This window comes from Ostrinia nubilalis, chromosome 3 (genome assembly GCF_963855985.1).
Source record: "Ostrinia nubilalis chromosome 3, ilOstNubi1.1, whole genome shotgun sequence".
NCBI classification, from domain to species: Eukaryota; Metazoa; Arthropoda; class Insecta; order Lepidoptera; family Crambidae; genus Ostrinia; species Ostrinia nubilalis.
Window position 1 is genome coordinate 17,993,716 of NC_087090.1, and position 71,023 is coordinate 18,064,738.

The following is a 71,023-nucleotide window of genomic DNA, read 5'->3' on the forward strand; positions in this document are numbered from 1 at the left end:
ACCCAGGCTGTGAGCCAGGTGAGTGGTCTACACTCCTGCGACCGCCTGCTCTCCTGCGCCGCCGGGCTCGCCGCCGCCGCCGCCGCCTACCGCGCCGCCCACGACCTGGCGCTCGATGGGATCAAGGCGGCGTTGAAGCCGCGTGTTGTGGCGTGGGCGGAGTATATTGCTGACCCAGGGTGTGAGCCAGGTGAGTGGTCTACACTTCTGCGACCGCCTGCTCTCCTGCGCCGCCGGGCTCGCCGCCGCCGCCGCCGCCTACCGCGCTGCTCATGATCTCGCGTTAGACGGCATCAAGGCTGCGCTGAAGCCACGTGTTGTGGCTTGGGCGGAGTATATTGCTGACCCAGGCTGCGAGCCAGGTGAGTGACCTAGTGTTGATAAATGGAGCAGTCCTTCATTCTTGCTGCTGCCTACCGCGCTGCCCACAACCTCGCTCTTGATGGCAACAAGGCGGCGTTAAAGCCGCCTGCACTCCTGCGCCGCCGGGCTCGTCGCTGCCGCCGCCGCCTACCGCGCCGCCCATGACCTGGCGCTTGATGGGATCAAGGCGGCACTCAAGCCACGTGTTGTGGCGTGGGCGGAGTATATTGCTGACCCGGGTTGCGAGCCGGGTAAGTGACCTTGTGTTAACAAGCGAAATAGCCAGCTTGTCACCGCCGACTTGGCGCTCGACGGCATCAAGGCGCGTTGAAACCGCGCTTCGTCGCCTGAGCTGAGTATATTCGTAGCCTGAGACCCAGGCTTGAAGCCAGGTGAGTGACCTCCGTTCCTGCGACCGCCTGCTCTCCTGCGCCGCCGGGCTCGCCGCCGCCGCCGCCGCCTACCGCGCCGCCCACGACCTGGCGTTAGATGGGATCAAGGCGGCGTTGAAGCCACGTGTAGTGGCGTGGGCTGAGTATATTGCTGACCCAGGGTGTGAACCAGGTGAGTGGTCTGCTCTCCTGCGACCGCCTCCACTCCTGCGCCGCCGGGCTCGCGCTTGATGGGATCAAGGCAGCGTTGAAACCGCGCGTTGTTGCTTGGGCTGAGTATATTGCTGACCCAGGCTGTGAGCCAGGTGAGTGGTCTGCTCTCCTGCGCCGCCGGGATCGCCGCCGCCGCCGCCGCCTACCGCGCCGCCCATGATCTCGCGTTAGACGGCATCAAGGCAGCGCTGAAGCCGCGTGTAGTGGCGTGGGCCGAGTATATTGCAGACCCGGGCTGTGAACCAGATATGTGACATTGTTAACAAGCGAAGTATAGCCTTCACTCTTGCGCCGCCGGGCTTGTCACCGCCGACTTGGCGCTCGACGGCATCAAGGCGCGTTGAAACCGCGCTTCGTCGCCTGAGCTGAATATATTCGTAGCCTGAGACCCAGGCTTGAAGCCAGGTGAGTGGTCTCCATTCCTGCGACCGCTTGCACTCCTGCGCCGCCGGGCTCGCCGCCGCCGCCGCCGCCTACCGCGCCGCTCATGACCTGGCGCTCGATGGGATCAAGGCGGCGTTGAAGCCACGCGTGGTCGCTTGGGCCGAGTATATTGCTGACCCAGGCTGTGAGCCAGGTGAGACTGCGACCGACGATCACCAAACGGCTAGAGTACCTACTGTACTCGCCACTCTGCCCGGTGAAGCTGGAAAAGCTCTTCAAGCTACCAGCGCGCGTCGCTTCAAAAAAAAAAAGCCAGGTGAGTGGGCTCGCCACCACCGCCTACCGCGCCGCCCATGACCTGGCGCTCGATGGGATCAAGGCGGCGCTGAAGCCACGTGTGGTAGCTTGGGCAGAGTATATTGCTGACCCGGGCTGTGAGCCAGGTTTGTGACATTGTTAACAAGCGAAGTAGCCTGCACTCTTGCCGCCGCCGCCTACCGCGCCGCCCATGATCTCGCGTTAGACGGCATCAAGGCGGCGTTGAAGCCACGTGTGGTTGCCTGGGCGGAGTATATTGCTGACCCAGGCTGTGAGCCAGGTGAGTGGTCTCCACTCCTGCGACCGCCTGCTCTCCTGCGCCGCCGGGCTCGCCGCCGCCGCCGCCGCCTACCGCGCCGCCCACGATCTTGCGTTAGATGGGATCAAGGCGGCGTTGAAACCCCGTGTGGTGGCTTGGGCTGAGTATATTGCTGACCCAGGGTGTGAGCCAGGTAAGTGATCTCCACTCCTGCGCAGCTACGCCGCCGGGTTCGCCGCCGCCGCCGCCGCCTACCGCGCCGCTCATGATCTCGCGTTAGATGGCATCAAGGCTGCGTTGAAGCCACGCGTGGTCGCTTGGGCAGAGTATATTGCTGACCCAGGCTGTGAGCCAGGTAAGTGACATTGTTAACAAGCGAAGTAGCCTGCACTCCTGCGCCGCCAGGCTTGCTGCCGCCGCCGCCTACCGCGCCGCCCATGATCTCGCGTTAGACGGCATCAAGGCGGCGTTGAAGCCACGCGTGGTGGCTTGGGCAGAGTATATTGCTGACCCAGGGTGTGAGTCAGGTGACTAGTCTCCGCTGGGTTGTTAGTTAGTCAGGCAGCCTGCATCCCTGCACTTTATAGTGCTTGTGGACAGAATTAGCGACAGAGATCTAAGTAAAGCAATCTCCCGTTGCGGTCACTCGTCTCTGTCGCAGCGCACCTTAAAGTGCCTGAGCGCAGACTAGCAAAAGTCTGACTCCCCCTACCCATCCTCCTTCCTGATTCAAAAGCTGCGTATAAGCTCAATGATGATGTGACCGATATATTCCAGACGAGATGGAAGAAGACGCGGACGCGCTGCCCATAGCTCTCGACACCCTGCTGGAAGGAGCACGAGCCGCGCTGTCTCCACGGGCCACCGACGCCGTGCTACTGGCACTGCTGGCCGACCTGGCCGCGCGCGCCGAGGCCCGCCTGCTGCACCACCACTACACCAGGGTGAGTGACGTCACCCCGCCCGCCGCGTGACGTCACGCGCTGCTGGCCGACCTGGCCCGCCTGCTGCACCACCACTACACCAGGGTGAGTGACGTCACCCCGCCCGCCGCGTGACGTCACGCGCTGCTGGCCGACCTGGCCCGCCTGCTGCACCACCACTACACCAGGGTGAGTGACGTCACCCCGCCCGCCGCGTGACGTCACGCGCTGCTGGCCGACCTGGCCCGCCTGCTGCACCACCACTACACGAGAGTAAGAGCGCTTTCACATTTAGGCGGCTTAACAGCACGACAAACGCACTGCCGATAATTTCATACTATACAGTGTGAGTCACGTTAAAGTGTACATATGAAAATAGATAAAACTAGACCTATTTTTATCGACAAAAAGAAGTCAAAAAATTTTTGAGTTTTTTTTTTTTTTAATTTTTTATAGAATTTTTTTTCTTCCAATTACTTATTGTATAGAAAACGTAATAACTTTTAAACTAAGCGGTATATCCTGATAAAATAAAAACAGTAATAATGCTAAATAACAGGTACAGGATACTAAAAAAATACATAAAATACACAAAAAAGGCCAACAAATAATAAAAAATTCAACTATTTGAATAAAATCTGCTTTTAAATTCGTGTTTTTTGGTTATTTGATAAATTTCTCCAAAAAATGCCCCTATAACAGGTGGTTTTTATTACTTTGTATTATTCTCTATCGTATTACCTTCGTAAAACCAAAAATCGCATGTCTCTATCCCTATCACAACGTTTGCAATGATCGTTTGAACTAAGCCTCTCCGGTCGCGCCATTCAACGCTTCGTTAACAACGAAACTGAAAATGGCTCTAGATTTGAAATTTTGATAAAGACAAGTTAGATTTCAAATAAAAACAAAAGATTTCGAAGTAAAATAAGCATTTTAGTAAAAATAAAAATTGTCTCTATCTGTAGCGGAGAATAATGTTGTGGCAGGCCTTTGTTCAAACGATCATAGCAAATGTTGTGATAGGGATAGAGACATGCGATTTTTGGTTTTACAAAGATAATACGATAGAGAATAATACAAAGTAATAAAAACCACATGTTATAGGGGCATTTTTTGGAGAAATTTATCAAATAACCAAAAAAACACGAATTTAAAAGCAGATTTTTTTCAAAAAGTATCATTTTTTATTATTTGTTGGCATTTTTTGTGTATTTTATGTATTTTTTTAGTATCGCATGTTATTTAGCATTATTACTGTTTTTATTTTATCAAGATATACCGCTTAGTTTAAAAGTTATTACGTTTTCTTTACAATAAGTAATTGGAATAAAAAAAAAATCTATAAAAAATTAAAAAAAGATCTCAAAATTTTTTTGACCTCTTTTTTGTCGATAAAAATAGGTCTAATTTCATCTATTTTCATATGTACACTTTAACGTGACTCACACTGTATGACAGCGGATGCCTGCCTTCACATTATAAAAATGCCGCTGCCGCGCTGCTGTCGCGCTTCTTACGCCCTAATGTGAAAGCGGCCTAAGTGACGTCTCACGTTGACCCATCACTACACTTGAGTGAATCAAACGGTTACGATGCTAGAGAGCGCACGCGCACTTATAACACGACATTTGATCTATGGTCGGACGTTCCCGATGTACTCAATATGTATTGAGTACAAATACTCAATCAAATATGTATTGAGTATTTGTACGACTTTGCTAAACCGTGGTCACAAACAGATGTCGGCTTGAAAATCTTTAGCTTCCCTTAAATTGTAACTTATTATATTACAACGTGTATTGCGTACCAATAAATGTCGCACTGAGAGAATTTTACACAAATTTCTTTTTTTTTTAACATTATTAGCAATTTGTATTGCATAAATTACTAATAGTCCCATTAGCCCCTCGTGTTAAGCTAAATAAGCTTGTGTTACCACAATAGTCGAGTAGCGGTGGGATTCGAACCCGCGTTCCTCGGATCTCGAGTGGGCCAGTCCGACATATTCAGCGTTCGGCTATCGTGGCTATGAAAACATTTTGTTAAAATAGGCTAGTTTCCTAAAAAAAAATTTTTAGTCCGTCAATTTTAATATCATAAAATATTGGACACGTATATTTTTAATTGTAAATCAAACAAATAATTACAAAGTTATGGTGCGTTGAAGTTCCGCGCAACGTCACAAAGTGCAGCACTTTTAAGCACTCATTGACGTCACGAGCCTCATTTTAAGAACTTTGGCGCGCTTGATCTCTTTAAATTTTCATTAGATTGAAAAAGTGAAAAATACGTGTCAAATATTTTTTGGTAAGCTAACTGACGGACTAATTAAAACTCTTGCTTTTTTACCCAGGAAACATCCCTATTGTAACTTGTCTCGGCAGGAGGGCGGGCTGGTGGTAGAGCGGCGCGCGCGGCGACTAGCGGCCTGGGCGGGCGGAGCCGCGGCCGGCGCGCGCGAGCGGCTGGCGCGCCTTACCCAGGCCGCGGCGCTGCTAGCATTGGAGAGACTGGCGCACGTGTCTGATGTGGTGGCTCCTGCCACGAGACTGGCACCCAATTTGATACGGGACATCTTGGCACGCAGGTATGGTACATGTCATAAACAATTGTCTTTAGACCTTGTTGCACTTGTTACGACGCGCCTGATGCAGGCCGCGGCTTTGCTAGCGCTGGAAAGACTGGCACGCGTGTCTGATGTGAGTGATGTGGTGGCTCCTGCCACGATACTGGCCCCGAATTTGATCAGAGACATATTAGCACGCAGGTACATATAAACAATTTTGTTGCGACTTTCGACCTTGTTGCACACGGGGTGCGAGCGGCTAGCACGCCTTACCTAGGCCGCGGCACTGTTAGCGCTGGAAAGACTGGCGCACTTGTCTGATGTGGTGGGTCCTGCCACGCGGCTGGCACCCAATTTGATCAGAGACATCTTAGCACGCAGGTACACATCATAAATAAATAATACTTTCAATTCAACCTTATCACACTCGTTACGGGGCGCTGTTACCGCTGGAGCAGTTAGCGCACATCTCGGAAGTCGTGATCCCTAATCTGATACACAACATCCTGGCACGCAGGTACATATAAACAATTTGTTGCGACTTTCGACCTTGTTGCGATAACAGAGCGCAAGCCGCTAGCACGCCTTGCCCAAGCTGCGGCGCTGCTAGCATTGGAGCGGTTGGCGCACGTGTCTGATGTGGTGGCTCCTGCCACGCGGCTGGCACCCAATTTGTTACGGGACATCTTAGCACGCAGGTACACATGACACGTCATAACAATTTTATAGCGACTTCTGACCTTGTTGCACACGGGGTGCGAGCGGCTAGCGCGCCTGACCCAAACTGCCGCGCTGCTAGCATTGGAGCAGTTAGCTCACGTGTCTGATGTGGTGGGTCCTGCCACGAGACTGGCACCTAACCTGATACGGGACAACTTAGCACGCAGGTACGTATTGCGACTTTCGACCTTATTGCGATAACAGAGCGCAAGCCGCTAGCAGGCCGCGGCGCTGCTAGCATTGGAAAGACTGGCGCACGTGTCTGATGTGGTGGGTCCTGCCACGCGGCTGGCACCCAACCTGATACGGGACATCTTAGCACGCAGGTACGTATTGCGACTTTCGACCTTGTTGCGATAACAGAGCGCAAGACGCTAGCACGCCTTACCCAAGCCGCGGCGCTGCTAGCATTGGAGCGGTTGGCGCACGTGTCTGATGTGGTGGCTCCTGCCACGCGGCTGGCACCCAATTTGATCAGAGACATCTTAGCACGCAGGTACACATCATAAATAAATAATACTTTCAATTCAACCTTATCACACTCGTTACGGGGCGCTGTTACCGCTGGAGCAGTTAGCGCACATCTCGGAAGTCGTGATCCCTAATCTGATACACAACATCCTGGCACGCAGGTACATATAAACAATTTGTTGCGATAACAGAGCGCAAGCCGCTAGCACGCCTTGCCCAAGCTGCGGCGCTGCTAGCATTGGAGCGGTTGGCGCACGTGTCTGATGTGGTGGCTCCTGCTACGAGACTGGCACCCAACCTTATCAGAGACATCTTAGCTCGCAGGTACATAATGACACGTCATAACAATTTTATAGCGACTTTTGACCTTGTTGCACACGGGGTGCGAGCGACTAGCACGCCTGACGCAAGCCGCGGCGCTGCTAGCATTGGAGCGGTTGGCTCACGTGTCTGATGTGGTGGGTCCTGCCACGCGGCTGGCACCCAATTTGATCAGAGACATATTAGCACGCAGGCACGTATTGCGACTTTCGACCTTGTTGCACTTGTTACGGGGCGCGAGCGGCTAGCACGCCTTACCCAAGCCGCCGCGCTGCTAGCATTGGAGTGGTTGGCGCACGTGTCTGATGTGGTGGGTCCTGCCACGAGACTGGCTCCCAACTTGATACGAGACATATTAGCACGCAGGTACATAAAAAAATTTTGTTACATTTACTTACGGGGCGCAAACGTCTAGTGCGCCTTACCCAGGCGGCCGCGCTGCTAGCATTGGAGTGGTTGGCGCACGTGTCTGATGTGGTGGGTCCTGCCACGAGACTGGCTCCCAACTTGATACGAGACATATTAGCACGCAGGTACATAAAAAAATTTTGTTACATTTACTTACGGGGCGCAAACGTCTAGTGCGCCTTACCCAGGCGGCCGCGCTGCTAGCATTGGAGTGGTTGGCGCACGTGTCTGATGTGGTGGGTCCTGCCACGAGACTGGCTCCCAACTTGATACGAGACATATTAGCACGCAGGTACATAAAAAAATTTTGTTACACTTACTTACGGGGCGCAAACGTCTAGTGCGCCTTACCCAGGCGGCCGCGCTGCTAGCATTGGAGCGGTTGGTGCACGTGTCTGATGTGGTGGGTCCTGCCACGCGGCTGGCCCTCAATTTGATCAGAGACATATTAGCACGCAGGTACATATGACACGTCATAACAATTTTATAGCGACTTTTGACCTTGTTGCACACGGGGTGCGAGCGGCTGGCACGCCTTACGCAAGCTGCGGCGCTGCTAGCATTGGAGCGGTTGGCGCACGTGTCTGATGTGGTGGCTCCTGCCACGAGACTGGCCCCCAATTTGATCAGAGACATCTTAGCACGCAGGTACATAAAAAAATTTGTTACACTTACTTACTTACGGGGCGCAAACGTCTGGTGCGCCTTACCCAGGCGGCCGCGCTGCTAGCATTGGAGCGGTTGGCTCACGTGTCGCACCCAATTTGATACGGGACATCTTAGCACGCAGGTACATATTATGACACGTCATAACAATTTTATAGCGACTTTTGACCTTGTTACACACGGGGTGCGAGCGGCTAGCACGCCTTACCCAAGCCGCGGCGCTGTTAGCATTGGAGCGGTTGGCTCATGTGTCTGATGTGGTGGCTCCCGTTACGAAACTGGCTCCTAACCTGATTAGAGATATCCTGGCACGCAGGTACATATGACACGTCATAACAATTTTATAGCGACTTTTGACTTTGTTGCACTTGTTACGGGGCGCGAGCGACTAGCACGCCTTACCCAGGCCGCGGCGCTGCTAGCATTGGAGCGGTTGGCTCACGTGTCTGATGTGGTGGGTCCTGCCACGCGACTGGCTCCCAATTTGATCAGAGACATCTTAGCACGCAGGTACGTATTGCGATTTTCGACCTTGTTGCGCTTATAACAAAGCGCGAGCGGCTAACACGCCTCACGTAGTTTGCTGCGCTGTTGGCATTGGAGCAGTTGGCGCACGTGTCTGATGTGGTGGGTCCTACCACGCGGCTGGCCCCCAATTTGATCAGAGACATCTTGGCACGCAGGTATGGTACACGTCATAAACAATCTTATCTGAACATTGAAGCGATTACAAGCGTTTTCAAAGCGGAGCGGCGACGCAGCTGACACGCCGCGTCTCCGCGGCCTCCTACTACACATAAATAATTACTTGACACTTGCACCGGCCAAAGTCACCGACAAACTTGAGCGTCCGTCCGTATAGGCAATCCGGATTATTTGTGAATTAAACCCTAATTTCACTGCTCAATGACAAATCCGCCAGATTGCAATACGTAGACGCGAGGTCCAAATGCTGCATGATTGGTTATTTTTGACATGACATTGACAGATATGTCAAAATCCACCAATCACGCAGCAGTCAGACCCCACATCCACGTCTCGCCATCTAGCGGATCTTTCATTCGCGAAAACCCTCATTATTGTATTAAGTCCTGCTTCTATAATTAATTCTTCTGTTTCAGAACTGACTTCAAGATCGAGGATATAAAACGACTTAAGTTTTAAACACCACAATAATATCTAAAACATTTATATACACTGTATCATAGCCATTATTTATAGATATTAATATATTATTCGTTAAGGTAAAAAAAAAATGATTTTGATTACTCCATTCAAAATAAATTCCTTAAATAGTTTAGTATTTTTTTTCCTTGTAGGTATACTATACGTTTTATTGGGTTTTATATACAGTTCAAGTTTTAATTAAAATTCATTTAACGTTGAAATGAAACTAAAAATCAATTTGCTTAATCAATTTTATTTTTATTAATTTATTACGAATAGTATAGTAGAAACATTGAGATATAACAGTGTAAATACTTCTGGGTGCAAAATCTAGATTATTAAGTTTGTTTTATATTGAATACATAGTGATATTAAAATACTTTCATTTTTAATTCTCAAAATGTAAAATTAACAAGTAAACGTCAAGAAAATATATTAAAAACTGTATGTAATAAATAGTATATTTCTCCTTAAGGCACTCTTACGTGGACTTGTGTGTAAAATTGTTCGTTCGATGTCAGTAATTAACTTATATTTATCTTACTTGAAAATACATTGAAAAGCGTTAAAAGTAAATGCTATAAAGAATAGAACCCGGTTTTGAACAAAAGTGGTCCCGTGTACATATTTTTAGGTGTCACTTGATTTTAAAGATTCCTTTAAATGACATTATATTTATATGAAATCTGACTTTAATAAATATAGCCTCTGTACAGTGACCACTAATATCCATCACACACGACAATATAATACTATGTTTAGTACAATAATCACATAAAACAACACAGTTAAAGTAATTAGCACAGCATCAGAAAACATAACAATCTTATAATGAACACATTAACGTTAAACCAGTAGAATGTCAAGATTTGTATCACTGTTATTGTTGGAATATCAAATATTTAATACGTGGGAATTAATTGAGCACACAAAATAATGAATATAATAAACAATATTTGGGTTATAGTATACAAAGGTACAGTAAAGGTGATTTAAATAGGTATGTACAACATGGTGCAATTCTAAGTATGTAATAATAATTCTCAACATGGGTGGGTAATTAATTCCATACATTTAAGGCACATTTTGCTTCCATTCAACACTACGCGATCCTCATACAATTATTTTGATAACTGATTTTGGAACTTAGTTACGCGATATACAGGGTGTAAAAAAACCTATCACGAAGACTGAAACTACGCCTTCTGTACACCCAACCAAGTAATATTCCAAAATATTATTGGTGGGAAATATTTTTTATTTTTATGATTAAAAAAAATACAATATTCCGCAGCCCGCAATGTACAGCGCGCCACGCAACGCAATGACCGTGCCTATGTGTGTGTGAGTGTATTGGAGCGTACGCGCTTTCCCGCCACTACCTACCGCGACCGCAGAAGTATTTTGTACACAAAATTACCAGATTATTCACTTCCTACATTTAAAAAACACATTCCTTTAGCATTTGTTTAGGTTTAGAACTAAGTACTTACCGACTAATCCCCTTCGACGTCGTCTGGAATCGGCCGCTCCAACCGGACAAGTTGTGGCTCGAACTGACGGCCTTCCACGTGCAAGCAAACGCGTGCCAGGTAAATCGTGTTTTGATGCGCGCTCCAGTATTCCTTCACGTACAGACCGGTATTTAAGTTCCTCAAATCCGACACAATACACGCCTAGACGAGGCGGACGGAGGCACAATCGGCTGATTGTCCAACAGACGTTGTACAGCCAGAACAATAATACGTGCATCAGTACGGTGGTGCGCTGTAGGATGTTCAGCCCGATACCTACAGCCTGCAGGGCTTCAGATGCGTTTCCATGTGCCCTCCCATAACAGTACCTAAACCATGTTTACGTACTCACGAGCACTGTACGTATGGTTAGGCATCTTTCTAACACACATTCACTATTACCACACTCACTATCACACGTTCACACACTAACTATCCGCACGAGAAAACAATCAAAAGTCGCAAGCGCATTCGACGGCCGAAGAAACCGAACTGGCCGTGCGAGGCGCGAGCGGCCCCTCGCAACAAAGGCACTGCCCCGCGCGGCGAGACTGACTGACCAATAACAGTCAAGCAATACGTCTATCGAATGTGTCGTCGTGAATCGGTAGCGCTTTGTTATTACTCTTCATTTTCAACTACAAATTTACGTAATTTTTAACTTAACAAAAATGTAATTTCATCACTTTAGTACAGGCAAGTCTATCAACGAATGAGATTGTAAAAGCGGCGGCAAAAATACTTTGATTAATCTTTGTTAACTAAAGATCCGTCCTAGCATACTTAATAATAATTAATGCTTTAAGCAAGCTTCCAAAATACTCAAATTTGAATGAATTGTAGATGCGCAATCGTTATTAATAAAACAATAAGAATATCAATACATTTTGATAGTTATTCCGTGTAATAAAGTTACGTTCATTTAAAATAATCACGAACAAGACGATGAATCTTTTTATGTTGAAGAATGGAAGTAATTGGTATGAAAGAAGTGCTAAAAGATATGAAATTTTGTTTAGTTTCTAAAATCAATCAAGTTTAAAGATAAAATCTTATCTTTTAATCTCCCATCGAAAGTGAAGGAGCAAGAGTTTGCCAGTGTGTTATTTCTAGGCGTTCAGATTGCAGTAATAAGTAAGATAAGTTTTATTTTATTAATTACTATCGTAAAGACGTAAAATTTATTAAGTTAGAGAGCTAGAAATAATGAACCTGTGTGTAAGAGCATTTGTCATTCGTTTACAGTACTTTTTAATGATACAAGTTTATCACATCTGCTTACTGCCTGTGATTAACGATTAAAATTACGTTTATTTAGAATCGCGTGCATAACCATTATTTATTTCAAGTAAATTATGAAGAAAGGAAGTAATGAGTATGGAAGGAAGACTGAAAAAGAGACCTTTTTATTTAGTTGCTGAAATCAATTAAGTTTAAAGAACACACAATCATCACTCCTATCGAAAGTGAATGCCTTAATCAACGATAGGAGTAACATTGCCAGGTGTTTACTCTAGGCGTTTAGAGCGGTGTGGTGTAAGCAATAATTTGAGTTTTACTTTATGAATTTTATTACTATCGTAAAGACTTGAGTTATTGAAGTAGAGAGTTATTAATGTAAAGAATGACAGGCCTCATTCAAAAGATCATTATTCATCTGTTTACGGTACTTTTTAATGATACCTACTTACGCTTATCACACTTGCGTAGCTAATAAGACCTGCGATACTACATTGTGATAGAATAACGGTTATGCGTAAAAGCACGGTTTAGTTAACAACCTAGGTTCTGTAAGATTATTTAATTTGCGGAAAGAAACAAATTCGTGTAAAGGGTTTTTATTAATTAAAATGTAATTTATTATTTTTTAGAATAAAAACTAAACTGGTAAGGTGATATTAAGGTAACTAATTTAAGTACTCATTTCATTTTTACAAACTAGGTAGATTTGGATTAAGCTCAGTTCAGTTGGTCCAGTCGTAGTCGTTGAACTCACAGTAGAGTTGAATGACTCATGGGCGAGCGCGGGTTGCGGTTCGGGGCGTGGGGGCAGCGCTTGAGCGTGTGTGCGCGCGCTGATGTCCATTTCTTATTGTAAAGACAAAAGCCTTATTGTGACGAAAATACTCAAAATTTTAATAAGGTTTCTTAGAAAAAAAAATTTTAAACAACGAATTGAAATTGATAATGTAAAAATCTTGAAAAAAATATTCTGACTTTGACCTTCAATATCTCCTAAACCACAAGTTTCCCAGGTATGGTCCCAAAGAAAAAAATGATCCCCATGATGTGGAGAATAAGTAGTCTTCGGCTTCGGGATAGGTTTTTTTACACCCGTTATTTTAGAAATATTGCACTGACTTTCCTGTTATGGTTACATATTAATTATCCTTATAGATAAAAGATTTTGAGCTATACATATTTTCATATACATTACAAAATCTGTCGCGATGTGATAAGAAATAGGCGTACCCAATATAATTTAATTCGATGAGCAAACGGCGTAAAACACGCATTTCTTTGGTTTCTCTTCTAAAGAACACATAATCTATAAACAACACACATCAGACAGAACGTCATGGTACGACTGATACCTGCCTATCAGGCATCAAGGCTGAACTTATACATTCCTACACACATAAAAGGACCAATAACACAAAACTAATAATTGCATACAAGAAATTAATTTCAAAATTCGGCCAATACTTTATTTATTTATTACAGACGAATATTTGAAAAATGATTTTACTATTTCTCTCAAACAAATCCCTGACCGTGAAAAGTGACCATGGATTGTGAAAACACGGAACGACTTGCTTTGATCATAATGATTGTCAAATAATTCCTAAAAACATTTCGCGATGATTAATAAAATTATAAGTACAAAATGTTTGCTTAACCTACAAAATTAAAAATCAACAAATAAAACAAAACTAAAATGATTACAATAATTGACTAAAACATACAAATATATAAAAAAAAAATACATAATTAAATCAGACCAACTTTTGTTGAGAATGTGTTGTATAAAAAATAAAAGCTAAGCAGTTGATGCATTGATTAAATCTATTTCTTTTGTAAAAGTAAAAACCATATTAAATAAAAATACCTAGGTGTGTAATAGTACACGACCGCATTTTATCTGCGCTGGTGGTTCCACACGGATACAAGCAACAATTTGTACCATGTGCGATAAGCCGATAACGGCCAAACATATTGACCAAACAGATTTTAGCTTTTAACGAGCGACCACAATAACGTACCTACTATGTAAGATTATAAGGCAATAATGTACATAAATATAAATATGTATATCAAGATATCAACTTATCCGGTGCTCGAGGTTAATATAGTTTTCAATTTGTGCCTTTTACACTGGGGTATCGAATGCCCGGAGTGTTAATTATAACATCGTCATCGACTTATATGTGATTGTCATCTATCTACAAGCTTTGTGTCAGTAGGATAATACTTCGAATGAAAAATTAGTGGAAAGGACAGTAGTAATGTGCTCATCAGTTGGACTCTATACTTATTGACGCCAACTGGTGAGCATAAATACATAAAAACGAAGATAATAACTACAGAACTGAACCTAACATCCAGCTTAGAATAACCCTAATTTGTCCGTCAGTCACGTGACTATGACATTCACTCTACCCTTCATTACTGTCCTTACCACTAAGCCCTGTTCTACCTTCGGTCCCTCATCTAAGATCCAGTGCGCAGAGGGTGACCAGTGCTCTAAGCACGAATGACTCGTAATAGTAATCGTTTTCCTTATAAAACTGTAGCGGCGCTGTTTTGTTTTCATACATGGCGCAGTTATACAATGCGTGAACTTGATCGAACACACGCACGGCGAATTGAACTGAGCCCCGATCACGGTAACTTTTAACGTTTCCAATCCAGACGCGCTTCATCGATTCTGCGATACGATTGGTCAAAACAGCTGACGTACGCTGTTGAACGACCAATCGTATCGCAGAATCGAGAAGCGTGTCTGGATTGGAGACGTTAAAAATTACCGTAATCGGGGCTCTGAACTGCGTGTCTAGACTGATTCGATCAAATTCGCGCATGGTATAATATCGCCAAAATAAAACGATTACCTACCATACCAAGCGACATCGATATTTTTGTTAGTGCATTGTTGATGGTGTACTGGGGTATCTTAGTAGGCCTCCCGTGGCGGCGCTTCGACGGAGGTGGTCTGCTTGGACACGACGCGCGTGCCCTGCGCGAGCCCGCCCGCGCGCGCCGCGCGCCACTTGAGGTACGCGTCCGCAGCGTACGCGAACATCGCCACGAAGCCGAAGAACTGAGGACGATGGCCGAATGTTCAGGAAAGAAGCGTGGCGTTCCGATAATCGTCTAAAGCCTAAGCCTAAAGCCTGGTCCGTGAGCACGTAGAATTTTGTCCAATGACCCCAAGCTACCCATCCTTATCGCTCACGCGTAATTATGTTGCTGTCGCGCTCGCACACTCACTGCGGGCGCCCGTCGAACAGTCGCGACAGCAATATAATTACGCGCGGGCGATAAGGATGGGAGCTTGGCGTCATTGGACAAAATTCTACGTGCTCACGGACCAGGCTTTACTATATAAAAATAAGTCGGGTTTTCCTTCCTGACGCTATAACTCCAGAACGCACGAACCGATTTCCACGGTTTTGCATTCGTTGGAAAGGTCTCGGGCTCCGTGAGGTTTATAGGTTATATAAAAAACCGAGAAATTCCAGGCGGGCGGAAAGCTAGTGTCATATAACACGTGACGCCACATTGACGCTCTGGTACGGACGGGGTAACTCGGGGACAGGTGCGGGTAAGGGGGAGGGAGGGTCGCATTCCAGCGAAGTGCGCAGTTAGTTCGATCGTGTTGTACTCGTATAATATTATTTCACCAGCAGAAAGGCGATATAAAAATTAAGTCATAGATTAAAATTCGATGCCATGGTGTCTACAAGAAATCAGTAAAGTATTTTTAATAACTTGCAAAAATCTAATTGTCTAAGATGGGAATCGGTTTGCCGGGCGACTGCTAGGATCTGAGCTTTTACCTACTTAGAAATTGTGACAACCCATCGTCAAATATAATGCCGCTTTTACACTGTGGGGATAAAAATGAATGATTTTCATCCCCACCCCACTGTTCGGTGTGTGTTCACATTGACTCGACTTGGCTAATTGCCGCGCAGTGTAAAAGCAGCATAAGTAAAAACCCTCGTCCCAATCAATGGTAGCGTAGATAGCTCACCGCGGCCGCAGAGTGCGCGTCGCTGTGCATGGTGACGGCCAGGATGGCGGCCAGCAGGTACAGGAAGGTCCAGACCGCGCAGAAGCCGAGCTCGATCTTCAGCCACGGGATCTTGTAGAACTTCTCCACCATGTGGAACAGATACAGCCCCAGCAGGATGCCCGTGAACCAGAAGGCGATCATGGCCACCCAGCTGAAGTACACGCTCTGGCCCAGGTAGCTCAGCCACGACGCCTGGATGCAGATGAAGCCCACCAGGCTCGACACCTGTGCCATACGCGTAAGTTCAAACAAACGCTTTTATAGTTTTGCTTTCGTTAGCAAACTTAACGCACCGAGACTATAAAAACAGTACGATCATTATTAATTGAAAGTTAAGTTTTAATACCTTCTTTATCGTATACGTGCAGTAGGGTAGGCTAGGACGCGCGCCGCGATTATCTTTTCTTTTATCGCGCTATTTTTTCGATTTAACGCGATAAGCCCAGAGACGTTTGTCGTCAAAAATCATCGATAAGATTTTATCACGGTGCGCATCCTAGCCCGGATGAACGATTTAACTGTAGGTACCATCGACAACAGTGTTAACTATCCATTGCCTGTCATGTCGTCTCGTTCTATCGCAAAGAATCGCCATTTGATGAGAGCGAGAGCAAAAACGGAAATGGATAGTTAACAGTGTGGCCGTGTGTACAGAACTGAACATTATCTGAAGTATAAATAAGTTACAAAAACAACATAAGCCTAGTATGACTGTATGACTAGCTAGAGTATGTAGGTACCTCAGATCATAGAAAGAGAATAGATATGAAGTCGCGCGTAACTACAACGAGAACCAGTGTCCCCACATTTCCCCCACCACAGCTCCCACACACACATTCAACTGTGTAAAAACAAAGCGACTGAGAGTCTACGACAACATGTGCAACCGGCTTAAAAGTGCTGTGATTTGCCAGAAGGCGTGCCTTATGGCCAATCAATGGCCGCGTGACGTGACGCACACTTTGAAAAAAGCAATTAGAGAGAAGAAAGATAAAATCGAGTCGATAAGATATCGATACTTTAAATCCTGGGGGCAAGGCTCGAAATTGGTTTAAAAAATGTTTGTATGAAAACCTTTTTATTATTATACGTTATTATTATGTTCTTTAACGATTTTTGCATAAAGGAGTCAGTTCCATTTTGTATGGACGAAAAACTCAGAATCAATTATTGGGACTAAATGAAGTTACCTTATATTAATTTACCCCAACCAAAGCTCAATGTCGTTATCGATGGAGTATAGAAGTTATAGACTGACAAAGTTTGTATGAAAAGTCATGGGTTAAGTAGGTACTTGCGATTTTTACCAGTATTTACAATATTGGTAATATATTATTATTTACTTTAATAATAATAACAGGATCACTGTAATTATTATTAACTACTAGCTATCGCGCATTAACTTTTTAATTATGGCGAAATTCGTACCGCCTATGTTTATCAAAAATAATGCCTATATTAGGTTTTCAACTAGCTCTTATAGTAATTACATAGTTGACAGTTACTAATCCCTTCTACTATTGTTATTGTTTTTGTAAAAACTTAAAAATCGCAAGCAACTCATGATTTTTTCATTCAAAATTAGAAAATAGAAAATAATAATTTACTTCTATTTATCGATAATAGGAAACCGTATTAGAACACGAGCCCTGCACTATGTTACGACCGGCACATGCGGCCGTACTGTGTATTTTCACGCGTCAGTGGATATCGGAAGAAATAAAATACATTGCGCAGTAGTTACGCATGACATAAAGTGGTTGCTAACTAAATCGTCAATGTACAACGTGTTTGAATTTTTATCACCACTAATTTCGATATCGCAGTAAATGTCACGGCACTGAATTCGTTCGTAAAAATGTTTAGTTTTTTTTATTTATAAGCAAAAAACCAATGGATTTGCAATACTTACATGTGGTAAATGACTTCATTGTTCCTGTAGTTCTTCGTTTCACTTATGTTATTGCACGTTACGACGCATTATCCAACAATATCGGAGAACATTTCCTCAGTACGACTGAATCGCGACTAACCTGGCGTCGCGGGCGATGTTCGTTTCTGGGCATATCGCGGAGACACGCGCCACGCCCCCGTTTCACATCTATTCCCTTCTATGATCTGAGGTAGGTACCTATGTTAAAAATAGTTTACGAAACGTTATGAGGTCGTAAACAAAAAAACGTTATTCATTCGAGGAAGCTTCAGTTAATAGTGAAATGATTGGGCTTTTGATTCGAATCGTAAGCATACCGGCAAGTAATCGATTCGAGAAGCCAAATCCAACAAAAGTTAGTATTGCTAAATGGACGGAACCTGAGGACGGAACGGACCTAACCCATGAAGCTAAAGATAAAAATGGAGGGCAGAGTTGGAACAAAAACTTGAGTCAAATACCTACTTATATCTATCTCGCTCTCTGCGGCCCTACCTCTCTTTTTAGTGTGAACTGTAGTATTGCTATCTTCTGATTTAAATCTCCTTGTAAATTCTTCGAAATAGCCAATTCACTAACCAAATCAGAAGTTAAACAAATAAATAATTAATATTTGAAACTAAGATTACCTAGTTAAATAAAAAATCACAAAATTGTCGGCCATTTGGGCTTAATGTGTTGGCGAATCAGGGAATTACAATCCCAATTCCTGGGTAATCGGTACCATGTGGCAACATCGGCCCAATCCGGCCCATCATGGCGGTTGTTTACTATTTTGTTTATTAAGCAGTTAATTTCGTTTGAGATTGTTTACAGGAAATAATCATTGTTTTATCACAAGAATTGGTGCAAAATTTTGTAGTGCGTGGTTGCGGTAGTACGTGGTGTCCTGGAAGTGACATAAGATTCCACGCGTAAGTGTTTATTTCGTGATTTCCGACATTGGATCATTGTAAACATTTTTCACATTTTTTACAGTAATTTCTTCTTAAAACGTTTTACCAGTAATTACACTTATCATTTTTAATGATACCTATGTCAAGAAATAAAGATTTTACATTGGTTTCATTGAATTTGAGCAATTTTATATTTTTTGTTTATTTAGAAAGAGCGAGTCTGCCCACAGAGAGCGAGATAGTGATACTTAGTTTGTGCTTCAAGTAGGTATTCGGAGTGTGGCCTCCATTTTTATCTGTAGCTTCATGACCTAACCTATCTTAGCTCATTATGATGTGGTTAAAAGGTTCGAATATCGGAATTTTGCTCAGTGAACGCGTGTGTAAAGAAGTACCTACCAAATAAACTTATTGTTTTTTTTTCATTAATATAAAAGCTAAACCGAATTAGTAACAAACAATTATGATGTGTCAATATTAATTAAATACATTATTAAGTAAGTAAAATTTAATTGTTGTAACCATTTTTATAAATTATGTCATTGAAATGCAGAAAAATTAATAACATCTGTTGATTTTTTTTTTATACCCACTGACTTTTAAAATCGAGTAAATAGTCGGTATCGATCACCATCGATTACAAACATCACCATTATGTGCTCTGAGGGCATCACTAGCTGCATTTATAACCGCACAGCATGAGCACAGTTGATTGTCTATGGTAGGGGAATAATTCCTAGAAACCTGAAGGATAGTAATGAATCTTTGTAATATGTGCTTTGTTGAGATTGGGTTTCAATCCTTCGTTAAACGAGCGCTAAATAATCGTCTGCGCACAGAGCACGTAACAATACGTGTGCGTTTATTCTGAAGATATTCGATTTCCCTTCTTGATGGGTGTCTGTGCGGCAATCGCAATGGCGATCGTGCAGGTAGTGGGTGGCGTGGTGTTGTACACTGGCAAGGGGCTGTGGCTGCTGATGGTTCTCGGGTTCCGTGCCACGGGCGTGCTGGCCGGCAGCCTGGCGGCCGGCGCAGGGCTTCTTTGGGAACGTGCAGTCGGGCAGCGTCATCGCGCAATCAATGTCCGCGGCAATGAGGGGCGGTTAGAGGTTAGACGCAGGACTGTTTACTGTGGTTTACGAAAACCCGTCTTTGTACTAGTGACTTAGATTAATAAAACCTAGATAGATAGTCAGTGCACGAAAGGTGAGGCAGTTTTTAGGGAGCCGGCACGGCTTACCCGTAAACGTCACATGAACTGTCAAAGTGAAAAATTGGTAAACACGTCCGACGAATTTTAATTATTAAAACGGTTTATGCTGTGAAAGGGTGTCTAAAATACATCAGAAAAACAAAAGAAAGTGACCAGTGTTACATTTCATAAGTAAGTAGGTACTACGATTCGACGCGTATTTTGCTTGAATTTGGCTTTCAAAAATTAAATACGGGAATGATACCAGTAACAAGAAAATTTATTTCCCAATTGTTCGCCGTACAAATACACTTCCTTTTTTATGAAATCGAGACTTTTAAGTCGATTTATCTTATTGTTATTAGGTAGGTACTTTGAATTCAATAAATAAGTAAGTACATGATGCGTTTTGTTTTTGTTAATTATAAAATTATTAAAAACGTATTAAAAATTTCCCTACTTTCGGGAAAATCGCCTTCACTGTCTACACTCCCCAACAAAATTGACACTAATGACATAAGATTTTTGCCTCACTCTTGACGAAGCGTTTGTATGAAGACTATCCATCTAGGTTTTATTAATCTAAGACTAGTGATGTGGATCTTTTTCTTTGATTGCGAATTAGTTTAGTCTGTTTAAATAACTGTATACAATTTATTAATTGTTTAGTTATTTTAAACAGTTATATTATTGACTACTACCGATTTTTAGATAAGCTAACAAAAATTAATACAAATTTTCTTTTTCAGGTACCTTTTACAGTGAAAATATCATTTTAATGCCTAATGTATTCTGCAAAGTGAATTATTGAATTACAATACAATCACACATAGATTTTTATTTTATTACATTACACTTAGTAGTTAGTTACATTAAAAATACATGTAGTCCTATGCATATGTTACTGTAAAAGCTCGAACTACGGTTAATCTTAAGATTAAAGTGTAAGTCTTAGGATTTACCGACATGAGTTGGTAAATGTAAGTATTTCTGAAAATACGACGATTTTTTCGAGCTTTTACCATTCGAATTCAGTATATGCTAGGTTTTACCTCTGTCAGCTGGTAGATGTTGGTTTTAGGCTTAGATTAATAAAACCTAGATAGATAGTCAGTGCACGAAAGGTGAGGCAGTTTTTAGGGAGCCGGCACGGCTTACCCGTAAACGTCACATGAACTGTCAAAGTGAAAAATTGGTAAACACGTCCGACGAATTTTAATTATTAAAACGGTTTATGCTGTGTAGGGTGTCTAAAATACATCAGAAAAACAAAAGAAAGTGACCAGTGTTACATTTCATAAGTAAGTACTACGATTCGACGCGTATTTTGCTTGAATTTGGCTTTCAAAAATTAAATACGGGAATGATACCAGTAACAAGAAAATTTATTTCCCAATTGTTCGCCGTACAAATACACTTCCTTTTTTATGAAATCGAGACTTTTAAGTCGATTTATCTTATTGTTATTAGGTAGGTACTTTGAATTCAATAAATAAGTAAGTACATGATGCGTTTTGTTTTTGTTAATTATAAAATTATTAAAAACGTATTAAAAATTTCCCTACTTTCGGGAAAATCGCCTTCACTGTCTACACTCCCCAACAAAATTGACACTAATGACATAAGATTTTTGCCTCACTCTTGACGAAGCGTTTGTATGAAGACTATCCATCTAGGTTTTATTAATCTAAGGTTTTAGGAGTAAAACAATGACTAATTCTTTATGGGGAATTATAACACGATCGACTAAAAAATAACTTAGCGACTGATGATGGCATACTTACTGTTTTAATAACTTGAGCGGTATGAATTTGAGTAACCGAAAAATTAACTTAACTAACGACGAATATTGATTAATATAATCAAATGCAGAACGAGCTTACAAAAAGTGGGTTATGTTTAATCCATTTTAGATATTAAAATTCTGTCCGTGCGACTACATTACTAAGTGAGCAACTAGAAATACAAAGAGGGCAACTTCATTATTAAGATAGATTCGATTTTTTCCAATTGAAGTAATTTCTGATGATGATGATGATGATGAGATGCGCTGAGCACGTTATGACATGTTTTGTTTTTCAACATTTACCGTGCCATTAATGTAAATCCTAAGAATTACCAACATAATTAACTTTTTAAAAAAATAAAACCGACTTCAAATGCGTGAACACAAAAAAAAAACTAAAAATTGAAAATATTGCGTATAAAAAAGTTCATCCCCAATTTTCCACCCTTGGGGGTGATATATTTTCTTCAAATTCGCATGAAACCACCCTTTTGATAATACCTATTCAACAAAAAAATAATCGTTCAAATTGATTTATAATCGGCGGAGATATTGCGTATAAAAAAATTCATCCCCAATTTTTCACCCTTGGGGGTTGTTTTTTCTATCATTAAATTTAAATGGGACCACCCCCTTGAGGTATTACCTATACGCAGAAAAAAGATTTGTTCAAATCGGTTCATAATTGGCGGAGTTATCGCGTAACAAACATAGAAAAAAAAAAAAAACATACGGGTCGAATTGAGAACCTCCTCCTTTTTTGAAGTCGGTTGAAAATGGTGGTAAGAGTTCGAATCGCAAACCTTTTGGGACATTTACCATTAGAAATTGGTAGATCTTAGGTTTTACTGGAATATCTTAGGATTTACTGCAATTCGAGCTTTTACAGTAACACATATATGTCACATTTTCCATCAGTTGTTAATTTTTAACTACCGCGCGAGCCATATAAAAAAAAAAATAAAAAAAAAAAAAAAATTTTAACTTAATTAATGTTTAAAAGTACTCACAACTTGTATGAGCTTGAGTATCCCAGGAATAGTTTTCAGGTAGAGAGGGTCGAACCGTAAGTTTGTCTGCACCACTGTATTGGACGTCACCATGGTGGTTGTCGTGTGCTGCCCAGGGAACCCTACTTCTGCCATTGTTGTTTATTCGGCTGAAATAATTAAAAGTTGTAGAGCAAACAGTCACCAAAGTTGTAAATTGATAATTTAGCTCACGAAGATATTTAAATAATCACAGAGTTGATTGAAATGGTCTACACATCTGCTTATTCTCATCTATAAAATAATAAACCAAAATAAATGCTGCCTTTTATTAAACAACGCATTTACACACCTGTTATCTACTCAAATCTATAAAATCAAATCAACATTTTTCAAGTACAACTTGTGAACATTTCTTGATAATGTGTTATCAGTCAATAATTCATGATAATCAAAGGAATCCATTAACAATTTCATCATGAGTCATTTTCACATTTTAAAAAATAATCTAAAATTCCTGAAATGAATACTAAATAAAAAGCAAAGGCTATGATTTGTCCTTTGCCCCAATTAATTTCTGTTCTAAATATCAAAAGGCAAAATGAAAATAGCAAACAAGTTGCTTGGAGGTGTTACTACACCCACCAATATGGTTAAATGATAAAAATGACAGGTGTACTTGCTACAAAATAAATCTTCTTATAACTGTGTTTAAATACTGGTACATACTGTGTTTAAATATAATTTTTCATTATTGCTCTGCTCCTATTGATCGTAGCATGATGTTGTATAGCCTACAGCCTTCCTTGATAAATGGGCTATCTAAGACTGAAATAATTTTACAAATCTGACCAGTAGTTCTGGAGATTAGCGCGTTCAAGTAAACAAACAAACAAACTCTTCAGCTTTATAATATTAGTATAGATAGAATATAAATGGGTGATGAAACAAGTTCCTTAGAAATTTTATATCCACCTGGTTAATGTGTAGATTGGGTAAAAAAAAGTATAGGTACTGAAGAACACACTTTTCTTGTAACTTCCTTCCAACTACTAACAGTTATAAGGACGTGTAATCCTTTAAAATATTTAGCATTTCCTCATTATAATCACTTCATTAATGTCTATGTAATTTTCTTTTAACAAAACTCGATGTAAGTAATATGAACTCTATCCCTGCTGACTGTTTATGAAATCAATCTGTTGGGAAACATGCGGTAACTATTTTAAAGCCCGTCACCACCTAAAATAGCAAATAACCAAAGGCTAACTGAAAATTACCACTTTTAGAACTTTCAAAACACTGTTGCTCCAACATACGAAGACCTTACCTTGGTAATTATTTCAATAATAAACTACACTTGCACTTCAACTTAACACTACATACACGATTTTTTTTTAACTGAATAAACCTAAAATGTAAACAGGTGACAAAAATTACGACACTGTACGACACTACTTTGTATAGGGTAACATCACTTTAAAGATTTTATAAAATTTCATATTAACCACAAAAATAATCTTTGCTTCCTCGAATCGTTAACAACATGCACTGAGTTTTAAATAAAAAATGAATATTCTGAAATAGTGGTAAAATACTTCGCATGAGGGAAGAAAGAACAAGGATTTTTTGAAAATAATTAGAAATAAATTCAAACTATAATTTATTGTCACCCTAAATTTATGTCATTATGACGTGAGCCATGAGTATAGTTCCGCCCACTATTTTATAGTCCGAAATAGGTTTTTAACAATAAAATTTATGAAAATCTACTAAAATATATTTTGTTATATTTTTATAAAATTTTCAATAGCATTATTTGTAAGATTATTTGGCACAAATGCGATTTTTTTGACATGCTCACGTAACGTAACAAACATTGCGTGAAATGGAACCCTTAGATAGGCCACATAGATAGGATGTAGTGATGTATGTAATTTGGCTATCGATATCATCTGCATCAGTAAATGAATTTGACCAATTGGCAATGAGTTGTCTTGAACTTCTCTCTTTACATTTTCTTCGAGGTAAAATTGTATTCAATGGTTTTTCCGTACTAGTGACATTGAACCAAAGTTAAGTATGAACTAAGCTACTGTAAGGTGGAAAAGCGTTCATGTTCAGTTTTGTTATTTTTTTAAAAGTAGGTGTTAAAACTCCGTAAAAAATCCGTTAGTTTATAATAATACAATGCGTAAAATTTTAATGTTGGGTTAGATAAGGTTGTCAGCTAACTTACGTAATACAGTGTGATTCTTGATAAAGTGCACAAATGAAAATAGGTGAAAGTAAACCTATTTTTACCGACGGAAAAAATGACAAAAAAAATATCTGAAAGAAGAATGGTCATCTGTGACTAGAGATGGGTAGTGGGTAAAAACCCATTTCACCCGATTGGGTTAAAACTGGGTGATTTGGGTAAAAACCCGGTTTTTACCCATTATCACCCATTCTGGTGGGTGAAAACAAAAATAGCGTATTTTTTAAAGAGAAGTGGTATTTGTTGCTTAGGGGGCGTTCTAGTGTTACGTAATGCAATCTGGGGGGAGAGGAGGTCTTGAAAAACGTTACAATGCGTTACAGTGGCGGAAGGGCGGTTCGATTTAAAGTGTTTAAGCAGAAGTGCTTTGTAGTTGGTGTTGTTATTTGTAACTTTATACCGTAATGTCATCAAAGAGAGAGTTTGGCATCCCCCCCCCCCCCCTCCATGTCCTTGCCATGATTAGAGATGGGTTTCCACCCGGGTAAAAACCCACATGAGGGTAAAAACCCAATAAAAACCCGTTTCATTCCACCCGTGGGTGTTTACACCGGGTGAAAACAAATAACTTTATAATTATTTCAATTGGTATCTTTTCTTTATTTTTATTGAATTTTTCTCATTTAAGTTTATTGATTAATAAGTAATAAGTCAAATTTAACACTAATATGCATTTATATCGTGGCCAAATCGTAAAATTGATCACGTTATGATGATGTGACCAATTATTTTATAAAATGGTGTTATTTCAAGAATCGTTGAACCGATTTAGAAGAAATTTAGTAGGAACACAATAATTTGTGATCATGGTAAGGACATGGAGGGGGGGGGGGGAATGCCAAAGATGCCAAACTCTCTCTTTGATGACATTACGGTATAAAGTTACAAATAACAACACCAACTACAAAGTACTTCAGCTTAAACACTTGAAATCGAACCGCCCTTCCGCCACTGTAACGCATTGTAACGTTTTTCAAGACCTCCTCTCCCCCCAGATTGCATTACGTAACACTAGAACGCCCCCTTAGCAACAAATACCACTTCTCACTTAAAAAAAACGCTATTTTTGTTTTCACCCACCAGAATGGGTGATAATGGGTAAAAACCGGGTTTTTACCCAAATCACCCAGTTTTAACCCAATCGGGTGAAATGGGTTTTTACCCACTACCCATCTCTAGCCATGATTACAAATTATTGTGTTCTAAATTTCTTCTAAATCGGTTCAACGATTCTTGAAATAATACCATTTTATAAAATAATTGGTCACATCATCATAACGTGATCAATTTTACGATTTGGCCACGATATAAATGCATATTAGTGTTAAATTTGACTTATTACTTATTAAACAATAAACTTAAATGAGAAAAATTCAATAAAAATAAAGAAAAGATACCAATTGAAATAATTATAAAGTTATTTGTTTTCACCCGGTGTAAACACCCACGGGTGGAATGAAACGGGTTTTTATTGGGTTTTTACCCTCATGTGGGTTTTTACCCGGGTGGAAACCCATCTCTATCTGTGACCCAGGCCCGACAGAAACGAGACAAACCTCAGTTTTTTTGTCATGTCTTAATTAGTTAAATTACATATTTTTTATATTCGAAATCTATGTATAACACCAAAATCTTACCCTTTGCAACAAAATTTGAACAAAATTCAGGCGTTATACAAAAACTAATACAAAATGCCTATTTATCACCAAAATTGGTAAATGTATGTACCTAAATGTCTATTACAGCTGCTATGGAATGTATCTAGGTGACCTGGAGATACAGCAGGGTGGAAACGAGAAGTTACAAAATCATACCCAACTTCTGGCCGAGGGAGTCATACCCAGCTTATGACCTGGGGAGAGGAGGGGGGCAGGGGAGTCATTTTCAGCTTCTAGATTAAACAGATTTCCAGGAGGGAGCAGCTGTCCTTTCCTGCAGCAGCTGGCCCGCCGGCAGCGTTCGGATCGGATATAGTGACGTCCTTTTTTAGTAATTTGGCCATAACTTCGTCAATTTTTGTCGTAGAACAAAAATTTTTGGACTGTATATTAAGGATTTCTTAGCCCTATAAATCTGCATTCACAGCTAAAAATCGAAATGATCCTCATTTGAATATTGCAAATGTCGATAAAACTTATTTCTGCACTAACTTGTTGACAGATTTGGCAGATGGGTGGACGGGGATCGGGGCGGGGGGTACTCAATCAAATCAAACGCATTTTTTTTGCTCAAATGACATCTCGGCGTCGAAGCCTACGAACAAACATTATAGTTTATTTTGTATTGTACTTAACTTTTGTATGTAAAAACAGTGGAATTAGATATACTATTTTATTAATTTAATGAAAAAATCACAGATAAAGTTGATGGTTATGCCCAAATGCAATAATTAAACAGCTCAAATTTTATGTAAACAAACCGTATTACTACAAAATACAACTCGTCTTCGTGAAATTGTGACTCATTCACGTAACTTTGGGTATCCGTTAATAATTATGTGTCAAGGAGAATGATGACTCCATCGGTACTTAGCATCCGTACTCAGTTATCTCACTCGACCAGCGTGAGATCGTGAGTTGTGTGGTGTGGTGTGGTGCCTCTAAACTGAGCCGTACATTTTTATCATTTGTATGAATTATGTAAGTAACCATTCTCATTCCGTTGGATAATTTCTTTTTAGTAATAGAATTCTATTTATTGGTATTCTATTTATTCATTACCTTTTTTTTACTGTGTATTAAAATGTACCTAGTTTATTATACAATACATTATTAAATTTTTTCTTTGGCAGATGCATAAACATGACATATCCAAACCAGCCACCGCCACCTCAATTCTTGGGCTCCTCCAACACCGTGTTTATTACGGAAACACGCTTTGATCCATCGTACCTAAAAACACCACCTGGCATCATCAAATCTATTATTATTGTGAGTATTTCAAAATAAGTTTTACTTGTTAAAAAAATCCTAAGGCTGAGTTACACCAACTTACTTTAACCGCAACTATAACAATACTGGTGCTTTTTGTATGGAGTTTGACAGATTTTTGACGTTTGTTAAAGTAAGATGGTGGAACTCAGCTTAAGTTTCAATATTCATTCTATTAATTTTTAGAGATTTCAAGCATGAAATTAAGTTTTTTCAAATCCATAACTTTCATCTATTCATGATTAACACTAAAAATAGTTTAGTTCTACATAATTTAGCATTCTTAATTCAATATTTTATAATAAAAGTTAATCACATAATACATTTTTCCAGCTATTTAACTTGATTGCGTTCATCTGCATCCAAGCATCAGCGTTCTGGTCAAACGGCCGCGGTGTGTTCTTCAACACTGTGGCTGCCGTCGGCTTCATCTTCTCCGGAGCGCTGCTCGCGCTGTATGTGTTCCATGTCGTGGAGAAGTACCACAACCTGAAGTGGCTGAAGATCGAGCTGGTCGGCAATGTGGTGCTGGTCTTCTTGTTCTTGATTGCATCTACGATTGTGGTTGCATTCGGATCGGCGGCTTATTCAGCAGCTGGGGTAAGTTTGTACTTAACATTCTTAATAATAGTAATTTCAAAATGTGAAATATTTGTTTTATCCCTATTGCAGTTTTAATGTTGCTGTTAACAATTATTTAATTAAGATTACTTTCATATCACATTTCTAAATCAAAACACCCTGTATACAAATTGATGGTAACCTAAATTTGCTCAAATCTTGTAGATAGATTGAAGGACTCTACAAGATAAAAATTTAGTATGATAACATCTGTCACTAATAAGATAAAAGGGGTTATAAATGTTTGATGAAAAATATATTTTATATTATGTCTAGTTTAGCTAGAGAATCCATGTCCTATTGACTCGGTGACACACATTGCAATCATTGTCGGCAGTCATACGTGCGCTGTTTACGAATCACATGGAAATGAGTATTGGTTTATACCTGCCTTAGTACCTAGGACTAACATTGTATTATAAAATATTATACATATCTAGACTTTGTTTACACAAATAAAACATTGCCATATTTATATATAGCTGTGCCCGCGACTTCGTACGCGTAAAAATAGTTTGAATAATTTCCCGTTTTTGCAACATTTTTCTTTCCTGATCCGCCTCTATTGGCTGCAGGGTGATGTAAAGTCTTCCTCAATAAATGGGTTCCAACACAATAACATTGATGCAACTCAATGCAGAAATTATGGCATATAATGTAATGAGATCATTTTATTTATAACTAGCTTTCCGCCCGCGGCTTCGTCCTCGTGTAAAAAGGGCCGTTTTTAGGGTTTTCCCGGATATTATTCGAATTTTTCTCGCCGTAAAAACCGTCCTTGGACTTTTTAACGAACATTTGAAAAAAAAAAAGAATTGGTAAAATTAGTCCAGGCGTCGTTGCATTGTTGAGTTATGCGCTTACCAACATATTTTGCGAGTCATTTTTATATTATAGAAGGTGAAGCACGACGCTTTGTTAATTAAATGCCATACAAAGGTGTACCTGCATTATAAATGTTTATTAAGTATTATATTTAGCCGATGACTACATAAAGATGTCGGCACTAGTAATCTTATGTGAGTAAGTAGTTTACAGAGGTGACTCAAATAATACGAGGGCTAAATTGGTTAATGATTCAAGGGACCTTGGCCTTATGAGGTCTTCCGAGTAGTTATCTAGGGTCAATTTGCTATGCAATTGACGGATTTTGATTGCTGACGAATGCGTCTGTCTGTGAGCAGGTATAATTTGCGGGGACCACTTCGACACTTTGTTATTATTAATAACAAAATTTTTTTTTTCTCTACTACGAGTATAATCTTAATAATTAACTTTTAAAAAAAATAAAACCGACTTCAAATGCGTGAACAAAAAAGAAACTAAAAATTAAAAATATTGCATATAAAAAAGTTCATCCCCAATTTTCCACCCTTGGGGGTGAAATATTTTCTTCAAATTCGCATGAAACCATCCTTTTGATAATACCTATTCAACAAAAAAATAATCGTTCAAATTGATTTATAATCGGCGGAGATATTGCGTATAAAAAAGTTCATCCCCAATTTTCCACCCTTGGGGGTTGTTTTTTCTATTATTAAATTTAAATGGGACCACCCTTGAGGTATTACCTATACGCCAAAAAAAGATTTGTTCAAATCGGTTCATAATTGGCGGAGTTATCGCGTAACAAACATAGAAAAAAAAAAAAAACATACGGGTCGAATTGAGAACCTTCTCCTTTTTTGAAGTCGGTTGAAAACTGTTTACCACACAACCTCGTGCTTATCATATGACCCTAATACCAGCTATGTACTATTTAACTACAAAATGGTCTACACTATAATCCGGGCCCTTTCAAGGCGAGAGTGAATAGACATAGGGCAGATAATTATGTACCATCCTAGACTGCATCTCACTTAACACCAGGTGCGATTGCGGTAAAATACCTGCCTTGTCTTGCATTAAAAAAAAAACTACTGCTAATTTTCAACCGACTTCAAAAAAAGGAGGAGGTTCTCAATTCGACCCGTATGTTTTTTTTTTTCTATGTTTGTTACGCGATAACTCCGCCAATTATGAACCGATTTGAACAAATCTTTTTTCGGCGTATAGGTAATACCTCAAGGGTGGTCCCATTTAAATTTAATAATAAAAAAACAACCCCCAAGGGTGGAAAATTGGAGATGAACTTTTTTATACGCAATATCTCCGCCGATTATAAACCAATTTGAACGATTATTTTTTTGTTGAATAGGTATTATCAAAAGGCTGGTTTCATGCGAATTTGAAGAAAATATTTCACCCCCAAGGGTGGAAAATTGGGGATGAACCTTTTTATACGCAATATCTCCGCCGATTATGAACCAATTTGAACGATTATTTTTTTGTTGAATAGGTAGGTATTATTTGTGTTCACGCATTTGAAGTCGGTTTTATTTTTTTTAAAAAGTTATGTTAATAGCGATGATATCAAATTGGACACCTATACGGCCAATGTCGTATGCCCAACTTTTAGTTTAAAAAGATACGTTTTAAGTGTGATTTGTTTCATGTTTGGCAGTTCTTCGGCTACCTAAGCATGGTGCTGTACGGGCTGGAGGCCTTCCTGAAGGTGCGCGCGCTGCAGGCTGGTGACCTGGCGCAGGGCAGCCGCGTGGGCGCCGCCGCGCCACACGTGTTAACGCCGCCCGCGCTGCCCTAGGCCTCCAGCTAAGTCCGTCAACAATTTCATCGATTAAAATAAAGAAACCTACCTTGTTCTGCATAAAAAAATCGACCTAACCTCGGCAAACTGCCTCGGTCAGAGTTGCTCACCACTCACGCGTCTAGTGTCAAAATTTTACTATATGGTGGTGTGCACCGCGCTTTTCCGTGGCGATGTAGGTATACTTGTGCTCGAAGAGGATCAATCCCTGTGTATAAGTAACTAAGGCTCAATTTATAGCAATATGTATATCCCGTAGGGATATTCCGTTGACGAACTTCATTCACTTCAGGTTTACTGCAACATCTGAACATTATTTGAAATCCAACGGGTCTTAGATTGCTGGTATGGTCACATTTAACTAATTTCGCTCTAAGACGATTTCGTTTTTAAACGGTTTTATTTAGCTTCTTTCAAGTCAGCATTAAAATGTAGACAAAAAAGTAAATTCTGTGGAATTAAAAGGGAGATTGCAAAACAAAGCTGTGCAGCATGTGCCAGAAGTTTTGGAAAGGTTCAGAGGCTATAATCAAGTGGTGCTCAATCTGTAGAGTGGCTTCAAACGTACGTGTTCGACTGAATAATGTAGTTAGGTGAGGCAGAGTTTTTCGAAGTATTTTATTGTAAAGGACCTTTATTAAAGGTCTAACAAGCGATTATAGACCGAATTGAATATCAAACAAAATAGTAATTTCTGACAAAACTATGCTGAAAAATCGACGCAGCATAAATAATGCATTTGTTGTTTAATAATGTATATGTTCAGTTAGAAAGGCACCCAAATCGTATTTTGCTAAAACATTGATTTTCATAATTAATCAACTTACACCTATCAATTGTTTTAGAAATCGACTTGATATTACATATTTTATTACAATTTTATATACATACCTACTAACGACCACGTTTATTCAAAGACTAGTTATAAGGATTTATTTATTAATTTTCCTGTTTTGTTTAAGTGATATTTAAGTATTTTGAATTAATCAAAGTTTTATGTAATAAGGAAAATTTTAATAAATAATGTTTACTCACAGTGTATTCACTGATATTACCTTGCTTGGGCAAGGTATTGATCAAGAGTTTCAAAAGTCCTTCAATAAGAAACTAGCAAAATATTATTTTCACTGTTTTGAATTTAGTTCCGAAAAAATCCGTTGCCCGTAAATTCTCATGGCGCTGCATGATATTAAATGGGTATCTTTATTTTGTTTTTCAATATTTATCATGCGACCCACCTGTTTTGTGCTCACGCATGTGTAATTATGTTTGTATGTTCTAAGCGCTTCTATTACTGTACCTCAGTTTGTACTTATACTACATAATGTAAGTCTTAAATGTTTGTGATATAAGTTAAGGTCATTTTGAATAATATTGGTTCGAAATGGAATTAATATTATACTTGCGCGATTAGTTACGTGTGGAGAGCCTCCTCCACCTCCCAATGACGTATTGCTCTCGCTGATTATTTAACCGACTTCAAAAAAAGGAGGACGTTCGATTTATAGTCAGTGACGTCACTGTCCTAGTCTCAACGCGTTACTTTTGAAGAATCCATCACACCTCTAATAATGTTCTTTGCTGTAACTTCGTCCCTTGTGAAATATGCAACAATTGCTCATAATTCGTGTCAAACGTAGACAACGTAGTGTCGCAACATTAAAATTGAACAATGGGACTTGACGAAACACAGTTGAAAATATAATTTTAGGAATTTAGTACCTATTCCATTTTGGTTCCATTTTATTTTTTCGTAAAAATACTTACATCATGTACCTAGACCTAATCAGAACTATTTTTGTAACAATAAACTTGTAATTAATTAACAGCCCGTTCAACCATTACTTCTCGGTCTAATTGAGCGATGTCAAACGTGTAATAAGTGTGCACGATAATACACTCTCTGACAAAGGGACCTTATTAGTTGTTACAAATCCATACAATATGACCTACAATAGGAAAATCCCCCTGCCCGAACCGAAAGAGGGTGATCCTGATGGTCAATACAACTTTTTGTATGAACCCAACCTAACCAAAATGGAATATGATAGTTGTAAAAATGTACATGTTGTATGACATCACACATGAGACTGAACATTTTTTTGTTAAAAATGGCGCCTATTAACAGGTAGGCATACATTTTTTTTTGCAAAATTACCCCTATTAAAAGTAGGCTTACAAGTTTGAACGTTTAGTTTCGAAGTGATGTCATTTGTATTGTAACTAACTTCTAGGAAAAACTGATCTCGTATTCTTTATATCTAATAGTTTATATGTATTTTACTAGATAATTGTTATCTTTTTTGTGGTATATAACTATCAGTGTCAAAATAATACTTAGCTGTATTTTAAATCACAATAATTAAGCACTCGAATTTAAGATTCTATGTTTACAATATTTTATTCGAAGTTACACTTCTTGACCAATTTTAAATACCATTTCGCACTGTGTTAATTAATTCTGTTCAATATTTGTAATTGTTATTCTTAATTATAATATTTACATAAAATACTTTTACATTTGTATATTACTATCCTAAACCAATTTGGATTTATATTGGCATCTTTATATGTACTTGGGTAAAAATCCTAAAATCGTTATAGGTAATTATTACTTAATTGTTATTATAATTAAATACGCTTTAAATGTGTTCATACTGTTTTATTCATAACTAAAATACAAGTGGCTACTGACTCTAGAGAAAATAATGTGTTTTCGAATATTTAGCAGGCGCGGGAGACTGCGACACACATACACTCAAAAAATAAACAGTTAAGGGAGCAGCCCCACTTCCAAAATGCGGTATTCACCAATATTACTATTACACTAATAGTTACTGGGATATTCTCGATGTTACATATTTGAATTAACCATGGTAACAAAAATTATTAAGCTTATCAAATATAACAATTACCAAAATATTAAAACTTATGAATGTTAAAAGCTTCAAAAATCTATTTACAATAACATGAAAGTCTATAAAAACGTTAAGGTGTAAAAGTATCTTCCTTCCTTTAATAAATACACGCTAACAAAATAAATGTTACCTTGTGAGGCAGAGGCATATACATATTTAAATTCTTAACATGATTAACATTAAATGTTCTAGAATATAATACTTTAATAAGTTGATTTCTTAATATTCAGAAATTGAAAAAAAAACCCCTAATTTGATCCTTAATTGAACAAAATAGAAAGTTTATTATTATTATAGGTTCATCTAATAACCCGTTCTTATTACAGACCATTTGTTTATAGCCTGTAAATTTTTGTTTAATCACCAAAATCATGTAGGTAGTGGTCTAGAATATTTTCGAAAACCTATTCGATCAGAAAAACAGACGACAGGTGTGAACAGTACATTAAGAAGGTATCAACGGATAAAAGAGATTCTTGTATTTCCTGAATAAATCTGCGCCATAGCTGCATCATATTATCAAAAATTATGTAAAAAGTAACCATAATACAAAAAAAAAAAATGTACATTGTGCATTGTTAGTGATTAAAGTGCATTTCATATTATGTGTATAAGTGCATCTAAAAATATAAATGCATCATTAGTGGACCCAATAGAATATAGTAAATAACAGTAATAATGATTGACAGACAATGATCTTATATACTCTCAAAAACACTAAGTAACTCTGGTTTTAAACCATTTTATAACTCTGAAAAACATAATGAATTGTCTTAATTGTGAAAAGTTATTTTTAAGGCACTTGGTATGTCAGGCACGTTAAAATACTTATAACTAATATGAAGTAGTACTCTGTACATACTTGAGATTCCTTTCATAGTTTCCTTTCAGATTTTGAAAACAGATATTATTATAATGATGAATTTGCTATTATAAGTAATAGGTTACATCAAAGTATCCAAGTGTAAAAAAATTAAGTAGTAACTTAAAAAAACTTATAATGTATTATAACTACACTTAACATACAACCAACATCTTATGATCGGTGAGGTAAAACAAAATATTAACCTAAATAATAACAGTAAATGGCCATAAATACATTTCAATCTACAAAAGATCAGTCATCATTAGTTCGTTACTATTTACCAATGACAAAAAAAAATGAACCATCCTTCATCATTGAATTCCTTTGGATGCTTGTCATAGGTGCTCAAGACTTACTGAGGAGGCAGGCCTCTCTTCCACCCTCTGTACTTCAAGTAGCCATCAAAAGTATATGAGACGATAGCACAAAAACCAAAGAACTGTAAAGAAAAATCATTCCATTATACATAATAATCTACTTGTGATTTGTTTATTTGAAATAATGCACGACAAAACAATAAATTGATTCAACTTGGAATTAAGAAATGTATGATAAATATCTCCAAGTCCAAATGCAATCGAACAAGAAGCTATACAGGGTGTTAGGTAAATGGGTATATGAGCCGACACTAGCCCATGTTAACATGGGCATGTTTAATTTTCATACAAAATAAATTTTATAAAATCCAATTTGTATGAAAATTAAAATAATTAAAATGAAGATATAAATTTTCTGACTTTACCATACCATTTATATGCCCAATCTGCCCATGTTAACATGGGCTAGTGTCGGCTCATATACCCATTTACCTAACACCCTGTATACATAAATGGAAACAAGAAATTAGTAAGCATTTTAAGTAATAAAATTGATATTTACCCCAACAGCATATCCAGTGCTTTCTGCTAGAGTGGCTGCAAATATTGACGTTCCAATGTATGTCAAGACCACAATACCGCAGTAGAAAAACTCATACTTGTGCCACGGCAGGTGATCATACTTCTCCACGAAATGGAAAAGATACATGAGGAACAAGAATAATGTAATCATGTTTGCCACCCAGTATAATATGTTATAAAATATAGGTGAAATGAATGCTGTAGACACCTTTATCAATATAAATCCAAGAGTGTTGCATATCTGAAAGCAGAGCATACAAAATATTTTCATTATCTTTTTCGTGGCTGCCTTTGATTCAAACTAAGCAATTTATAATAATAAGTATTTTACAAAAGTACATACCACTTGAATTATTTTAAGTATCCCAGGCAAAGATTTGAGGTAGCTTCTGTCAAACCTCAGTACTTTTTGATTTGCTGTGTTCCCAGTCTCTACATTTGTTTGGTGGTTTGGATAGTTATCAAACATTGTGGTGGATCTGAAAATGCATGAAGGTTTTGTGTATAATTGTTATTAAATTAAGAGTAGTGTACACTAGAAATAATCAATTCTTTTAACTATCATGTCACCTATGAAAGCAAATGCGGTATGTATGGTATATTGTACGGTATTTGAAAGTTATGATGTCATCCCAGTTGTAATGGCAATTAAATTGTGACTTAATGTTCATTATGATGTATTATACATGTACATGTGTGTATATGAGAGCAAAGAATGTTGAACATGCTCTGAAGCATACTAACACAGAAACAAACCATGTAGGTATGCTTTTTGTTTAAATTAAGGGAAATAATAAATTTCTTCCAACCTTAAAATCGTCCTAGGAGCTCAGGTATTAAATTGACAGAGATCAGATAAACGAAGATATAATATCCGTACCGCGCGGGAATAACTTGACATCTCGACCTGCACTTTTTTTTTTTATTAGCTTAAACGTTTCCTCTACCTTATACCCTTCTGGTATAAAAAACTCAACTCGAAATACCTAAAAATACTTGAAATACAGCTCTTGTTCATAAGTAAATATCTCTAATTTAGGCAATAAATATTTGACATAACGATATATCAAATTAATATTATTCGTACAAACATTTATATTTCGATTTATCAATGTATGTCAGAACATGTATTTGTTAATATCTCGACTTATACATTTATGGATTTACGTTTTTAATTTGACAAAAACAGTTATCAAGTTATGATCCCCTCTGAGTACTAAACATATCCATGATATGTGCAGTTGTCTAGTTATGCACACTGTCAAGAGTTTGGATATTTGGAGTTATCCAGCTATTACATTCGTATAATCATATTTTTATATGTGTCATTAGCAGTTTTTAAAATATAACATTGTCAGGATTTCGAGTGTCTTTAAATATTTTTTACTTAGCAACCCCTGAAAATATATTTTTAATATATTTAAGCGTTAATTATTACTTTTATTACTATTTTCAATAGTTTAAAACTAAATTAACGTTTAAATAGCAAGTTGAAAGTAGAAGGATAAGTTTAGTCAATAAGTAGGTACTATCTACTAATGTTTTTTCATAACAGACTAAGATTTCGTTTGACAACCGAATACGAGTATAAGTAAAAAATCTAATAATAAACTTTTAGGTCAACTTTAAGTTCCGGATATTTTTATAGTCTATTGACATCAATGACATTAATTAGGAATAATGATGAGGTAAGTAGGGTCGATACGCCAGATCTCGTCCATTTAGTGAGTTGGTAGATTTGAGGAATAAAAATAATATACAATTTTTCGTAATCATTTTGAACGAAAAATTGTTGTCATTATGCTCCCTTTAGTCTTTATAAGTATAGTATTAAACTTGCTCTAAACCATTAGAAGTTTTAATATCTTTGTAATATTAATATAATATAGAAAAAATGCATTCAAAATCACTAATAATTTATAACAGCATGGAAATAAAAAAATATAGATAAAATCTTACTAATTGGTATTCAAAATATTTAGGTATCACACTTAATAATTATAAACATACATTTATATTTTAGTTTATTTCATTTTTTAAATTTCAATAGTATGGCTCAATTTGCAATATGGTCTCCTCTCTAGGCACAGTTTGCTTTTTAATATTATTTACAATGTCTGAATTTAAAAAATTGTCGTGATAATGTGGACGCAAATTGGCTATCACAAAGGGTAAGCTACATTTGGAGCGTGTATTAGCGTCCAGGAAAAGGCCTAAGTACTGAAAAAAATCTTTGTGTTCGATAAGTCATGTAAATAACGACTTAAATAATATACAACATGCATTGTTTTGTATATTTTAATATCTTAGACCCAGTTAGACCAGACCGCGATCACTTCTGACGCAAAGTGGAAATTTCACTGTAGTAAATTCGCATCCACCTTATTTTAAGTGTCATTTAATAAAGTACAATCACCGATATCATTATCCGTATTGTATGGTTCATGGTTAAGGCTTAGAGACTGCGGTAAATCCCAAACTAGACCTAAATATATTAAAAACTTACCTTGAAACGCGCACCTGCTCACGTGGGATTTATTTTTGGCAAAAACGGTAGCATGCTATAAGATTTTTTTAATGTGGGTTTACCTGTCATACATTCAGGGAATCATAGCAATAGCTTACGTTCTAGAGTGATCCATCATTTGGACGTGAACTGGACGGTGGACGCGAAAGGGCGTGTCGACCTTACGCAAAAATATATCCAGTTAATTTTAATTATTTTAAGCTTAATGGTAAGCCTAAAATAATTAAAATTAATTGTGCTTGTTATGAAGCATGGTTTTTGTTCTTTTATTTGTCTTTTTTTTAATTTTAAGTAAACGTACAATTATCTCATCAAAAGCAATCACAATCTGCGATTATATTTGATTTTTCTAATAAATTTGTTACTATTTCATTGCAAAAGTGATAAAAATATGTTCTATTTTTATGTTTTGTTTTTTTTACTTAAACTTCATTCAAAATAATTAACTTAAATCCAATTTTTACACCTTAAATGTTTGTTTTTCTTTGGTGAATAACTTGACAAGTCGTCGGTACACAACTTGACAAGTCTTTTTTTAAATAGATTAAGAAGATAATTTAATCAAATTCTTACGCCAATCGAAAGATACGCATCAAATTAGCTTATTTCAATCATAAAAATATCAATTATCATTAATTCCGATTTACCAGAGAACTCTAAACTTTAAAATCGCTCCCCTGAAAAGTACGCAAAAATGACATGTCAAGTTATTCCCGCGCGGTACGGATATATTACAATATTCGCAGTACAAGGAAAACCATCGCTAATAATTACCATGCTCAATAGTTTTTTTAATGTTTGGCTAAGCTGTTTGGTAACAATCTGGTGAACTAAACCAACTTGAATTAATGTGAATTGCGCTTACTTTCAGTTATTCCTAATGGTGACGTAAAAACGATTGTTTTAGGGGATAAATGCTAATGGTATTTTTAGCACTTTTACTTTCTGCTTGTTGGAAAATCCAATAAAATTCCAATTCCAAGTCACACAAACACTCCCGTTGCCTACGCGCAAGTTTTGACTTTTGTCAATTTGTTGACATTAGTTTGACTTTGACGTTCTAGTACTCGTTCAGAAACAACAAAAAAGTAAAATATTGCATGGGCAGAATGAAAAATATTCCTTTGCTTTATTCTTCTTGTCTCCATCAACAAGACAGTCAAATTGGCGCTAGTGTTCATCACACTGGATGGCGGCGCGGTGTTTAAAATGTCCATTAATGTTATTAATTTCAAAATATCTATGTAGGAAGCGGTGCCGTTGTGTTGGGAACATATTTTTTCTTTTTGAAAAGCTTTGAATATTAAATAAGTAATCCTTTAAGGCACGGGACAAAATCATGATTTTGAAAAGCTTAGCTAGCGACATCTGCACATCATCATCTTTCATTCAATATAAAATTATTAATCTGTGTTTTAAAAAAATATCAATGTCAAGTCAATCCTCTAATCCATATCTGTGGTTTTTGTATGGAGTTTTGACAGATTCGATTTTCGATTCGATCAAAAAGTGCGTTTTGTCTAGGGGGGCTGTGCTCTAATCCATATCTGTGAGTCAATCAGTCTATGGTGGTGGATAGTGGCGGTCGGGCTAAAGTTATTGAAAATTCATATAAATCATAATTAATTTGTGACAAAAGTATTTTGTGTGGTGACCCTGGATGTGTTGAATGTTTCTAGTCCTAATCGCTAATTTTTACAAACGAAATACCTTGCTAGTCCGTCTGAATCTCGGCCGGCTGCGCTAGGATATTTTCCTGAATTTTTTGGTCTTCGAAGCCTCTGTTCATATGTAATGGGCGAAAGTGACTGGAGACCGTTCATATACGGCGGTCTGGCGTCGATCGTCGCGGAATTTGGTAAGCCTGAGAAAAATATAATACTTTTTTTCTGTACTACAACAATACATAACCTCAATTTTCTAACTGGACTTCACTGAGATTTTTCGGTTCAGTCGAGTCAGGTCTTGCTAATAATCATTGTTCAACTTACCTATTCAGTTCTTAAAGCTGAACATAAACCACTGAAAATTCGTGATTTATCAAATCTTAGCCTGTAAAATATATTAGAATGTATTTTACAGGTACATTCCCAATAGACACGACTAAGACTCGCCTTCAGATCCAGGGCCAGAAGATAGACCCGCGTCATGTGGAGCTACGGTACACCGGCATGGTCGACTGCTTCGTGAAGACCTCGCAGCAGGAAGGGGTTAAGGCTTTGTACTGCGGGTAAGTTGTACATCATTACTCAAATTCAAATATTTTATTAAATCAGAGGTGGAATTGTGTAAAGCAATCGTCAAAAGCTTTGTTTAACTGACTTTATCGTACGTTATGAACTGTCAAATGATTACGATTGCTTTACACAATTCCACCTCAGACTAAAATTGGTCTTATTGATATGTAGATATATCCTAGTTACAGTGATTAAAAATTATGTCTTATAATGAATATGGTCCTAAAATTAGTTTTAAATAATTTTGTTGGAATCTATTTTTGAATGGATTTGTTTTGGTCCATGCCAATATTCTTTGTAGATCTTAAATTTGTTTTGAGTCTCAATATCATTATTTCTTCATTCATGAACTTAGTTGACCATGGACATGCATAATTGTATTTTCAATACAAATTCATGCCTCATTCTCCTCTTAAGTTGTAAGTAACTGTTTTTCTTTTGTTATAATAACCATTGAATATTTCCTATAATAAGGAAATTGCTAACAATGAAAAGAGAAAACGAAGTAGGTAAATTTTTTTGCATGTACATGTACAATAACTACTCGGATATTTCGACAAGTCATGATACGAAGTCTATAAGTTAGCACTGATATTTGCCTCAAAATACAACTATACATATTAGCCCATTTGTATGTATGTATTCTGATGTAAAAGTTTGGGTATATTACAGTAATAATAGGATCCAATCAACAGTCATATTATCTTTATAGTTTTTTTTAAATATAATATAAGTATGTATAGACTCTCTTTTAAGAAGATAGCTAACGGTGAGGAGGTGAAACGAAGATAATTTTCCTTTGCAATTTTACATCCAGCACATTTCTTTTCTGGTACTTACTTACATGGTATTCAGTATTACCCATAGTATGGAAACTTATTCATCATCAACGAACAAACAATAGAATAATAACATCATTTCATATTATTGTTGATAAAGTACCCATTGAGAGTTCAAATGTTTGTAATAATATGATGCAAAAACATGAACTTGTTATTAGAAAGATGTAACAAAGACATAACAAGTTGTTGTGCATTGATTTTACATCTCATTTGAGCCCACATGCAGAGAGAGACGAAATACAGTGATGAAGATATAGGTCAGGAGGCGATTGTCGTTTAACAGAGATAATTTTCAAAAAACAGAAATATTGCATATTTTTACATTTCGGGTGACACTCGACACATTGCAGCCGATCTTACGAAACAAATCTTATTATTACGTGCTCTGTCTTATATCGACAGAATAGATCAAAATACGAAGTTAACGAGTTTTGTATATTTCGAGATGATCTCTAGTGCACTGAAATCGCCCCCAGTACACGTCGATTGCGATAAAGAAGCTTTTTCTGTTATCTAGCCATAGATAAGTGAACCTTGAACTGGCAAGGATACTTCTAAAAATAAAAACATGTTCGTAACGCAAAATATAGGAAGTTGTTCCTGCCCGTGGCTTTCGGTCGCCTACCAAAAGCGTAAAACAAATTTTCAAACCACTAATATGAGAAAATTTTTCCTTATGATCTTTTTCGGCAGTATACCTAGCAGCCTACGTGATCCTAGGTCCTATCTCTCTTTAGTAAACAATTATAATCGGTTTAGGCGCGAACACGTAACATACAGATTACAGACAGAGTTCTTGTCGCATTTATAATAGCTACTTTCAAATTCGCAATGGTTGGAAGACTTCGAACGTAGGTGCCTCCTACGTTATCGATTTTGCGTCGTATTATCAGTGCCATAGTGTATCAGGCACAACAAATTGCCGCCTAATCATAAAGACCGTTCAGTCTCGTTCAGGCTATTTTAAGAGGCCTAAAAAATTCAGATAATACACCAAAGATACATGCTCTAATCCATATCTGTGGATACATGCATACAGGTACACAGAAGAAACGATTACGAAAATTAACGAATATGCCGCGGCGAGAGACAATTTTTCAAGGAAAAATCTATAAGCATTTAAAACCGAATTACCTCTTTAAACACTTCGCCAAACGATTGACGCCATAAAGATACATTTAATTACGAATCCAAATTGATTATTTGCATCACATCTGCTGAATGTTGTTGTTACTGAAAGATATTCACAGTAAATTGAAGTTAAAATGAATAATCTTATCGGTAAACGTAGTTTAATGCCCTCGGCGATTATTGCCCATCCTTTGTGAGAATAAAGAAAACCAACTTTATGTTATTTCGAGGTGGTGCGTGACTCACAAACTGTGCTGTAGATAAACACACATATTTTTATTAGAATAAATTATATTGATAGGACTGTCACACTGCCAAATACACAGTAGATTTTAATTTCTTGTTTATCTGCATTTAAGCAACTCGTTTAAATTTGACAAGCCAACCAGGCACTCAGGCAAACATTATTTTGGAATTACAGATGTAAATTAAGCTATACCTACCAATAAGTTAAAAATTATTAAAATGCCTGTAGTACTGTTGCTTTATTTGCCTGATCTCATGAGATGCATGTTTCTGGGGACTATAACTCCGTTGAGGCACAAAATCTATTTTGTGGCTGAGGGGAAACTATGAAGGTTGTTCTAAATTAATTAAGTTTAGTAGATTGCTCTCAAATCTTGTTGAAAAACTATTTGTCTTATCTCACTAGGCGATTCAGCCAGCTTTAGATTAGAACTACACATGTAATTCTGTTTACACGAGTGGTCCGTTATCGTCGCAATCTCGCCGCGTGCGAATCACGCTACGTTGTCTTGATTTTTTGGCAAACACACAAACAAATTGGCGTTGGAATCCAGTCAAATTTTCAATGGCTTTTGTGAAATTACTCTAATATTTACACTATAATTACTGGCATGAATCAGTGAAGAGAAAATAGAATAAACACTGCGTCCCCAAGAAGAGTGGGTGGTGAACACTCGTGCATCCATCAGCAAGATTCCTGCATTCTCTTATTTATTTGTATCTTCGCACTGAATCTATAATTAGCTTCGTTTCGCAAATATTTATGTTTTTGTTATTGCTATTCTAATGTTTTATTTTAGTCGAAAAGTTGTTATTATTAGTCCGTAATCGTTTTCCCCGGAATATTCTATTTGATTAGGAAGCTGGATACAGGTTTACCAATTATAATTCTGATGAGCAGTTAGTAGTTCGTGTGCTACATTGACCCTGGACAGTAAGGCAGTGGCAAAACATGACATTGTAATTTCGAAATCATTCATGGAGCGAAGTAACTATAGTATACAACTTGCCACTTGTCTAGAGGCTGGAGCTGTCCAAGGAAGACCGACGACATCATAAAGGTACCAGGAAGGCGCTGGACGCAGGCCGTTACCAATCGATCAACATGGAAATCAATGGGGGAGGCCTATGTTCAGCAGTGACGTCCTATGGCTGAAATAATAATGATGATGATAAATGAGCAGCTGGAGCTGTTGAAAAGATTCGCCACTGTAGAATAGGTTTTGTCTCGCTGTTGGCGCCAAATCATCATCATCAACATTTCAGCCACAGGACGTACACTGCTGAACATAGGTCTCCCACAATGACTTACACATCGCACGGTTGGTAGCGGCCTGCATCCAGCGCCTTCCTGCTACCTTTATCAGGTCGTCGGTCCACTTTGTGAGTGGACGTCCCACGCTGCGTTTTCCGGTACGCGGCCTCCATTCCAGAACCTTGCTGCCCCATCGGCCGTCAGTTCTGCGTGCTATGTGGCCTGCCCACTGCCACTTCAGCTTGTTAATGGCGCCAAATGATAAACGCAAATACGATACCCCATTGCTTACTGTCCTTCCAGCATCTGGCCAGCGGTGCTGCGGCAGGCCACGTACGGCACGATCAAGTTCGGCACGTACTACTCGCTGAAGCAGTGGATCGCGGTGCGGCGCGCGGACGGCGGATCCGTGGAGCACCTGCCCACCAACACCTTCTGCGCCGCCTTCGCCGGAGGATTCTCCAGCGCCGTCGCCAACCCCACAGATGTGCTCAAAGTGCGGATGCAGGTGAGGTGACATTCATAGGTTGAAGTACCGTCAGCCGCCTGACGTACCTACTTGTTTAGTACTTAGCTCATGAGCAGCTCGAGGTAAGCCTATATTATACTTTCTCTCCAGCGCCGTCGCCACCACCCCACCGATGTGCTCACCGATTTTTACGATAAGTAACTTGATTGATTTTACTTGATATAAATAGGTACCTACTGCATACATCGAACAAAATATAGGTAGGTACCACATATAGGTACATTTTTACCTCTCCTCGACAGTGATGGAGCATTACCTTACCACTCATAATGTTCTGTGAGAATATTCTTATTTAACAAATTAATTGACTATACCGCTGGTTATTATTCCTCTATAACATCGATTTAATCGGAAAGTTTGCTTTAAGAGATAACTCGAGTCCCGACGTCATTCGCGCTGCAGTCACACCTCTTTCACATTTCGTCATACAGATATTTATGAACAACAATGATGAATGTATCTTTATCATTATGACATATTAAATGAATTTATTTTATAGCTGCCAGCTATCTTTATGAGAGATGAAATTATATTAGTTACTTACATTAAACGTGTCTACTCTTTCCTGGAATATGGCCTTGAGAATATTGCTCGTTCTGTGTAGGTGGGCGACGAAAAGCGAGGCTTGGTCCGATGCTTCGCTGTTATCTATGGCCGCCTCGAAGGTAGGCGTGATCTATGGCGTGGGCATAGGCCCTGTTGATTCAAATGGCTAATCTTGTTTTTGCGTATTCCTGTTTAAACCTGCTCCTGCTTCAGGTGGGCGACGCGAAGCGCGGCCTGGTACGATGATTCGCGGACATCTACCGCCTCGAAGACACGCGTGGTCTATGGCGCGGGCATAGGGCCCTACTGTTTCAAATAGCCAATCTTGTCGCTAGCCTTAAGATTTTTGTACCCTAAGTTAAGAATCCATGTTTATGTAGCTTGCTCATGCTTTAGGTGGGCGACGAGAAGCGCGGCCTCGTCCGATGTTTCGCCGACATCTACCGCCTCGAAGGGACCCGCGGGCTGTGGCGCGGCGTGGGCCTTGTTGTTCTTAGTTTTAAATGGCTTATTTTGTCATATACCCTTTAAGATCAGGGTTTGCGTACCTTTTTTTTAAGAACCCTGCTCGTGCTTCAGGTGGGCGACGAGAAGCGCGGCCTCGTCCGATGTTTCGCCGACATCTACCGCCTCGAAGGGACCCTCGCGGTCTATGGCGTGGGCAAAGGCCCACAAGATTTTTGTATCCTAAGTTAAGAATCCCTGTTTATGTAGCTTGCTCATGCTTTAGGTGGGCGACGAGAAGGGAGGCCTCGTATGGTGTTTCGCCGACATCTACCGCCTCGAGGGAACCCGCGGGCTGTGGCGCGGCGTGGGCCTTGTTGTTCTTAGTTTTAAATGGCTTATCTTGTCATATACCCTTTAAGGTCAGGGTTTGCGTACCTTTTTTTTTAAGAACCCTGCTCGTTCTTCAGGTGGGCGACGAGAAGCGCGGCCTCGTCCGATGTTTCGCCGACATCTACCGCCTCGAAGGAACACACGTGGTCTATAGCGCGTGCATAGGCCCTGTTGATTCAAATGCCTAATCTTGTCATAAACCCTTTAAGATCAGGGTTTGCGTACCTTTTTTTTTTAAGAACCCTGCTCGTTCTTCAGGTGGGCGACGAGAAGCGCGGCCTCGTCCGATGTTTCGCCGACATCTACCGCCTCGAAGGAACACACGTGGTCTATAGCGCGTGCATAGGCCCTGTTGATTCAAATGCCTAATCTTGTCATAAACCCTTTAAGATCAGGGTTTGTGTACCTTTTTTTAAGAACCCTGCTCGTGCTTCAGGTGGGCGACGAGAAGCGCGGCCTGGTTCGATGTTTCGCCGACATCTACCGCCTCGAAGGGACTCGTGGTTTATGGCGCGTGCAAAGGCCCTGTTGTTTCAAATAGCCATTCTTGTCGCTAGCCTCAAGATTTTTGTACCCTAAGTTAAGAATCTTGCTCATGCTTCAGGTAGGCGACGAGAAGCGTGGCCTGGTGCGGTGTTTTGCCGACATCTACCGCCTCGAAGGCACGCGCAATCTGTGTCTGTCTAAGTTAAGAATCCCTGTTATTTATGTAGCTTGCTCCTGCTTCAGGTGGGCGACGAGAAGCGCGGCCTCGTCCGATGTTTCGCCGACATCTACCGCCTCGAAGGGACCCGCGGATTATGGCGCGGCGTGGGCCCGACGTCGCAGCGCGCGGCGGTGATCGCGGCGGTGGAGTTGCCGGCGTACGACGCGTGCAAGCGGCGCCTGCTGCCGGCGCTGGGCGACTCGCCCGCCAACCACTTCGCGTCAAGCTTGCTGGCCAGCCTCGGGAGCGCCGTGGCCAGCACGCCGCTCGATGTCATACGGGTAAGTTTATATCTCGGGACTGGACTCGACCTCTTTCCTTTTATACAGGGTGATTTTTGTATCAGTATCCAAATTTTCAGGATCGACTCAGAATCAGTAACTTAATTGATTTACGTAAAGAAAACAAAACTTTTTTCTCCATATTTAATTATTTTCATCCGCTGCGCGCGGTTTCTAAATTGACTCACGTGGAAAATTTGCTTCGTTCATGGATAAAAATGTACACACAGTTAACTGCAAAGCTTAATAGACATAACGGTGAGCGAAAATAAGCAATAACCTTTAAAACTTAAGATATGGTCACCCGCGAATTAGACTTTCAATATTTTTTTTTTTTGCGAAAAATACCACTATTAAAAATAATTACGATAAAGTTGTATTGTCAAATTGTTCTAACGAGCTTATTAAAAAAATTTGGATACTGATAACAAAGTCACCCTGTATAAATCGTTGCATCCACGAAGATGCGCCCCACCATTCATCCGCTAATGTTTGAATGTTATTGGTACACGCTAAATTATCCATGAGTGCACTGCGTGTGATCAACGTCTACAATAATGACGCTCGGATTGCTCGGATCAAACTCCCCGCACCCCGCGCTTCCCTCGACCAAAAATTGGTGGGGCGCGTCTTCGTGGATGAAACGATTTGAAGAATAAGAGCGGAGCATAACTTGCTAAATGTCTTTAGGTGCTGGATAGACGAGGCCCGAAAAGCAATTCTTTTCTTTCAAATTTAAGTTTTCAATAGGATGCGATGATAAAAACAGCGCTTTAAATTATGATATATTTTTATTTTCAGACAAGACTAATGAACCAAAGAAAAGTGAAGGATCACATAGCGAAACCAAATGAAAGGATATACAGAGGGACCATAGACTGCTTCTTACAGGTAATATCAAATTTTCTATAGTTAACAACCACGTTGAGTCTGATACTTGAAGTCTGATACTTGAAGTCTTGAGTCAAACGTCCTGACCCTATCGCTGGACCGTACGAATGTGAGAGTACATCAAACATCAAGTGCGTTAAAAAACTAAAATCTGAAGATTTTAATTCTTGAAAGTATCTGCTAGGGGCGCTGTACAATCCGTCATACATTTAATGTCATTTTTTTACGCAATCGATATCGAATACGTTTGATGTAAACCCACTAAGTCCCTATGATGATGATGGACTGTAGACTAGACGTTTCTAGAGCGCAAAAATAATCACAAGTAGTAATTTTCTCGTCACTGACTAAGACCCTGTTTCCACCAAGGCGGGGGCGGAGCGGAGAAGTATTTTGAATAATCAGATTTCCTGGTTTTCTGAATCATCAAATCTGATAGGTTATTCAAAACGCTTATCCGCTCCGCCTTGATGGAAACCGGGCCTAAGTCGATAAATTCGTTCGTTTCAGCGTCGTGACGTCCACTGCTGGACAAAGGCCTCCCCCAAGGTTTTCCACAATGAACGGTCCTGCGCTGCCCGCATCCAGGCTCTTCCCGCGACCTTTACCAGATCGTCGGTCCACCTAGTTTGAAGCCTGCCCACGCTACGTCTTCCAGCCCGTGGTCGCCACTCGAAAACTTTTCTGCCCCAACGGCCATCGTCTCTACGAGCTATGTGCCCCGCCCAGTCGATAAATTGTTTTACAGTAATTTAGGCTAATAGGTTAGTTTCGTAAAAAATTTTTTTTAGTCCGTAATGTTTAATATAAAAAAATATTGGACACATATTTTTATTTGTCAATATAACAAATAATTACATAGTTATGGTGCGTTGAAGTTCCGCACGACGTCACAACGTGCGGCACTTTTATGCACGCATTGACGTCACGGGCCTCTTCTTATGAACTTTGGCGCGCTTTATCTCTTTAAATTTTCATTAGTTTGAAAAAGTGAAAAATACGTGTAGAGTATTTTTTGATAAGTTAACTGACGGACTAATTAAAACTTGCTTTTTGACCCAGGAAACATCCCTATTGTACGTAACGTGTTTCAGACGGTGCGCAGCGAGGGCGGGCGCGCGCTGTACAAGGGCTTCGTGCCGACGTGGCTGCGCATGGGCCCCTGGAACATCATCTTCTTCCTCAGCTACGAGCAGCTCAAGCAGTTCTACTGAACCACCGCCGCCGGCCACAGCCGCCTGCAAGGTAACCTTCCATGCCTCTACATCATTGGTTCCCAAAAGGGAGGCGCTAAGACCTTTAAAGGGGGGCGCGGGCCATCTGTGTACTTAAGTACAAAAAACCTGCGACCGCTGAGAGAATGCATTCCAGACTGCTCGACGACCAATAAATAATCTGGACTGGAGGAGGGAGGGTGCGGAATGTTTTGTATGGTCGAAAGGGGGCCCGTCTCAAATAAGTTTGGGAACCAATTCTCTACATAATCTTCAAGATATCTACAGAGGTATTTAGCCCATGTAATGCCTGTGTGCAATCATCGACCTAGCGCCCTCTAGTAATACTAAGGCCTTGTTCAGATGCGCGGTAACAGTGTGGTTTGTGGGTGGTTCTCATTGGCGAGGTACTGAGGCGGTAACTATGGATGCAAACTTGCCGAGAACTGCCAGCAACCGCGGACCGGATTCCGCCGTATCTGAACTAGGCCTTAATAGCGGCGCCCCCTAGGACCGTGCGCACTATAGGTAGCCGCCCCTGGATATCTACTATGTTCGTGACTCTCAAGCTACTTCATAACCCACGCTCCTTCAGGGCTACTCCGAAATACTATTTACGGAGTTTTGGGTATATCTGCCACCGTCGTCACGTTCGCATCTCGCTTCGCGTGAATGGGATAGCAGCATTCGAAACTTCAGATAATGTTTTTCGGAGAAAGCCCCTTGTATCATCGCACACAAAAGCAAACACAAACCACCGTTATAGCGTCTCCTTTGGAGCAGTTGTAAGCATTGAGAAAAAGAGGCTTGCATCCACGAGCACCATCTTTAAATGGTATTTCTTTATTTTTGCTTATTATTTAATGTACATTTAATTGTTTCAGATTCCAAAGGATACTTACTCCGCGGGATGCGATCCACGCAGGGAGTAAAGCTTGTATGTAGTAGCAACCGAACCGATTCGATGCCGACGCGGTACCGTTTAAAACTAACAACACTATGCACAAACTTGCTTTAAAATCTGTAGTTTCTTAACACAAGAAACTTACACCCATTTTGGCTCTCCTGTTATCTAATCGATCATCACCAGAGGAATCCTGGATAAATTAACGCAATAACTATGAACTACTCCATCATTTTGTATTCTTAAACGACACCGAAAGATTTTGGCATCATCCTCGGTTATGAGTGAATAACTGGAGTATATGGGTGAGTACTAGAAAATTATTGTTTCTTCCCAAGACTTCAAAAACTTGCCAATTTTTGGTATGATCTTGCATTTTTTTAAAGTTAAACTTTTAGAACCTGCATTATTAATGTAAAAAGTAAGTTAAAATTGTAGAATTTGATTCCACTGTACTGGGTTGAAGGAGCTTATGTTACGTAGTACCCAGTAGTTCCTTCTCGTTACCTAGTAGTGAGCGTAGTGTAGTTGTTAGCTGGATTGTGCTTGGTAGTAGTAATAAATGCGCTTCAAATCTATGATTAGTAAATGTGCTGCCTTCGACGAAAAAAAGAAAAAAGGATTCCTTTTTATTCCTCCTTATTCTGACTGCTAAATAAGTGTCATCTTTGTAATGTTCAATGATTTGTTCTTTTGCTATTTTCAGGTATTGTAAGCATTTTCCCAATAAATTAATTACTTTTTCCTCACCACTATATGCTATAATGTCTTCATATTAACAAACTTGAGCAGAAATAACGTGTTCTTAGTTCTTAAGCACTCTAGAAACTTTGACATATCATCTCAATAAGTTTAGGTAGCATATTTACTAATCAGATATCTGAATTGAATGATCAAAGAGTGAGAGAGATGTAGCCGTCTAATGAATTAGTCTTTTTTTTTATGTGATAGGAGGCAAACGAGCAATGAATTAGTCGTTTCAAAACGCTTAATTGTAGGGTGTTTTAGAGGAAATATTTATTTAATTATAGATCATACTTATCCATAGACAACCAACCTTTTCGTGTCTATAGTAAGACAATCCAAATATTTTCCATCTTATATCCTGCCTTTTGTACTACCATATCTACTCAAATATTTAATTAACTGTCTGAGTTACATTCAGTTCTGTTAACTTTATAGCATTTATTTGTTTGTTGACTGAAAAACTTTTTTTACAAGTAAACGAAATGAATTATTTTAAATTGCCAAATGAATAGTCAAGAAATGCAAGTATTTTCGCTAGTTGTATTGCTATCATCACAGTCAGTTTGTGTAAAGATATCAAGTGATTTGTTCATTATAATGTGGTTAATAATGTTCTATTGTAGGGAACATGTAAAAATTGTGATTCTTTATTAAAAAGAACTATTCGAAATAGTTCTGTAATAGTGACTAAAGTAACTAGAAAAGATCTTTTTTTCATATTGTATGTATGTAAATAACTGTACCCAGGGCATTGATCTCATAGCAAGAGCATGTATTAAATATGTTTTTATTTAGTAGTTCTTTTGTGTATTAACATTTTAATGGTATTTTTGTATGAGATCAATGAGCATAATCTTATGGTCTATTTTTCATATTTGTATTGATTGTGAAATTGATTATAAGATATAAATTGTAAGATTACGTGGGTTTGTATGTATACTCGTAGCGTAAGGTTAGGTAGAATAAGTAGACAATTTATTTCTAAAAAGGTCATGTTCTGTAATGGCAGTTGCTTTGCCGATGTCTTCTTATCTGATGGAGCTGTATTTTTGCCACTTGCCACCGTGTTTTGAATGGGGAAATCATCGGAATAACTCAATAAACAGCGGACTATAATGTCGCAAACGTACGCCTGTTAGAACATGTCCCGAAGTTGCTTTCCTATTTATACATACTGTTGTGTGATTCGTTGTTGATTAGTATTTTGTAAACACTATTTGCTATACGAGCGTATATCTTCACTGTTTCGACAGTTTTTCCTAAAACGTGTGAGAATATTTTGATATTTTTTAACATACACTTGTTAGGCGATTTTTGTGTAAAATTTAAAATGCTTTATTTAGGTGTAGCTCAAATGTAACCACCGATGGTTTCTGAGGGATAAAATATTCTATTTAATAAATATTATTTACCTATGGACAAAAACTATTTATTTTAAAGTTATCTTGACATGTTTTGAAATTATGTAAGAAAGAAAAATGTTATATCTAGGATATTTGGCTGACAATTTTCATGAATTTCTTATAAATTCAGCAATAAATTTCGTTGGCTAAAGTCACAAATTGAACATTAATTTTAAGGTGAAAGATAGTTATCATTGAATGGTGATCTTTTTCGTATAATTTTGTACTGTACTTAGGCCCTCTTTTTGTTACTGGTGAACGTGTTGTGTAGGTACAAAGAATTAGCCAAAATATTAATCGAATAAATCTTATACAAAGTATAATGCCTTTGTTTTATTTATAAGTTAACTTCTATTTTTTAAGCGGCACTTAACCATTTATATTTACACTTTGTTATGATTTCATAGACAAGTCCATTAAATTTTTATCTAGGGGCGATGTGGACGCTGCGCATGCTTAACGCTGCGTTGTTCAGAAAGTCAATGTGCATTTTGCAGTTTCACAACCTTTTTTGTTGATGACCAAAACTTCTTAATTTTGACAGAATAAACTGTATGACACTGACAGAAGCAGACAGAAGACAAAATCTCGTCGGAAAAGTCGACAGCCAAACTCATCTCTAATTTTATCGAAATGCAATAGATATCTTACCCATAAGTTTAAATCTTCAAATATGGATTCCAACGTGGTGGAAAGCGAGCTGGCGGAGCGGGAGCGGGACGTTTGCGTTTGTGGTGGAGGGCCCACCCTCGCCATCCTCAAGGACGTGCAGAGGGGCTACGAGGAGAGGATGGCACTTATTGAGAGGATCGGGGGCGCTAAGAAATTACAGGTATGTGGTACTAAACTCCGATCTCCGAGCAAATAGAATTTCGTCCAACGAAATGACCCCAAGCTACCCATCCTTATCGCTCGCGCGTTATTATATTGCTGTCGTGCTCCACTCACTGCGGCCGCCCGTCACACAGTCGCGACAGCAATAATACATAATCACGCGCGAGCGATAAGGATGGGTAGCTTGGGGTCATTGGATAAAATTCTATCTGCTCGCGGCGACCGGACTTTAGTAGTATGTAACACAATGTAGATGCTTGAAGTAAATAGTAGTAGATCATGTAGGTAGTTTCAAAACTTAAATATGGAATCCAATGTGGTGGAAAGCGAGCTGGCGAAGCGGGAGTTACAGGAATGTATGTAGAATTTAGAAGGTTGGGGTGAAGTTAATAGAAGTAGACAAATGTAAACAGACGATGGAAGTACCTGGATGTGGGTAGCGCAGGACCGTCCGTTATGGAAATCCTTGGGGGAGGCCTTTGTGCAGCAGTGGATGCTATTTAAACGAACGAACGAACGGTGTAATGTAGTTACGATATTGCGGGCAGAAACAATGATGGGATGAGGATGAGAAATGAAGTGCGGCAGTTTTTCTATCATAAGCCTCCCGATTAGTCCCACAAACTTCTACTTCCCACACACTTATTTGTTACATAACCCTCATGCGCATTTTTATCTGTCTTGAGAAGCTTAATCATTTTCATTCCATTTTCTCTTCCATCTTCTTTCTGGCTGCAGTCTCTTGACAAGTGTTTGATTGTAGATGCAAGTGGAAGTGCTAAGGGCGTGGGTGAGCGACCTGGTGGGACAGAACACGCTGCTCGCGCGAGCCGTGGAGGAGCTGGAGACGGAGGCCACCACCAGACTGCTGATGGAGCGGCGGCGGCATTCAGAGGTGAGTTAGCTTATAGATGCTGCTGGGACAAGGAAGGTTTAGGTAGGGTTTGTATGAATTGGTGAAACAGAACAAGTTGCTAGCACCCTTTGCTCATGAAGCCAATTTTTGCAATAGGTACTTTCTGTAGTTTTTGCTAGACCGGCCTATTCTTTCATAAACTCTTGCATGTTTGTCGACTACGCTTATGTCTATGTAATGTCTATTATCTGAAACGTTTTACTGAACAAACCTTTTAAACTCACTTTTTAGCCGCCGCTGTCTCCCCGCCTTGTTATTGTGTACCTATTTATGGATAGTCCTCAGATAGGACCGATAGAATTTTTGAGCGACAGCTACTATTTGGCTCGAAATCATGACATCCATGTGTCGGCAAATACACCACCTCGCCAACAGCCTAGCTTATGTTACAACAAACTGAACTACCGAGATCATTATGGTGGATTAATGATCTCCTTCACGTCATCATGAATTCTACTCAAATGATTTTACTCCGTGACATCCCGGTGATGATCATGGTCATGGTTAAACGGTTCAAGTATACAGGTCTCTGTAGGGCTGTAGAGCTCATGAACTATACAGAGTTCATCATGGTGGATAAACGATCGCCGTCACGTCATCTTGAACTCGGCTCAAATGATTTCACTCCATGGCTTCCCGGTGATAGTCATGGTCAAACGGCCCAAGTGTAGTGATTGACGTTTCGGTGACGGTGGTGCATGATCAAACAGCCCAAGAGATCTTGGTATGGACGTAGCCCCACGCCAGTGTGACGATGGTTTATGGTGCCAGATCAAGGGATCTTGGTAGGGCTGTAGTCCCACGCCAGTGTGACGATGGTTTATGGTGCCAGATCAAGGGATCTTGGTAGGGCTGTAGTCCCACGCCAGTGTGACGATGGTTTATGGTGCCAGATCAAGGGATCTTGGTAGGGCTGTAGTCCCACGCCAGTGTGACGATGGTTTATGGTGCCAGATCAAGGGATCTTGGTAGGGCTGTAGTCCCACGCCAGTGTGACGATGGTTTATGGTGCCAGATCAAGGGATCTTGGTAGGGCTGTAGTCCCACGCCAGTGTGACGATGGTTTATGGTGCCAGATCAAGGGATCTTGGTATGGCTGTAGTCCCACGCCAGTGTGACGATGGTTTATGGTGCCAGATCAAGAGATCTTGGTAGGGCTGTAGTCCCACGCCAATGTGACGATGGTTGGTGGTGCCAAATCAAGGGATCTTGGTAGGGCTGTAGTCCCACGCCAGTGTGACGATGGTTTATGGTGCCAGATCAAGGGATCTTGGTAGGGCTGTAGTCCCACGCCAGTGTGACGATGGTTGGTGCTTGGTGGTGCCAGATGGCTGCGGAGCTTCGCGCAGAGGCGGCGGCGTTGCGTCGGCGTGCGGCGCGTAAAGACTCTGATCTGCGCGGGCTGGTGGAGGTGCTGCGGCGCCTGCGCGAGTTCGACTACTGCACGCTCGACGGGATACACTTCTTCGAGGTCACCGAGTCCGACATATTCGGCACGGTCGAGTGGTGAGTAGCGGAGGGCTGCTTCATTTCATTATATCGTTTAGGTAAGGCCCGGTTCCTACTACGTAGCTACGCCGGACCGGCCCGGACGCCGGGCAAAGTGTTCACATTACACCGCATCCCGCAAGAAAATAGAACAGTCTACTTTTATCAAAAAATGCGAGCTGAATGACGCGGGGAGCACGAGCGGGGGACCGATACCGGACAAACTCGTTCACACTGCTCCGGCCCGGTAGTTCTGCCGAAACTTCGCAGTGACAAAACGCTCGCTAAAAATGCCGGGCCCATCAAAAATGCCGATCCGGGATAAGTGAATAGCTTCATATAAATTGTACAGCCACTAGCCCTTCCGGGAGTTTTACCGGTCCGGCAGATTTGCTGGTCCGGCGTAGTGGGAACCGGGCCTCACATTTGTGACAGATAGGTACAATTTGGTATTCTATACTTACTAAATATACCACGAATGTTATTTTGTCTAGGGGGCTAGGCACATCTACAGTAGGTAGGTAAAACATGGCTGTTAGGTTCATAGAGTTGTCTAAGATGAAGCGCTTTATATGCAAGCGCATGTTTAGTGCATTGGAGGATACTTATTTCCAGGGTTGGACTGAGGTAGGCTGTCAGATGATCACGAGCAAATCATACTACTTACTATTTACTATGTATTTTCTCTTACCAGGCGACAACAGAAGCTGGAAGACGGAGACGGCAAGCGCAAGCTGAGACACGACCTGAGCAGGCTGGAGGGCTACCGGCACTTCAAAGATTTGTAGATCTTTTGCGGTTTTTTAATACATTTACATTGTTTTCTATTACGGTATTTCATTTAAACCCCATAGATAAAGGTAGGAGTAGAAATGATAGGATATCGAACATTTAAATTTATTTGCAAATTGAGTTTCTGAAAGAATATTGCCGGATTTAGCATCTAGGAATACGGCAGTCGAAATCGACATACTAGGTTACACACTAGATATTTTTTTCAAATGTCCAAGTTGTAAAATACGGTCATCTTCTTAGCTCTGCATTTTGCAGCGCGACAAAAAGAAAAAGATCTGCGGCAATGTGACCGAGCTGAAGATACTGAACGATACGCTGCAGAAGGAAAACATCGCTAAAGACAGGTAAGTAATAAATCATTTCGCGTTAGTAGAATGCTGAGGTCCTGTGTTCGAATCCCGAGAAGTATTCTTGGAATTCGAAGACCTTGGCGTCATAAAAAGAATCTGATATTTTCCTTCTTTTTTTAATTTTTAGGGAAATCCGAAGGCTAAACAAAGATGCGCAGCAGTACGAGCAAACAATAATAAATCTTAGAAACGAAATGTCGGCCAGCAAACATTATAATCCGTACGTATTTTATACGTTGAAACTTTATTTGAAATTGAAAAAAATAGAGACTAAAAAAATAACTGGCTGTATGCCGTACATGCCTTTGCCTTTTCTTGCAAACCTACCTACCCACTAATTTTCTAACATACGAACACGAACGGTTTATTTAAAAGTGCATTCTATTGACGGCTCCATAGCTAAGTGGCTGCCGTTAGAAAAGTGTGTGTGACCTATTTTAGGCCGTCTCCTATACAGTTCGAAAATATTCCAGAGGCGTCCCGAAAAAAGACGCGGAAGTCATGGCCGGCATGTGTTGCACCGGAAACGAGGTACCGCGACATTTTGAAATCCGACTCACTAAAAGAATCTTTGTATCCAATCAGATTGTGTAGCGTTAGCTTCCCTTTGATCTCTAGTAAAAGTAGCAGGACTTAAATTTCTAATTCGTGTCAGCAAATTGCCTTTTTGATTATGCTTCGCGTTGTCCATGTTCGAAATGTTTGTGTGTGAAATTAATTGACGAATTTCCTGTCCCGAATGAAAATTAAGTTGAAGTTGGTCCAAACATATTTTATTTTTCAATATAGATTGTTAATTATGGAGATTATGGCAAAACCCTTCACTATAGTGGAGGAGGCTCATAGTCCAGCAGTGGACTGTAAAGGGCTGTTGATGATGATAGATTGTTAAACTACCGTACCGTTATTGTATTAATCCATCCATACATATTGTGTCCCTACCTTTATACCAGACGAAAAAAACACAAGGGTAGAGCGATAACAGTCATGTTTTTCACCTACCTGCATTAAAATGTATATCTATCCTATTGAAGGTTCATGTAAAAACAAAATTGTGTAGGTAGTTAGATTTGCGATTTTGCTTTTTAGTTCATCAATTGAAACTTAGAACCTCGCCTTGTGTTCAAAGTCTGAAAGTAAAGTGATACTTGCTGCACCATAAAAAAAATGTTGTGGCCCCCCCACCTTTATATCAGACGAGAAAAAAGCAAGGGTAGAGAGATATAACGAAATGTTTTTTCTACCCGCGTTATTATTTTTTAATCATCTAATTGGAAGTTCATTTGTGAATGTGTAGGTCTTAGCTAGATTTGTTCACGTTTTAGTTCATAAATTAAAACGTAGAGAATCGTATCTTTTTTGTGAAAAACAGTATAAAGTGTCGTGTAGTGAACCCCACGGATGCGTAGGTATTTACTTATCTTCTTTGTGTTGAAACACTGAAAGTACAGTGCTAGGTGTGGTAGTATGACTGGGCTCGCTTGCAGTGCGGCGACTGGGAGCCGGTGCGCGAGACCAGCCTGGCGCTGCGCGAGGAGTCTGTCAAGTGCCAGGAGCGCATGCAGAAGATGGAGTGCAGCCTGAAGGTAGGAAGATATTCATATTTATTCTTAGGTAGTACATTAATTATAAAGCCCTGTAGTAACTGAACAATTTTTTTGGCCACTACCTTATTTTTTTGGTTCGTTGAATTTGTGTGCTACCTGCTCATGTGTTTTATTGCATCTACTGTCAAGTGTTGCATATTGCACCTCGCGGGACAGCAGCGTCAAGAAGCTTTCTGTTAAATTGCTGCCATTTACTTACCAAACTTCAGTGGTCGGTATGATCGGCGCAGAAGGGTAGCGTGGCAGTGCGTTCATTGCGCAATCGCAGCGTGGGGGCCTACGCCCATGATTGTCCGGCTTTTAGGGCAAAATGTCTGGCCAAATGAAGAACAGAGTTTAGCTTTTGCGTTTTTTGACCTGGTAACCCTAATCGTGTGACATATCCTCGCGTGTTCTGGAGCAGGAGAGCAGCGCAGCCGTGCGGTCGCTCCGCAAGAGCAACGCGGCGCTGGGCGCGGAGCAGTCAACAATGTGCTGAATGTTGTATCATGCGATTATTGAAACCCTTGCATGACGTAGGTACCCTCGGTATGTCCTGCCCGGGTAGGAGAGCAGCGCGGCGGTGCGCTAAGGGTGAGGCCCCATTGATCCGTTGCGCTGCGTCGCGTGAGTCGCGTCATAAAAAATACATGGAAAACGTCGCCAACGTCGCAACGTTTTAATGGGGCCACACCCTAACTGTAGGCGCGCCCGCTGCCTGTAGCGTGACATATCCTCTCGTGTCTCTGGCTGGACAGGAGAGGAGCTGCGCATGAGCAACGCGGCGCTGGGCGCGGAGCATCTGCCTTGTGCTGAATGCTATATCATGGAATCTTTGAAACGCTGTTCCGTCTGTTGTCCTTCTGGCCGGGCAGGAGAGATTGAAACGCTGCTTCATCTCTTTCATTACGTATCCTTGCGTCTCCTTTCGTATCATTGCCCGGGCAGGAGAGCAGCGCGGCCGTCCGCTCGCTGCGCAAGAGCATCGCGTTGCGTAGTTCGAGGAGCTGTCAACTTTTATATACGATTATTGAAACGCTGCTTCGTCTCTTGCATGACGTATCCTCTCGTGTCTCTGGCCGGGCAGGAGAGCAGCGCGGCGGTGCGCTAAGGATGATGCCCCATTGGTCCGTTGCGCTGCGTCGCGTGAGTCGCGACATAAAAAATACATGGAAAACGTCGCCAACGTCACAACGTTTAATGGGGCCACACCCTAACTGTAGGAGCAGGCGCGCCCGCTGCCTGTAGCGTGACATATCCTCGCGTCTCTGGCCGGGCAGGAGAGCAACGCGGCGGTGCGGTCGCTCCGCAAGAGCAACGCGGCGCTGGGCGCGGAGCATCTGCCCTGTGCTGAATGCTATATCATGCGATCTTTGAAACGCTGTTCCGTCTGTTGTCCTTCTGGCCGGGCAGGAGAGATTGAAACGCTGCTTCATTTCTTGCAATACGTATCCTTGCGTCTCCTTTCGTATCATTGCCCGGGCAGGAGAGCAGCGCGGCGGTCCGCTCGCTGCGCAAGAGCATCGCGTTGCGTAGTTCGAGGAGTTGTCAACTTTTATATACGATTATTGAAACACTGCTTCGTCTCTTGCATGAAGTACCCTCGTATGTCCTGCCCGGGCAGGAGAGCAGCGCGGCGGTGCGCTAAGGGTGAGGCCCCATTGGCTGCGTCGCGTCATAAAAAATATATGGAAAACGTCGCTCGCAGCGTCGACGCTGTGACGTTTTAATGCATGGGACCTCACCCTAACTGTAGCAGCAGGCGTGCCCGCTGTCTGTAGCGTGACATATCCTCGCGTGTTCTGGCATGGGGCCACACCCTAACTGTAGGCGCGCCCGCTGCCTGTAGCGTGACATATCCTCGCGTGTTCTGGGCGGGCAGGAGAGCAGCGCAGCCGTGCGGTCGCTCCGCAAGAGCAACGCGGCGCTGGGCGCGGAGCTGGCGGGCGTGCGCCGCGTGTGCGCCGCGCTGCACGAGCAGGCGCGCGCGGCGGCGCTGCGCACGCAGTTCAAGGAGGACATCATTAGAGAGATGCGCCGCCAGCTCAACCAGGCCAAGACTAAGGTACTTTTTTTGCTTTGTTACCCCATAGGGTCAGACCTGGCGAGGCACGGTGTGGTTCTGGTCGCAAAGTTTGAGATTCCAAGCGTTGCTAAGAGCAGCCGTGAGCCTCAGTGAAGAGCGGCGTCCGGCAGGCACATGTCATGTCGTCGAGCTGCTGTCAAGCGCCACGCGGCGCCGCCAGTAGTCGGGTGTTGGCTTTCGTGCAGCGTGACGGCACTGACGGCGCTGGCAAGCTGTTTGTAAATTTTCATCTTTGGCAAGCTATTCCCAACCGTTCTCTTCATCTTGGTCTCTTCGCCGCGCGCCTCGCCAGGTCTTGGCTGGCCCTTCGCCTTTTATTAGTATTTCATGCGTAGAGATCTTTAAACATTATGCTTCTCTCAGTTTTTTGTTTTCATCAGCTTTTTTCCCATCATCATTATCTCATCCATATGTAAAGGTTGTTACCAACATTGTTTTTTTTGCATTCGTTCGTTCGTTCGTTTCAGCCAAATGACGTCCACTGCTGCCATATACTCACGTCCGAAATACCGCAGTGTCTCAAGTCGAAAGTATTTGACCAATGCGTGTTGCCAGTGATGGTATACGGATCCGAGACGTGGTCGCTTACTATGGGCCTCATAAGAAGGCTCAAGGTCACCCAAAGGGCGATGGAGCGGGCTATGCTCGGAGTTTCCCTGCGTGATCGAATCCGAAATGAGGAGATCCGCAGGAGAACCAAAGTAACCGACATAGCTCGCAGAATTGCTAAAATCAGTGGGCGGGGCACATAGCTCGTAGAGACGATGGCCGTTGGGGCAGGAAAGTTCTCGAGTGGCGACCACGGGCTGGAAGACGTAGCGTGGGCAGGCCTCCTACTAGGTGGACCGACGATCTGGTAAAGGTCGCGGGAAGAGCCTGGATGCGGGCAGCGCAGGACCGTTCATTGTGGAAAACCTTGGGGGAGGCCTTTGTCCAGCAGTGGACGTCATTTCTTGCATTATTTAGATACTATCGCATATTTCTCCAGCTAAAAGAGTACTCCGAGGCGAATACCTTCAAGAAGGATTATCAGGAAGAGTTTCCGCGCGCATCCATATCGTCATACGACTCCGTGACCATCGCGTGCGTGAGGCAACAGCCGCGGCGGCGGGGAGCCCTGCGGCACCACTCGGACCACGGGAGCCCGCGGCTCGGCTCCGGGGACGACGCGTCTGTGGGACACGACGAATGAACGTTGCGAGCAAGGTTTTGATATTATATTCTCTTTAGCTGGCATATTTTCTTTTATGGAAGAGTTCCCGCGCGCATCCATATCGTCATACGATTCCGTGACGATCGCGTGCGTGAGACAACAGCCGCGGCTCCGGGGACGACGCGTCTGTGGGACACGACGATTGAACGTTGCAAGTACGGTTTTGATATTATCTTTAGATAGAACATTTCCTTTTACCCACAAGAAGAAGTTGGAAGAGTTCTCGCGCATCCATATCGTCATACGATTCCGTGACGATCGCGTGCGTGAGACAACAGCCGCGGCGGCCCCGCCCTGCGGCACCACTCGGACCACGGGAGCCCGCGGCTCGGCTCCGGGGACGACGCGTCTGTGGGACGCGACGATTGAACGTTGCGAGTAAGGTTTCGATATTCTCTTTAGATAGCACATTTTCTTGTGGGGAAGAGTTCTCGTGCGCGTCCATATCGTTATACGACTCGGTGACGATCGCGTGCGTGAGACAACAGCCGCGGCTCCGGGGACGACGCGTCTGTGGGATGCGGCGATTGAACGTTGCGATTAAGGTATTGATGTTCTCTTTAGATAGAACATTTTCTTGTACGGAAGACTTCTCGCGCGCGTCCATATCGTCATACGACTCGGTGACGATCGCGTGCGTGAGACAACAGCCGCGGCTCCGGGGACGACGATTGAACGTTGCAAGTAAGGTATTAATATTCTCTTTAGCTAGCATATTTTCTTTTATGGAAGAGTTTCCGCGCGCATCCATATCGTCATACGACTCCGTGACGATCGCGTGCGTGAGGCAACAGCCGCGGCGGCAGGGAGCCCTGCGGCACCACTCGGACCACGGGAGCCCGCGGCTCGGCTCCGGGGACGACGCGTCTGTGGGACACGACGAATGAACGTTGCGAGTAAGGTTTTGATATTCTCTTTAGAAGAATATTTCCTTTTACCCACAAGAAGGAGTTGGAAGAGTTCTCGCGCGTCTTTGTCGTCATACGACTCCGTGACGATCGCGTGTGAGACAGCAGCCGCGGCGGCGGGGAACCCTGCGGCACCACTCGGACCGCGGCTCGGCTCCGGGGACGACGCGTCTGTGGGGCACGACGAGTGAACGTTGCGAGTAAGGTATTGATGTTCTCTTCAGATAAAGCCTGGTCCGTGAGCACGTAGAATCCCGTCCAATGACCCCAAGCTACCCATCCCTATCGCTCGCGCGTAATTATATTGCTGTCGCGCTCGCACACTCACTGCGGGCGCCCGTCGCACAGTCGCGACAGCGATAGGGATAGGTAGCTTGGGATCATTGGACGGGATTCTACGTGCTCACGGACCAGGCTTTAGAACATTTTCGTTCACCTACAAGGAGTATCCCCATGGGCGTACCGAGGTGTTTCTTTTTTATTATAACTTGCGTGAGTTTATTAAAATTGAGTAGCTATTAAAATGTGGAACTGTAAAAAAAAGCAAACTTATCTTTAGGGCTATGTTTCACCGGGACACCATGGCGGCGCAACCAGTCGCCGGCTACCAACAAAATGTATGCAGCTCTATAGAGAGTTACTCACCTGGTGTCCGTTTGGTTGCGCAAAGCTGCATACATTTTGTTGGTAGCCGGCGACTGGTTGCGCCGCCATGGTGTCCCGGTGAAATATAGCCCTTACTCTTGCTACAGCATAATGTAAAATAAGTAATCCCTCTTATTTTATCATTGGGCAGGTAAACTCCTCACAAATGCAGTGCAGCAGCTGTGTCATCATGGCATATTGAGGTGAAGGTTACGTAGTTGAATATTATATTTTAGGAATGATTATGTAATTTAGAAGCTACCTAGGAGATTTTTTACGTTCGTATATTATATTGTTATAATTTATTTAATAATAAATATTGTCAATTTATTATTATTTATAGGCATTTTTTGTTATTTGCGTAAATCAAGATGGTCGTGAAAATGTCATTTTTCTGAATTTTAAATTAATATTTCTGTTATTACTAAATTAATCGTTATTGGATGTTCCGAAAGGTGTTCAACCAGAAAAAAAGCCGAAGAAAACATGTACCGTATGATGTAAAATTATCTCACACATTTACTATTTTTATGTGACAGATTTAAAGCCTCTTATGACCTTTATTTTGTAAGAAGTCGTGTGTTATCAAAACCTACTTCTGCAGAAGATAAGTATTTGTATTTTTTTCTGTTTTTCAATAAAATGTGTTTGGACCAATGCAAAATATGAAATGTAAGTTGTGTATTTTTGTTATTTCATGTGTTTTGTTCTCACTGTAGAGTTTCGAGTCATGTTTGTGCGAGGAGGGCGGCTCTCCTCGGGTCAGCCCTCGCGTGGACAATCAAGAAACGTCAGGAGTATGCATTATAGAAAATGTGAGTGCATAATTAAAAACACTTTTATTTATTTTTGTTTTTGTAATGTAGCTTTTGTAGGCTTGCTCTTGATAACAAATTTCATAAATAATATAAATAAAAAAAATTACAAACGGTCCCGTTAACCGTTCGTACTAAGTTAGATATGATTGTGTTGGCTCACCACAATAGTTGAAAGGCTGCGGGGAAGTCGAGCCGACCAGTCCGACCTCTTCACAGTTCGGTTGTCGTGGCTGAATTAAAAGGTTTTTCTTTCTAATTAAGTCTTTTCAGTGAGTTACATTGATCGATCTGCTTACAGCTAATTATCACTCAACTAAAGCCCGGTCTGCGAGCACGTAGAATTTTGTCCAATGACCCCAAGCTACCCATCCTTATCACTCGCGTGTAATTATATTGCTGTCGCGACAGTGCGACGGGCGCCCGCAGTGAGTGTGTGAGCGCGACAGCAACATAATTACGCGCGAGCGATAAGGATGGGTAGCTTGGGGTCATTGGACAAAATTATACGTGCTCGCATATCAGACTATAATCTCTTCTTTCACAGCCGCCTCAAGACCCGATCTTGGTCTCCGACGCGTCAATCGAGGACCTGTCTCTCTCAGGCCCCACCCGCAGTCCCCGCAGTCCCCGTAGTCCCCGCCGCGTGTGCGTGCGAGCCCCCGAGGACATCGAAAGGGGGGAGGACAGCAGGGGGGTGGAGGAGCTGTTCTTCAATAAGGGTGCAGGGAGCAATACTTCGGAAGTTGGGTTCGTGTTTGAAAACCTCTTGTTTAGTAGATTGAGTTTCTTGCGCTGCTTCTTCTCAGCACTGGCCCATTTATTGTTCTGAAGCAGTGGTAGGGTTAATACTGGGACGTGTAAAAGTGCTTTTTAAAGCCTATTTACTGAATATTATTTACTATTTATAAATGAGTTTTATGAGTTTTTTTATAAGTAAAGGTAGCCCAAAAATACAGCTATATTTTTCTTACTTACGATTACTTTATTCCTTCAGAAAAGTATAATTAAGTTCTTGTAACTTATCGATTCCATTATTTTCAGAAAATCATATGCTACAGATGAATGTGAGCCGACTTTAGAGGTGAGATACCTGAACACATTTTAAATTAATATACTTACCAGAGGATTGAATAATCCTAATTTTTTTAACTCTGTTTCAGGTAAAGAAAACATGCTCATGCTTGTTACCAAAGTGAGTGTATTTTATCTTAAGAACTTTATTAACTATACAAGTTGTGTAAATCTGTCGGTAATTACATAGTATTTTTTGCCTTTGCAGGGAACCAAAACAAGCTGCGAGAAGTTTGCCCCTATGCAAAATTATTCAAGTAAGTTTGATATCACTTAGCTATTGTCTTGCTTCTTCTCTTTATAGGTTCGGCCAAACCAACGCGTACAGCCGGCGTACACGATGGCGATGGCAATGGCGATCAGACTTAAACGTATTGATCGCCATCGCGCACGCAGGCTGATCGCGTTGGCTTGGTGGTCGACCCTTAAGGAAGTAGGTATGACCCTATACATAGGTAGCAGGAAAGCGCTGGATGCAGGCCGCTACCAACCGGGCGATGTGGAAATCATTCGAGGAGGCCTATGTTTAGCAGTCAACATCATGTGGCTGAAATGATAATGACCCTATACATTTCGGGGCTAATTCAGTAGTTATTTGCTTCCTTTCGCTGTAAAGTTGCCATAAAATTAGTGCTTTGTTCCCCTTTCGGTCTAAATCCAGTTTATTATCCTTCTGTACTTTACGATGTTGTTTGCAGGTGTTTATTCCAGCAGTTCTGTTTAAGTCAATATAACGAATACTTTCAGGTCAAATGAACTTTATTTAGGTGTACGTTTTGTAAAAAGTTTAAGGCTTGGTATTTCTGCTAAAGTAGGTATTTCGCGCTGTCAAAATCTGCGCGCGCAATACTTCGCCGAAGACAGCGCGCCAAAGAGCTCTCGCGGCTACACAGTATAGAAATACGCAGTTTAGAAATACGCAGTTGGTTAGGTTAGGTTGACATCCTTCCGTTCAAGCGTCACACTCACAGCAGTTTCTAATACAAATCATATCCAAGTGATACAAATTAAAACAACTTTCAAAATTTGAAAATTATAAATAACTTGAAAAAATCGAACTGCCTAAGGCGGGAATTGAACTTTTTCAAGTTATTTATAATTTTCAAATTAGTTTGAGATGCGACTCTTAACGCTAAAAAAATTTAATAACTTTCAAAATTTTTGGGAATATATTTTAGAATCGAATAAATATAGAATATAACTGCCAAAGTAAACACGGTTCAAAGAGGCGTGGCGTCACCCGACCTTCCGGAAGTTCCGCGCCGGCTAAAAGAATTTCAAGATTACGTCACCCGACCTATCGGTAGATCCTCGGGAGCTTGAGCGATTGGAAAAACATTTCATGATCGTTACTCGTAGTAGCGATTATTTAGAGCTTGGATAATAAATTATAGTTGTTGCAATTCACAAAGCTTTGCATGTAGTTAATTACATTAATCAGTACACGCATCAATTTTGTTCAGTCTTTTTGTTTATTAATAAATAAAAATATCATACTAAAATTGCATACATATTTGTTTGTATTGGTCTGGGTGTTTTCTTTCCATAATTTATGTATAACGTATGTACGGGGCTCTGTATCGAAAATCACTATGAGCAATGAGCATCACACACTGTTACCTGGAGTGCATTACCGCAGCAAAATTTTTATAAATGTTGTGCTTTAGAGAGTCGAGAGTATAGCAGATAATTAGTCCATCGTGAGCAGAAATTTGTCCACTAATAGCAAAATTCGTTCAAATTATAGTTTTAATTTACATGTGGACTTATTTTATAGCTGTAACAACTGTATACCATGTGTTATGCAAATAAACAATTATTCTATTCTATTCTATTCTAAAGTTATTGGCTAGAAGATTATTTTATCTTGCAGCTTAGACCTTTAGCTACAGACCTTAGACAGTATTTTTGAAACATTCTTACGCATGGTGGAGGAAGGGACGCTCTAGATCAGTGGTTCTTAACCGGTGGTCCGCGGACCACTGGTGGTCCCTGGAGGCATTCCAAGTGGTCCACGATGTGCACTTGCACACCTTGGTCAAAACCACTTTTAACTGATTTTTGCAGTCAAACTGGTTTTGACCGATTATGAGGTGGTCCCTGACAAGACAAATTTTGTAAAATGGTCCCTCATGACTTAAAGGTTAAGAACCACTGCTCTAGAGACTCAAAACTACAAGGATACACATGAACTCCAGTTTTAAATCCGTTGATATCTGCTGCATCTGCCATGTTTTTGGCTATAAGATTCTTCTATCTTACGGCTTAGACCTTTAGCTACAGACCTTAGACAGTATTTTTGTGAAAATTCTTACGCATGGTGGAGGAAGGGACGCTCTAGACACTCAAGTCTACAAGGAGTCACATCAACTCCAGTTTTAAATCCGTTGACATCTGCTGCATCTGCCATCTTTTTGGGTAGAAGATTCTTCCATCTTGCAGCGTAGACCTTTAGCTACAGACCTTAGACAGTATTTTTTTGAAAATTCTTACGCATGGTGGAGGAAGGGACGCTCTAGACACTCAAGTCTACAAGGAGTCATATGAACTCCAGTTTTAAATCCGTTAACATCTGCTGCATCTGCCATCTTTTTGGCTAGAAGATTCTTCTGTCTTACAGCTTAGACCTTTAGCTACAGACCTTAGACAGTATTTTTTATTATTTATTTGTGTCAGTGTGCTCTTCTAAAGAGTGTAAGACGATTGTATGTAGGTACTATTAAAATGTAATTTTAACTCATTGGTTTTGTCTCATATTTGAGGAATGTACTATGTATCATGAGTAGAGTCTTCGTTTAAAAGGATGCGAACGATTTAAATTTCAATAGGTAGACAAAATTGATAATAATAATTCTTAATTATCAAAAATTTAAGCTTTCTCCAGTAACACTGATATTATTATACTGTGACTCATCAAAGTCATCATTGTCAAAAATATTGACAAATCGCGAACTGTCACGGCCATAAAACTGACACGCGTCCGTCCTCCGTAAGCGCCACCGCGCGACTGATTGAGATTGTCCAAGCCGTCATGGACGATTTTTTCCACATTTTTTAACATAGTAACTAAATAAGACGCAATATAAAAATTTCATCCGTTAAAAGCCCTCAAGTTATTTCTGAACTTTAGTTTAGTAAAAGATTTAGAATCTCAAATCGCTTATTTTAAAAATAAAACCATAAATAGAAAACGAATAGAGGTAACTTTGGGAATTTATTCTATCGAGTCAACTTCATCAAATCGTGTTTCCATCCGTTAATAGCCCTAGAAAATATCCTCGACTATGCCCAATAAAAATCTTAGCCTTTAATTTTACTGTTTAGTACCTCAAAAATGAAAAATGAAAACCTCATTTTCGCCATTTTCTCTGCTACCCGGCCTTAATGTATTTCTGACAGTGTTCTAAACTCTGATTTTTAATTCGACGGAATTTTGACATTTCAGAAGTGTTGTCAACATTGAAACATTCCCACTAAGAATGGAGAGCATTTTCATAAATTAAAAAATAATCCCTTCTTGAATTTAAGGTTTCACTTGAAAAACTAAGGCTTAAAAATGTACCGATTATTTCAAAATGGTTATTTGAATTTTTATTATCATACTTTTGAAGTTACAAAAAAAATTGGGAAATTATTTTTCTATTACTGGACTCCCTGGCCAATAATCCATGGGTTACAAACCTTTTTTATGAAAATCCTTTTGTTAATAAAATCTTAGCTTCATAAAATAATCAATTTAACAAGATGCTAATTTTATAATCCAAGTTGATTTTGATGACGATAATGATGATTGATGATCAATACATATTTCCGTTTATCATAATATGTTGTTTTACTGTGTTAAAAACACGTTTTTTTCTATTTAATCTTTAAAATGTACATAATAATTAGTGTACATTAAATTCACAAAACAAACAATACTTAGTTCATTCTTGTAAGTTGTAGTTGATGAAATTTCATTTCATATTATTTATTAATAATTCAAAGCAAAAAAGGCTTATTACATCTGAATTGTCAAAAAATGACAGCTGTCAGAATTCCGTCGAATTAAAAATCGGACTATAGATCCGTTACCTTCTTATTTCATTGACTAAAAGAAGATAAACCGGCTTCCTACGGGCTATTAGGATTGTCGATATCTCGTTGAACGTTAGATCGTGGGTTCAACTTCCTTGTCTGAACCAGTAAAATTTTTCAGCTGAAAAATATTTGCTTGACCGATCATAATCTTTCGTATACGTCGGGCGACGTCCTCTTCGCTATGTTGCAACAGTCAGCTATGTGGCGAGAATTTTTGGCAACTCAACGTGTTTTGTACGTTTCCAATCTTCAGGTCTGTCGTAAAGTTGCATTGCATCCGTTTTGTTAATGGGCGTGACGAAATATATCTTGCGTATTTTGTCATTGATGAGTAGACACCTAAGTCTCTGACACATAGCCGACAAGACTCCTCACCAGACTGCTAACTGCAATATGTACTGAGCTTTAGTTTGATAGGGACGTTTTGAGGGATTTATTTCTGAGCTGTGCAAGAAGGGCTTGAGTCACACTAGTTTCTTAGAATATCAGTACTTTGACTCTTTCAACTTTTCTCGAAACAAAGATAAAGATTGCTGTAGTGAAACGACAAAAAGGGAACCAGGTAACCCCTTATTTCCACCCTTTGTATTCTTTAATGTGCTGTTTGTGTACTTTATCTTTCGGTCCGTAAATTAATGGAATATGGATATTTTCTAAAGTATCGGTCTAAAGATAGTTCCCGTGAGCGATCATCAACGCGTCGTCGCGGAGAGGCAGGTGTGACGAAACGCACCGACTCATCCTGCAACATTGTCACTAATGAAGGGCTCTACAGGATGTGTTTATTTTTGAATTCAGTAACTATTTCATATTAACTCCTAGATTTAGATATCTAAAACGCTTTTCGTTTTGTTTTTTTTTACGTAACGACCTGCTGAACCTTAATTGCATTTTTATATCACCCACCGGTTTCTCAAAAATATTTTTTATGCTGAACAATACTGGTAAGGTACTTTACAAACCGCCTCAGTGTTATTAACCCTTTAAATGGATGTTACAATGGGCATTTTATAAAGTCTTGCATGCACTTGTAGTTTCACTTAAGCATTTCCGAATAATCCATTTAAGCCGTAGCCGCGTTTGATCTCGTTGCACTACTCCTGAAAGAATTAAGCATTACTAATAACTGGGCCGGGCTACTTTGTATCCCTTTGAAACCCTTGTCTCAAGCTCACTCATGCGCCACTGATCAGGTAGGTTCAGTAGCCCCGCTCTACAAAAAGTCTAGCTTCACAGCAGAACAGTTTTAACTCATTTATGGGTGTTATTTGTACAATTGTATTGATATTTTCAGCTCTATTTGCCCCCTTCTCACAAAAATCTGAGCAATGGTTCAGGAGATTTCGTTGTCCTGGTCAGTGGTGGTCCCCCTCTTTGTTTAATTAAGGTTGGCAGTTTTGAACTACGTTTTCACGATTTTTACTTGCAAAATCTGCAGGTATTAGAGTGAGGGCACTTTGGTATCTTGTGGTCCTACTGAATACCCCTACACCTGGCATATGAGTGTGTCCGCAAGTGGGGCAGTCGTCTTCCGCCGATATTAATAGCGCCGCAGTGAATGCACGCGTGCGCGTACGCACCGCACGCATGCGTAGTAAATAAACGGTGTTTACACTCGTGTTTATTGTGATAATTTTGATAGCAGTGTTGATATCATGATGATAAGAAATGTTTGTGATTTACAACCCTTATTATTCGGACAAATAAACTCTATGTGATTGGATTTTGTGTTAATTTTTGCGTAAATAAAGTTTGTTACAATGATGTTTAACGGATTGTTGATGTGCGGTGATTCGGATACCAGCGATTTTACCAAAGTAAGTGGAGTTTGTTGTTCTGTACGTATCTTTGTAGAGTCAAATATTTTCAGTATTGAATATTTTATGATACCGGTCTCTTTTTCGCAAAAACCTTGGAATGCTACTACTTTATGCGATCGATATACACTCAACATCAAATAAACCGCACCTTCCGCGACGCGAACTTTAAAGATTTTCTTCTGACACAATTA

The 71,023-nt window shown here is 40.4% G+C and overlaps 4 protein-coding genes and 5 long non-coding RNA genes across 12 annotated transcripts; 7 read left to right on the forward strand and 2 right to left on the reverse strand.

The window, feature by feature from the left end:
• Positions 1 to 13,031: 13,031 nt before the first annotated feature.
• LOC135088108 (CKLF-like MARVEL transmembrane domain-containing protein 4) lies at positions 13,032 to 24,376 on the reverse strand. Of its 3 annotated transcripts, none has more exons than XM_063982996.1 (4): positions 24,117 to 24,376; positions 22,808 to 22,956; positions 15,946 to 16,212; positions 13,032 to 15,009 (listed from the first exon to the last, which is right to left on the reverse strand). In XM_063982996.1, the coding sequence occupies exons 2-4, from the start codon at positions 22,940 to 22,942 to the stop codon at positions 14,863 to 14,865; spliced, it is 549 nt and encodes a 182-aa protein (XP_063839066.1). In that variant the 5' UTR covers positions 22,943 to 22,956; positions 24,117 to 24,376; the 3' UTR covers positions 13,032 to 14,862. The 3 variants fall into 3 exon arrangements, with proteins under 3 accessions (XP_063839066.1, XP_063839067.1, XP_063839068.1); XM_063982997.1 differs by lacking the exon at positions 24,117 to 24,376 and adding an exon at positions 23,139 to 23,221; XM_063982998.1 differs by lacking the exon at positions 24,117 to 24,376 and adding an exon at positions 23,041 to 23,065.
• LOC135088109 (uncharacterized) lies at positions 16,244 to 20,843 on the forward strand. The gene is made up of 3 exons (XR_010260957.1): positions 16,244 to 16,719; positions 18,111 to 19,928; positions 20,761 to 20,843. It is a non-coding gene; the product is annotated as an uncharacterized LOC135088109 (long non-coding RNA).
• A 2,902-nt stretch (positions 24,377 to 27,278) lies between the features above and the next one.
• On the forward strand, positions 27,279 to 33,821 carry LOC135088098 (CKLF-like MARVEL transmembrane domain-containing protein 4). Its single transcript, XM_063982985.1, has 4 exons — positions 27,279 to 27,685; positions 27,838 to 27,976; positions 28,310 to 28,576; positions 31,101 to 33,821. The coding sequence occupies exons 2-4, from the start codon at positions 27,848 to 27,850 to the stop codon at positions 31,239 to 31,241; spliced, it is 537 nt and encodes a 178-aa protein (XP_063839055.1). The 5' UTR covers positions 27,279 to 27,685; positions 27,838 to 27,847; the 3' UTR covers positions 31,242 to 33,821.
• Positions 33,822 to 33,891: 70 nt separating this feature from the next.
• LOC135088099 (uncharacterized) lies at positions 33,892 to 39,482 on the reverse strand. The gene is made up of 4 exons (XR_010260956.1): positions 39,319 to 39,482; positions 36,270 to 36,405; positions 35,907 to 36,167; positions 33,892 to 35,466 (listed from the first exon to the last, which is right to left on the reverse strand). It is a non-coding gene; the product is annotated as an uncharacterized LOC135088099 (long non-coding RNA).
• A 451-nt stretch (positions 39,483 to 39,933) lies between these two features.
• LOC135088390 (mitochondrial uncoupling protein Bmcp) lies at positions 39,934 to 51,003 on the forward strand. Of its 2 annotated transcripts, XM_063983240.1 has the most exons (8): positions 39,934 to 40,311; positions 40,536 to 40,683; positions 44,468 to 44,677; positions 45,651 to 45,666; positions 46,821 to 47,063; positions 47,865 to 47,954; positions 49,049 to 49,199; positions 50,053 to 51,003. In XM_063983240.1, the coding sequence occupies exons 1-7, from the start codon at positions 40,248 to 40,250 to the stop codon at positions 49,166 to 49,168; spliced, it is 891 nt and encodes a 296-aa protein (XP_063839310.1). In that variant the 5' UTR covers positions 39,934 to 40,247; the 3' UTR covers positions 49,169 to 49,199; positions 50,053 to 51,003. The 2 variants fall into 2 exon arrangements, with proteins under 2 accessions (XP_063839310.1, XP_063839309.1); XM_063983239.1 differs by lacking the exons at positions 45,651 to 45,666; positions 50,053 to 51,003 and having other exon boundaries at positions 44,468 to 44,672; positions 46,790 to 47,063; positions 49,049 to 49,136.
• Positions 51,004 to 52,813: 1,810 nt separating this feature from the next.
• Positions 52,814 to 54,883, forward strand: LOC135087772 (uncharacterized). The gene is made up of 3 exons (XM_063982560.1): positions 52,814 to 53,054; positions 53,820 to 53,951; positions 54,866 to 54,883. Exons 1-3 carry the CDS (start codon positions 52,896 to 52,898, stop codon positions 54,881 to 54,883), a joined length of 309 nt encoding a protein of 102 aa, XP_063838630.1. The 5' UTR covers positions 52,814 to 52,895.
• Positions 54,884 to 55,364: 481 nt separating this feature from the next.
• LOC135088391 (uncharacterized) lies at positions 55,365 to 56,287 on the forward strand. Its single transcript, XR_010261034.1, has 2 exons — positions 55,365 to 55,478; positions 56,155 to 56,287. It is a non-coding gene; the product is annotated as an uncharacterized LOC135088391 (long non-coding RNA).
• A 227-nt stretch (positions 56,288 to 56,514) lies between these two features.
• LOC135088392 (uncharacterized) lies at positions 56,515 to 58,185 on the forward strand. Its single transcript, XR_010261035.1, has 4 exons — positions 56,515 to 56,599; positions 56,733 to 56,825; positions 57,079 to 57,136; positions 58,093 to 58,185. It is a non-coding gene; the product is annotated as an uncharacterized LOC135088392 (long non-coding RNA).
• Positions 58,186 to 63,420: 5,235 nt separating this feature from the next.
• Positions 63,421 to 64,515, forward strand: LOC135088393 (uncharacterized). Its single transcript, XR_010261036.1, has 3 exons — positions 63,421 to 63,543; positions 63,763 to 63,858; positions 64,406 to 64,515. It is a non-coding gene; the product is annotated as an uncharacterized LOC135088393 (long non-coding RNA).
• The last annotated feature ends 6,508 nt before the right edge of the window (positions 64,516 to 71,023 follow it).

Bases quoted from the DNA above. Each gene is read 5' to 3' on its own strand.
- LOC135087772 (XM_063982560.1), top strand. From the start codon at position 52,896: ATGGATTCCAACGTGGTGGAAAGCGAGCTGGCGGAGCGGGAGCGGGAC. The intron at 53,055-53,819 runs GTATGTGGTACT...GTTTGATTGTAG, and splicing joins GGGGCGCTAAGAAATTACAG to ATGCAAGTGGAAGTGCTAAG.
- LOC135088390 (XM_063983240.1), top strand. From the start codon at position 40,248: ATGGGCGAAAGTGACTGGAGACCGTTCATATACGGCGGTCTGGCGTCG. The intron at 40,684-44,467 runs GTAAGTTGTACA...CTGTCCTTCCAG, and splicing joins GTTAAGGCTTTGTACTGCGG to CATCTGGCCAGCGGTGCTGC. The intron at 47,955-49,048 runs GTAATATCAAAT...AACGTGTTTCAG, and splicing joins CCATAGACTGCTTCTTACAG to ACGGTGCGCAGCGAGGGCGG.
- LOC135088108 (XM_063982996.1), bottom strand. From the start codon at position 22,942: ATGGCAGAAGTAGGGTTCCCTGGGCAGCACACGACAACCACCATGGTG. The intron at 16,213-22,807 runs GTGAGTACTTTT...CGTATGGCACAG, and splicing joins TACTCAAGCTCATACAAGTT to GTGTCGAGCCTGGTGGGCTT. The intron at 15,010-15,945 runs GTGAGCTATCTA...CATCGTCCTCAG, and splicing joins ACGCGCACTCTGCGGCCGCG to TTCTTCGGCTTCGTGGCGAT.
- LOC135088098 (XM_063982985.1), top strand. From the start codon at position 27,848: ATGACATATCCAAACCAGCCACCGCCACCTCAATTCTTGGGCTCCTCC. The intron at 27,977-28,309 runs GTGAGTATTTCA...ACATTTTTCCAG, and splicing joins TCATCAAATCTATTATTATT to CTATTTAACTTGATTGCGTT. The intron at 28,577-31,100 runs GTAAGTTTGTAC...CATGTTTGGCAG, and splicing joins CGGCTTATTCAGCAGCTGGG to TTCTTCGGCTACCTAAGCAT.